At 45.0% G+C, this 69,661-nt stretch overlaps 11 protein-coding genes across 11 annotated transcripts; 10 read left to right on the forward strand and 1 right to left on the reverse strand.

Moving 5' to 3' along the window:
* The first annotated feature begins 5,103 nt into the window (after positions 1-5,103).
* On the forward strand, positions 5,104-7,975 carry LOC131293786 (uncharacterized). Its single transcript, XM_058321844.1, has 3 exons — positions 5,104-5,406; positions 5,479-5,670; positions 7,829-7,975. The coding sequence occupies exons 1-3, from the start codon at positions 5,104-5,106 to the stop codon at positions 7,973-7,975; spliced, it is 642 nt and encodes a 213-aa protein (XP_058177827.1).
* A 31-nt stretch (positions 7,976-8,006) lies between these two features.
* On the forward strand, positions 8,007-10,878 carry LOC131293787 (uncharacterized). The gene is made up of 3 exons (XM_058321845.1): positions 8,007-8,309; positions 8,382-8,573; positions 10,732-10,878. The coding sequence occupies exons 1-3, from the start codon at positions 8,007-8,009 to the stop codon at positions 10,876-10,878; spliced, it is 642 nt and encodes a 213-aa protein (XP_058177828.1).
* A 31-nt stretch (positions 10,879-10,909) lies between these two features.
* Positions 10,910-13,781, forward strand: LOC131293788 (uncharacterized). Its single transcript, XM_058321846.1, has 3 exons — positions 10,910-11,212; positions 11,285-11,476; positions 13,635-13,781. The coding sequence occupies exons 1-3, from the start codon at positions 10,910-10,912 to the stop codon at positions 13,779-13,781; spliced, it is 642 nt and encodes a 213-aa protein (XP_058177829.1).
* Positions 13,782-13,812: 31 nt separating this feature from the next.
* Positions 13,813-16,684, forward strand: LOC131293789 (uncharacterized). Its single transcript, XM_058321847.1, has 3 exons — positions 13,813-14,115; positions 14,188-14,379; positions 16,538-16,684. Exons 1-3 carry the CDS (start codon positions 13,813-13,815, stop codon positions 16,682-16,684), a joined length of 642 nt encoding a protein of 213 aa, XP_058177830.1.
* Positions 16,685-16,715: 31 nt separating this feature from the next.
* On the forward strand, positions 16,716-19,587 carry LOC131293790 (uncharacterized). Its single transcript, XM_058321848.1, has 3 exons — positions 16,716-17,018; positions 17,091-17,282; positions 19,441-19,587. Exons 1-3 carry the CDS (start codon positions 16,716-16,718, stop codon positions 19,585-19,587), a joined length of 642 nt encoding a protein of 213 aa, XP_058177831.1.
* Positions 19,588-19,618: 31 nt separating this feature from the next.
* LOC131293791 (uncharacterized) lies at positions 19,619-22,490 on the forward strand. The gene is made up of 3 exons (XM_058321849.1): positions 19,619-19,921; positions 19,994-20,185; positions 22,344-22,490. Exons 1-3 carry the CDS (start codon positions 19,619-19,621, stop codon positions 22,488-22,490), a joined length of 642 nt encoding a protein of 213 aa, XP_058177832.1.
* A 31-nt stretch (positions 22,491-22,521) lies between these two features.
* LOC131293792 (uncharacterized) lies at positions 22,522-25,393 on the forward strand. Its single transcript, XM_058321850.1, has 3 exons — positions 22,522-22,824; positions 22,897-23,088; positions 25,247-25,393. The coding sequence occupies exons 1-3, from the start codon at positions 22,522-22,524 to the stop codon at positions 25,391-25,393; spliced, it is 642 nt and encodes a 213-aa protein (XP_058177833.1).
* A 31-nt stretch (positions 25,394-25,424) lies between these two features.
* On the forward strand, positions 25,425-28,296 carry LOC131293794 (uncharacterized). Its single transcript, XM_058321851.1, has 3 exons — positions 25,425-25,727; positions 25,800-25,991; positions 28,150-28,296. Exons 1-3 carry the CDS (start codon positions 25,425-25,427, stop codon positions 28,294-28,296), a joined length of 642 nt encoding a protein of 213 aa, XP_058177834.1.
* Positions 28,297-28,327: 31 nt separating this feature from the next.
* LOC131293795 (uncharacterized) lies at positions 28,328-31,199 on the forward strand. The gene is made up of 3 exons (XM_058321852.1): positions 28,328-28,630; positions 28,703-28,894; positions 31,053-31,199. Exons 1-3 carry the CDS (start codon positions 28,328-28,330, stop codon positions 31,197-31,199), a joined length of 642 nt encoding a protein of 213 aa, XP_058177835.1.
* Positions 31,200-31,230: 31 nt separating this feature from the next.
* On the forward strand, positions 31,231-34,102 carry LOC131293796 (uncharacterized). The gene is made up of 3 exons (XM_058321853.1): positions 31,231-31,533; positions 31,606-31,797; positions 33,956-34,102. Exons 1-3 carry the CDS (start codon positions 31,231-31,233, stop codon positions 34,100-34,102), a joined length of 642 nt encoding a protein of 213 aa, XP_058177836.1.
* A 7,512-nt stretch (positions 34,103-41,614) lies between these two features.
* On the reverse strand, positions 41,615-42,257 carry LOC131293797 (proteasome subunit alpha type-2-like). The gene is made up of 2 exons (XM_058321855.1): positions 42,243-42,257; positions 41,615-41,881 (listed from the first exon to the last, which is right to left on the reverse strand). Exons 1-2 carry the CDS (start codon positions 42,255-42,257, stop codon positions 41,615-41,617), a joined length of 282 nt encoding a protein of 93 aa, XP_058177838.1.
* Positions 42,258-69,661: the final 27,404 nt, after the last annotated feature.

Genomic DNA, 69,661 nt, shown 5'->3' on the forward strand with positions numbered 1-69,661 from the left:
TGGTACAAGCTCAGAAGAATTCAGAAGTTTTTTCCGCATTAAATATCAATTATTTTCCAGATAACAATATTTTGAATGAATGTTTGTTGTAAATTTAATTTGTTTTATATCAAACTAAAAAAAATCTTAAGCTAATGTAAAAAAAAAATTGAAAAAATAATGCACCCATAGAAAAGTCTAAAAATATGAGGTTTTTGCAGCGCCACCTGGCGGGATTGTCCAGAAACATCATAATTTCGTGTAATATAATAGTATTACACGATATTACAATGAAAAAATTGCAAAACATTTGATTCCGAATTTTATCCCGGCAATTTGCTCTTTTCGCTCCATAGTGCAGCGGCCGGGCTCGTGAGCACACTTTATTGCAATGGCTGTCATTTTTGGTAGGAATGACAACTTTTATTTCATTGCATTGAAATATTGCATCCATCTATTAGCAGCTTAAGTGGCCACACGGCACGTAATTTTCAATTGATAAAGAAACCGGCATAAGTCCCCGAAGCGAAAATGGAATTACTGAGAGTAAAGAAGTTGCAATGCAGGAAGATGTAGCGCGTCACTGCATGAATATCTTTGGCGCGTTTAATTTCTACTAAACGTAGAAAGTTGTTCCTCTAAATTTTGTGTTATAAATGCATATCATACTACTGTCTATCTCTGCTCAAGCCATACTGGGCGTTTTATGCAGGAATGATGATATATAATGTCCTCAAACTAAAAACGCCGCCACGGTCACCGGATCTAAAACTTTGTGGCGTGAAGTAACAAACACACGCGAATCGAACACACCCTCGTGTTCTGTCCAGGGTGCCACCGGTCACTCGACATGGGGTGCCTGGATCGTCATCTCAAAGTGTGCCCCTCCATCGCCTGCATTTGCCGGCGCTGTGCATTCACAACCGCCAGGCCGTGCGAGCTACAACAGCACCTGCGTGAAGTCCACCAGCTCCTGGGAGAACGCTGCCCATCATGTTTTTGCCATTTCTGCAACCGTGGGCGCTGAGCCGCCTACCGATTTCTGGATCTTCCATCTTCCCCGATCGCCTACCGATTTCTGGATCTTCCTAAATTTGTCTCAGTGCACTTCATTTCGATTTACTGATTCTTTATCTTCTACCAACACTAGCTCTCTCTCCTGAAGACGTCAAAGTTGCAGTGCATCCACAATTAACTGTAACTAAAACCTACACGGGTAACCTGTACATGTCGGACGATATCCTTGGAAGCAGTCGCGGTGTTTGCGGGGATGGTGCCCACGTGCTTGTTGGTGGAGGAAGATGCTGAGTGCTATAGTCTGTATATCGCCCTAGAACAACCCAAACTTAAAATCATAGCAGCATACGCATCACCAACCACCCGATTGCCGCCTTTAAAAACAATATAAGTAACCTAAATACAACAATAGACAAAACCATTAGCACCATTATCACAGCAGTCCCTAATTGTCACCACTCACTATGGCGGAACACATGGTATGGCACCAAAGGCAAATTTTTCGCCGATGAGCTCGGCGAGACAAATTTGACCCTACTGCCTAATAATGAAGCTACCTTCATCCCGTCCGACCCAAACAAAAACGGAACTGCCATAGACCTTACTATCATATTGGAAGAACAGCAAGATATTGTTGATACAGTTTGAATATTCCAAGATTAAGAGTTGTAAGCAAAATTGTACAGTGATGCTTTCGAGGTGATGTTTTAGGGTGACTCTACTACTTGGATGAGGTGATGCACCAAAAGTGATGCAAAACGTTACTTTTGTATGGGACGTCACCGAACGCTCATCCCCCCTAGCGGCAGAAATGTGTAGCATCGCGTGAAAAGTGTAGTGCGGCGGTCTTCACTAGCCCGTACTTGTATCTTCCCTGACCGGATCCGATCGGACCAGAAGACCGTCTGAGTTACCCTCGTGGGCGGTTTGCGCATGCGCATGGGTCAGTAATGGCGGCCCCCGAGTACCCTGCATAGTGATGGTCATCATGCAAAAATAAGTCCCCCAGTTCCACAAAACATTTGCATTCGCAATTTTTTATCTTTATTACAAATTACCGATGGCTCTATACACTTTCATTAACATTAAAAATTACCTTGTCTTGTAATAGTCCTATACTTAAACAATAAACCTTATCCGCACTACTTATTCACGTTTCCACGGTACGCCTCCGGACCCACATCGGACAAGCGGCATTCCAAAGAAACTCCTGAATAAAGATAATCTGCAAATAAAAGTTGATAGAAACACTTTTTATTGATATTCATGCACGCCATATGATAAAATACTTATCTTCTTTGGTTTTTTAACGAGGAATTCTGCGAGATCGGATCGCACGAGAACAGCAGCAGTACCTCCATGCGGAAGAGTAACGATGTAAACAACACGATGTAAAATCGAGCAAATACGTCGTGTTCGGGCTGAATATGAGCCGCAAAGCAAGCCCACGCACAATTTCTTCACTCTTATCGATAAAGATCACCAAATAACACGGAAAACACCACTAATTTACGCACTTTATTTACACTGCGCTCGGCGCACTCCAAGCCGGTCCCGGCGGCTGCCATCACTGAACGCTCCCCTGACAGCTTGACTGTGAGCGTGGGTTTGAGACTATGGTGGTCAAAAATAAGTGTGATCGTTGAACAAAAATCGCGTGTGGCGAAAGTTTATCGGTCCTAAAATTGTTTTAATTTGATAATGTTTTTTTTGTACGGGGTTGAGGTTCCGCCTATTCAACAATTGCATGAAAAATCGGTGATAAAAATAATTTATCCACCCGCAATAAACTTTGTCCACAGGACAACCAAATCCCACAATAATGTAGGCGGTTTCGCTTGGCATTGAGTGATTGAAAATCTGGTCGAAGTGTGAATTTGATTTTCATTGTTATTTTCAAATACATGGACATAAATCATATTGAAAAATGATGGAATCGAACGCATAATCTCTTTTCTATGTTTATTTCCGCTGTAAAATGTGCTGAAATCATTTGACGTGCATTATGGACATGCTTTTTAACTTTTTTATTCTGTATAGTTACGTACAAAAGTACAAATACGTTTGGAATTTGACAAATTTGTTGATCATTAATCAAATCGACGTTATTTATTTAAGTTTTGCAAAAATGAAAACGGTTTGAAAAATTGACTAAGTCCCAAAAGAGCGAGTACGAAAATTCGGGGTCGAAGGTGGGAGTAGGATGGCCTGCTGATTGTAGCAATTGACCGTTGACGATGTTGCACATCGTTTGAAAAGTGTGGGCCAATGAGGGGTGGAAACGGGTGGAGACGGGAGAGACGTAGACGTGACATGGAATTTTGAGTTACCGCTGCCCGCAGGGCCATTGCATGCAGAAGCGAGGCGAGTGAGAAACAGGCTGCGTCGACCGGGCGGATACTCGCGCCGTCGCCCGGCACTCACCGCCAGACTCAACGCCATGACGCCCGTGGACAGATCAAACTGGCTTCGGGAGTTGCGCAACATCCGTGAGCGAATCCGTCGCCTGAGGAACAGGACTGTCCAGCGAGCTACGCACCACGCGCTCGAGCGCAGGAACGACGCAATGCTGAGGCGACACGAGGCTACGAACCAGCAGGAACTGCAAGACGCACAGCGAGACCTCGTAGCAGCGGAAGCAGAGCTCGAAGAAATCCGAAGGGACCAACGGAGACTGTCACCAGGCCAGGTCACATACAGTCGTACAGCTGCCAATCCATGGCAACACCACACAATGCTCACGCGGTTCTTCGATCTGGCGGCCCACGACGATTATGCCAGGACGCTTACTTGCCAAGATCTCCCGCTTTACTACCGATACGCAGTACCGCAAGCAGCACAACGACTTCCTTGGCAGCGTGGTTCAGGCAAACACTGGATACGCCGTGTACGTAGTGGTGCAAGCGTGATCGGTCGAATGGTTTCTTGCTCGATGGCGCTGATCGAGCGGTACTGTATGCGCCTACTGCTGTGTTACCGCAAAGGACCAACGTGGTTTCAGGACCGGGCCGTTTTACCTAGTACTATGTTACAAACATTGCTTAGCAGTAAATTAGTAACAAAACAGCAATAGGAAGAAATTTGAGCAGAAATGTCCAATAAAGTTAGAAAAAAACTGTTATCAAGCATCAACAAACGGTCATAAAATATAACAAAAACAACATTAAACATCAAAAACTTCTGAAAATAGTTCAGCAAACCACGTATTAAACCTGAAAAGCAAGTGTCCAACTTTACGTTTAGCTGGCAAAATTATGACTTTTTGAACTTTTTCGATCATTGCGCTGCTTGGTAACCGATTTTTATTCTCTCTTTTTGCACATGCTTCGTAGAAAGATAAACAAAGAAGATGTGATAAGCGACATTCATTGTTATCAATTCAAAGTACCCTAAAATTGATCGCAAAGTCAGACAAGTCAATGACAATGACAAAACATTGTTTTATGATATTAAGTTTGTTATTATTGTTTCTGGCAGGTTCTGTTCACGGACGAGACAAAAATTTATCATTACGGATCTGAAGGCCGCCGCTACGTGTGAAGAAAACAAGGGGTAGAATAATGGATTTACCATTAAAATCGTAAAACACGGTGGAGGATCCATCATGTTCTGGGGTTGTATGACTGCAAAAGGTGTCGGCAAAATCCATGTTATACGTTGAATCATGGATGCTGCGAATTATATTGATATCCTGAAGGCAACTGTTCAGCATAGTGTTGAACGATTGGGCATAGCGAATGACGTTGCGTTCTACCAGGACAATGATCCAATCCAGCCTGGATGACAAGCATGTGGTTGATATATAATTGCACATCAGTACTAGCAACTCCTCCACAGTCACCAGACCATAATATAATCGAGCATGTTTGGTATCGATAGAAAAAAAAAGTTGATGGATTTTTTTCAATTTACAACGATTACGATTTCAGCGTGAAAATCAAGCGCAGCAGCGTGCTGATGCCTATGCCGGTATCATGGACCTAGCTAGTGTCGAGCACGTGGTCAACGACTTGCAGCAGCCCATAGCACCACCAACAACGCTGGATCGAGCAGGCACCATCGTTCGTTGGCAGTGACCGCTACATGCGCGCGCAATACCAGGATGCGATGGCAATCGTTCGGGCGATGGGCAAACCGAATCTGTTCATCACGATTACATGCAATCCGTCATGGGTAGAAATAACACAGGCATTACTACCCCGCCAACAAGCTGCGGATCGACCGGACTTGACTACCCGTGTGTTTCGAGAAAAACTAAAGGCGATTCTGGCAGATCTGTCCGCAGGAGCGCTAGTGCTTCAGAAACGGGGTCTGCCACATGCACACTGTCTGCTGATTCTTGGAGACAGCGACAAACCGCGATCTGCAGCGGACTACGACAAAGTGGTTTCAGCGGAAATACCAGATTCGGTTAATGCAGAACTGCATGAAACTATCCGGAAATGTATGATGCATGGCCCGTGTGGACCATCACATCCTTAGGCACCCTGCATGAAGGATGGTGTCTGTTCGAAACATTTCCCGAAAGCATTCTGCGAGCACACACGACGTAAGGAAAATGGTTATCCGCTGTATCGTCGCCGTAACAACGGGCGTACCGTGAAGCTCGATGTTCGGCGTAACCATGGCGTTGAACTAGATAACCGCTACGTTGTCCCGTACAATCCGTGGCTGGTTAGTAAATACAACTGTCATATCAATTTTGAGGTGTGCACGGACGGTGACCAGCGTGAAATATTAGTATAAATTTGTCTACAAAGGACACGACCGTGTGGCAGTCTCACCGGACGGGATGGTGGACGAAATTCAGCGGTACATCGATGCACGGTACATTTCTGCGTCTGAGAGTTGCTGGCGGATTATGCGATTCGAGTTACAGGCCAGGTTGGAAGGGTGAACTTCCATTTGTCGCAGGCTCTTACGGGACACGGATTCTTCCGAGAGTACCTGTTCCTTAAGGGGTTCACCCTATCCCCGGACTGCACCCATTGCGTAGGCGTAGTAGAGAACGTGGAGCACGTGCTGTTTTCCTGCCCGCGGTTCGCAGATGTACGGCAACGACTCCTTACTGACCAACAGGACCTCGTACTCACTGCCGAAACGCTGGTGAGCCACCTTCTCAGTAGTCGCCGAAACTGGGACAGAGCAAACGAGGCAGTACACAGCATCACCAGGGAGCTGCAGCGCTCCTGGCGAGCGGAGCAACAGCACCGATCAACGGCAGCAGCAGCGGAAACGAGAGCGGATGCTGCGGCAGCAGAAGCGAGGCGAGTGAGAAACAGGCTGCGTCGACCGGGCGGATACTCGCGCCGTCGCCCGGCACTCACCGCCAGACTCAACGCCATGACGCCCGTGGACAGATCAAACTGGCTTCGGGAGTTGCGCAACATCCGTGAGCGAATCCGTCGCCTGAGGAACAGGACTGTCCAGCGAGCTACGCACCACGCGCTCGAGCGCAGGAACGACGCAATGCTGAGGCGACACGAGGCTACGAACCAGCAGGAACTGCAAGACGCACAGCGAGACCTCGTAGCAGCGGAAGCAGAGCTCGAAGAAATCCGAAGGGACCAACGGAGACTGTCACCAGGCCAGGTCACATACAGTCGTACAGCTGCCAATCCATGGCAACACCACACAATGCTCACGCGGTTCTTCGATCTGGCGGCCCACGACGATTATGCCAGGACGCTTACTTGCCAAGATCTCCCGCTTTACTACCGATACGCAGTACCGCAAGCAGCACAACGACTTCCTTGGCAGCGTGGTTCAGGCAAACACTGGATACGCCGTGTACGTAGTGGTGCAAGCGTGATCGGTCGAATGGTTTCTTGCTCGATGGCGCTGATCGAGCGGTACTGTATGCGCCTACTGCTGTGTTACCGCAAAGGACCAACGTGGTTTCAGGACCGGGCCGTTTGACCTAGTACTATGTTACAAACATTGCTTAGCAGTAAATTAGTAACAAAACAGCAATAGGAAGAAATTTGAGCAGAAATGTCCAATAAAGTTAGAAAAAAACTGTTATCAAGCATCAACAAACGGTCATAAAATATAACAAAAACAACATTAAACATCAAAAACTTCTGAAAATAGTTCAACAAACCACGTATTAAACCTGAAAAGCAAGTGTCCAACTTTACGTTTAGCTGGCAAAATTATGACTTTTTGAACTTTTTCGATCATTGCGCTGCTTGGTAACCGATTTTTATTCTCTCTTTTTGCACATGCTTCGTAGAAAGATAAACAAAGAAGATGTGATAAGCGACATTCATTGTTATCAATTCAAAGTACCCTAAAATTGATCGCAAAGTCAGACCAGTCAATGACAATGACAAAACATTGTTTTATGATATTAAGTTTGTTATTATTGTTTCTGGCAGGTTCTGTTCACGGACGAGACAAAAATTTATCATTACGGATCTGAAGGCCGCCGCTACGTGTGAAGAAAACAAGGGGTAGAATAATGGATTTACCATTAAAATCGTAAAACACGGTGGAGGATCCATCATGTTCTGGGGTTGTATGACTGCAAAAGGTGTCGGCAAAATCCATGTTATACGTTGAATCATGGATGCTGCGAATTATATTGATATCCTGAAGGCAACTGTTCAGCATAGTGTTGAACGATTGGGCATAGCGAATGACGTTGCGTTCTACCAGGACAATGATCCAATCCAGCCTGGATGACAAGCATGTGGTTGATATATAATTGCACATCAGTACTAGCAACTCCTCCACAGTCACCAGACCATAATATAATCGAGCATGTTTGGTATCGATAGAAAAAAAAAGTTGATGGATTTTTTTCAATTTACAACGATTACGATTTCAGCGTGAAAATCAAGCGCAGCAGCGTGCTGATGCCTATGCCGGTATCATGGACCTAGCTAGTGTCGAGCACGTGGTCAACGACTTGCAGCAGCCCATAGCACCACCAACAACGCTGGATCGAGCAGGCACCATCGTTCGTTGGCAGTGACCGCTACATGCGCGCGCAATACCAGGATGCGATGGCAATCGTTCGGGCGATGGCCAAACCGAATCTGTTCATCACGATTACATGCAATCCGTCATGGGTAGAAATAACACAGGCATTACTACCCCGCCAACAAGCTGCGGATCGACCGGACTTGACTACCCGTGTGTTTCGAGAAAAACTAAAGGCGATTCTGGCAGATCTGTCCGCAGGAGCGCTAGTGCTTCAGAAACGGGGTCTGCCACATGCACACTGTCTGCTGATTCTTGGAGACAGCGACAAACCGCGATCTGCAGCGGACTACGACAAAGTGGTTTCAGCGGAAATACCAGATTCGGTTAATGCAGAACTGCATGAAACTATCCGGAAATGTATGATGCATGGCCCGTGTGGACCATCACATCCTTAGGCACCCTGCATGAAGGATGGTGTCTGTTCGAAACATTTCCCGAAAGCATTCTGCGAGCACACACGACGTAAGGAAAATGGTTATCCGCTGTATCGTCGCCGTAACAACGGGCGTACCGTGAAGCTCGATGCTCGGCGTAACCATGGCGTTGAACTAGATAACCGCTACGTTGTCCCGTACAATCCGTGGCTGGTTAGTAAATACAACTGTCATATCAATTTTGAGGTGTGCACGGACGGTGACCAGCGTGAAATATTAGTATAAATTTGTCTACAAAGGACACGACCGTGTGGCAGTCTCACCGGACGGGATGGTGGACGAAATTCAGCGGTACATCGATGCACGGTACATTTCTGCGTCTGAGAGTTGCTGGCGGATTATGCGATTCGAGTTACAGGCCAGGTTGGAAGGGTGAACTTCCATTTGTCGCAGGCTCTTACGGGACACGGATTCTTCCGAGAGTACCTGTTCCTTAAGGGGTTCACCCTATCCCCGGACTGCACCCATTGCGTAGGCGTAGTAGAGAACGTGGAGCACGTGCTGTTTTCCTGCCCGCGGTTCGCAGATGTACGGCAACGACTCCTTACTGACCAACAGGACCTCGTACTCACTGCCGAAACGCTGGTGAGCCACCTTCTCAGTAGTCGCCGAAACTGGGACAGAGCAAACGAGGCAGTACACAGCATCACCAGGGAGCTGCAGCGCTCCTGGCGAGCGGAGCAACAGCACCGATCAACGGCAGCAGCAGCGGAAACGAGAGCGGATGCTGCGGCAGCAGAAGCGAGGCGAGTGAGAAACAGGCTGCGTCGACCGGGCGGATACTCGCGCCGTCGCCCGGCACTCACCGCCAGACTCAACGCCATGACGCCCGTGGACAGATCAAACTGGCTTCGGGAGTTGCGCAACATCCGTGAGCGAATCCGTCGCCTGAGGAACAGGACTGTCCAGCGAGCTACGCACCACGCGCTCGAGCGCAGGAACGACGCAATGCTGAGGCGACACGAGGCTACGAACCAGCAGGAACTGCAAGACGCACAGCGAGACCTCGTAGCAGCGGAAGCAGAGCTCGAAGAAATCCGAAGGGACCAACGGAGACTGTCACCAGGCCAGGTCACATACAGTCGTACAGCTGCCAATCCATGGCAACACCACACAATGCTCACGCGGTTCTTCGATCTGGCGGCCCACGACGATTATGCCAGGACGCTTACTTGCCAAGATCTCCCGCTTTACTACCGATACGCAGTACCGCAAGCAGCACAACGACTTCCTTGGCAGCGTGGTTCAGGCAAACACTGGATACGCCGTGTACGTAGTGGTGCAAGCGTGATCGGTCGAATGGTTTCTTGCTCGATGGCGCTGATCGAGCGGTACTGTATGCGCCTACTGCTGTGTTACCGCAAAGGACCAACGTGGTTTCAGGACCGGGCCGTTTTACCTAGTACTATGTTACAAACATTGCTTAGCAGTAAATTAGTAACAAAACAGCAATAGGAAGAAATTTGAGCAGAAATGTCCAATAAAGTTAGAAAAAAACTGTTATCAAGCATCAACAAACGGTCATAAAATATAACAAAAACAACATTAAACATCAAAAACTTCTGAAAATAGTTCAACAAACCACGTATTAAACCTGAAAAGCAAGTGTCCAACTTTACGTTTAGCTGGCAAAATTATGACTTTTTGAACTTTTTCGATCATTGCGCTGCTTGGTAACCGATTTTTATTCTCTCTTTTTGCACATGCTTCGTAGAAAGATAAACAAAGAAGATGTGATAAGCGACATTCATTGTTATCAATTCAAAGTACCCTAAAATTGATCGCAAAGTCAGACAAGTCAATGACAATGACAAAACATTGTTTTATGATATTAAGTTTGTTATTATTGTTTCTGGCAGGTTCTGTTCACGGACGAGACAAAAATTTATCATTACGGATCTGAAGGCCGCCGCTACGTGTGAAGAAAACAAGGGGTAGAATAATGGATTTACCATTAAAATCGTAAAACACGGTGGAGGATCCATCATGTTCTGGGGTTGTATGACTGCAAAAGGTGTCGGCAAAATCCATGTTATACGTTGAATCATGGATGCTGCGAATTATATTGATATCCTGAAGGCAACTGTTCAGCATAGTGTTGAACGATTGGGCATAGCGAATGACGTTGCGTTCTACCAGGACAATGATCCAATCCAGCCTGGATGACAAGCATGTGGTTGATATATAATTGCACATCAGTACTAGCAACTCCTCCACAGTCACCAGACCATAATATAATCGAGCATGTTTGGTATCGATAGAAAAAAAAAGTTGATGGATTTTTTTCAATTTACAACGATTACGATTTCAGCGTGAAAATCAAGCGCAGCAGCGTGCTGATGCCTATGCCGGTATCATGGACCTAGCTAGTGTCGAGCACGTGGTCAACGACTTGCAGCAGCCCATAGCACCACCAACAACGCTGGATCGAGCAGGCACCATCGTTCGTTGGCAGTGACCGCTACATGCGCGCGCAATACCAGGATGCGATGGCAATCGTTCGGGCGATGGGCAAACCGAATCTGTTCATCACGATTACATGCAATCCGTCATGGGTAGAAATAACACAGGCATTACTACCCCGCCAACAAGCTGCGGATCGACCGGACTTGACTACCCGTGTGTTTCGAGAAAAACTAAAGGCGATTCTGGCAGATCTGTCCGCAGGAGCGCTAGTGCTTCAGAAACGGGGTCTGCCACATGCACACTGTCTGCTGATTCTTGGAGACAGCGACAAACCGCGATCTGCAGCGGACTACGACAAAGTGGTTTCAGCGGAAATACCAGATTCGGTTAATGCAGAACTGCATGAAACTATCCGGAAATGTATGATGCATGGCCCGTGTGGACCATCACATCCTTAGGCACCCTGCATGAAGGATGGTGTCTGTTCGAAACATTTCCCGAAAGCATTCTGCGAGCACACACGACGTAAGGAAAATGGTTATCCGCTGTATCGTCGCCGTAACAACGGGCGTACCGTGAAGCTCGATGCTCGGCGTAACCATGGCGTTGAACTAGATAACCGCTACGTTGTCCCGTACAATCCGTGGCTGGTTAGTAAATACAACTGTCATATCAATTTTGAGGTGTGCACGGACGGTGACCAGCGTGAAATATTAGTATAAATTTGTCTACAAAGGACACGACCGTGTGGCAGTCTCACCGGACGGGATGGTGGACGAAATTCAGCGGTACATCGATGCACGGTACATTTCTGCGTCTGAGAGTTGCTGGCGGATTATGCGATTCGAGTTACAGGCCAGGTTGGAAAGGTGAACTTCCATTTGTCGCAGGCTCTTACGGGACACGGATTCTTCCGAGAGTACCTGTTCCTTAAGGGGTTCACCCTATCCCCGGACTGCACCCATTGCGTAGGCGTAGTAGAGAACGTGGAGCACGTGCTGTTTTCCTGCCCGCGGTTCGCAGATGTACGGCAACGACTCCTTACTGACCAACAGGACCTCGTACTCACTGCCGAAACGCTGGTGAGCCACCTTCTCAGTAGTCGCCGAAACTGGGACAGAGCAAACGAGGCAGTACACAGCATCACCAGGGAGCTGCAGCGCTCCTGGCGAGCGGAGCAACAGCACCGATCAACGGCAGCAGCAGCGGAAACGAGAGCGGATGCTGCGGCAGCAGAAGCGAGGCGAGTGAGAAACAGGCTGCGTCGACCGGGCGGATACTCGCGCCGTCGCCCGGCACTCACCGCCAGACTCAACGCCATGACGCCCGTGGACAGATCAAACTGGCTTCGGGAGTTGCGCAACATCCGTGAGCGAATCCGTCGCCTGAGGAACAGGACTGTCCAGCGAGCTACGCACCACGCGCTCGAGCGCAGGAACGACGCAATGCTGAGGCGACACGAGGCTACGAACCAGCAGGAACTGCAAGACGCACAGCGAGACCTCGTAGCAGCGGAAGCAGAGCTCGAAGAAATCCGAAGGGACCAACGGAGACTGTCACCAGGCCAGGTCACATACAGTCGTACAGCTGCCAATCCATGGCAACACCACACAATGCTCACGCGGTTCTTCGATCTGGCGGCCCACGACGATTATGCCAGGACGCTTACTTGCCAAGATCTCCCGCTTTACTACCGATACGCAGTACCGCAAGCAGCACAACGACTTCCTTGGCAGCGTGGTTCAGGCAAACACTGGATACGCCGTGTACGTAGTGGTGCAAGCGTGATCGGTCGAATGGTTTCTTGCTCGATGGCGCTGATCGAGCGGTACTGTATGCGCCTACTGCTGTGTTACCGCAAAGGACCAACGTGGTTTCAGGACCGGGCCGTTTTACCTAGTACTATATTACAAACATTGCTTAGCAGTAAATTAGTAACAAAACAGCAATAGGAAGAAATTTGAGCAGAAATGTCCAATAAAGTTAGAAAAAAACTGTTATCAAGCATCAACAAACGGTCATAAAATATAACAAAAACAACATTAAACATCAAAAACTTCTGAAAATAGTTCAACAAACCACGTATTAAACCTGAAAAGCAAGTGTCCAACTTTACGTTTAGCTGGCAAAATTATGACTTTTTGAACTTTTTCGATCATTGCGCTGCTTGGTAACCGATTTTTATTCTCTCTTTTTGCACATGCTTCGTAGAAAGATAAACAAAGAAGATGTGATAAGCGACATTCATTGTTATCAATTCAAAGTACCCTAAAATTGATCGCAAAGTCAGACAAGTCAATGACAATGACAAAACATTGTTTTATGATATTAAGTTTGTTATTATTGTTTCTGGCAGGTTCTGTTCACGGACGAGACAAAAATTTATCATTACGGATCTGAAGGCCGCCGCTACGTGTGAAGAAAACAAGGGGTAGAATAATGGATTTACCATTAAAATCGTAAAACACGGTGGAGGATCCATCATGTTCTGGGGTTGTATGACTGCAAAAGGTGTCGGCAAAATCCATGTTATACGTTGAATCATGGATGCTGCGAATTATATTGATATCCTGAAGGCAACTGTTCAGCATAGTGTTGAACGATTGGGCATAGCGAATGACGTTGCGTTCTACCAGGACAATGATCCAATCCAGCCTGGATGACAAGCATGTGGTTGATATATAATTGCACATCAGTACTAGCAACTCCTCCACAGTCACCAGACCATAATATAATCGAGCATGTTTGGTATCGATAGAAAAAAAAAGTTGATGGATTTTTTTCAATTTACAACGATTACGATTTCAGCGTGAAAATCAAGCGCAGCAGCGTGCTGATGCCTATGCCGGTATCATGGACCTAGCTAGTGTCGAGCACGTGGTCAACGACTTGCAGCAGCCCATAGCACCACCAACAACGCTGGATCGAGCAGGCACCATCGTTCGTTGGCAGTGACCGCTACATGCGCGCGCAATACCAGGATGCGATGGCAATCGTTCGGGCGATGGGCAAACCGAATCTGTTCATCACGATTACATGCAATCCGTCATGGGTAGAAATAACACAGGCATTACTACCCCGCCAACAAGCTGCGGATCGACCGGACTTGACTACCCGTGTGTTTCGAGAAAAACTAAAGGCGATTCTGGCAGATCTGTCCGCAGGAGCGCTAGTGCTTCAGAAACGGGGTCTGCCACATGCACACTGTCTGCTGATTCTTGGAGACAGCGACAAACCGCGATCTGCAGCGGACTACGACAAAGTGGTTTCAGCGGAAATACCAGATTCGGTTAATGCAGAACTGCATGAAACTATCCGGAAATGTATGATGCATGGCCCGTGTGGACCATCACATCCTTAGGCACCCTGCATGAAGGATGGTGTCTGTTCGAAACATTTCCCGAAAGCATTCTGCGAGCACACACGACGTAAGGAAAATGGTTATCCGCTGTATCGTCGCCGTAACAACGGGCGTACCGTGAAGCTCGATGCTCGGCGTAACCATGGCGTTGAACTAGATAACCGCTACGTTGTCCCGTACAATCCGTGGCTGGTTAGTAAATACAACTGTCATATCAATTTTGAGGTGTGCACGGACGGTGACCAGCGTGAAATATTAGTATAAATTTGTCTACAAAGGACACGACCGTGTGGCAGTCTCACCGGACGGGATGGTGGACGAAATTCAGCGGTACATCGATGCACGGTACATTTCTGCGTCTGAGAGTTGCTGGCGGATTATGCGATTCGAGTTACAGGCCAGGTTGGAAGGGTGAACTTCCATTTGTCGCAGGCTCTTACGGGACACGGATTCTTCCGAGAGTACCTGTTCCTTAAGGGGTTCACCCTATCCCCGGACTGCACCCATTGCGTAGGCGTAGTAGAGAACGTGGAGCACGTGCTGTTTTCCTGCCCGCGGTTCGCAGATGTACGGCAACGACTCCTTACTGACCAACAGGACCTCGTACTCACTGCCGAAACGCTGGTGAGCCACCTTCTCAGTAGTCGCCGAAACTGGGACAGAGCAAACGAGGCAGTACACAGCATCACCAGGGAGCTGCAGCGCTCCTGGCGAGCGGAGCAACAGCACCGATCAACGGCAGCAGCAGCGGAAACGAGAGCGGATGCTGCGGCAGCAGAAGCGAGGCGAGTGAGAAACAGGCTGCGTCGACCGGGCGGATACTCGCGCCGTCGCCCGGCACTCACCGCCAGACTCAACGCCATGACGCCCGTGGACAGATCAAACTGGCTTCGGGAGTTGCGCAACATCCGTGAGCGAATCCGTCGCCTGAGGAACAGGACTGTCCAGCGAGCTACGCACCACGCGCTCGAGCGCAGGAACGACGCAATGCTGAGGCGACACGAGGCTACGAACCAGCAGGAACTGCAAGACGCACAGCGAGACCTCGTAGCAGCGGAAGCAGAGCTCGAAGAAATCCGAAGGGACCAACGGAGACTGTCACCAGGCCAGGTCACATACAGTCGTACAGCTGCCAATCCATGGCAACACCACACAATGCTCACGCGGTTCTTCGATCTGGCGGCCCACGACGATTATGCCAGGACGCTTACTTGCCAAGATCTCCCGCTTTACTACCGATACGCAGTACCGCAAGCAGCACAACGACTTCCTTGGCAGCGTGGTTCAGGCAAACACTGGATACGCCGTGTACGTAGTGGTGCAAGCGTGATCGGTCGAATGGTTTCTTGCTCGATGGCGCTGATCGAGCGGTACTGTATGCGCCTACTGCTGTGTTACCGCAAAGGACCAACGTGGTTTCAGGACCGGGCCGTTTTACCTAGTACTATGTTACAAACATTGCTTAGCAGTAAATTAGTAACAAAACAGCAATAGGAAGAAATTTGAGCAGAAATGTCCAATAAAGTTAGAAAAAAACTGTTATCAAGCATCAACAAACGGTCATAAAATATAACAAAAACAACATTAAACATCAAAAACTTCTGAAAATAGTTCAGCAAACCACGTATTAAACCTGAAAAGCAAGTGTCCAACTTTACGTTTAGCTGGCAAAATTATGACTTTTTGAACTTTTTCGATCATTGCGCTGCTTGGTAACCGATTTTTATTCTCTCTTTTTGCACATGCTTCGTAGAAAGATAAACAAAGAAGATGTGATAAGCGACATTCATTGTTATCAATTCAAAGTACCCTAAAATTGATCGCAAAGTCAGACAAGTCAATGACAATGACAAAACATTGTTTTATGATATTAAGTTTGTTATTATTGTTTCTGGCAGGTTCTGTTCACGGACGAGACAAAAATTTATCATTACGGATCTGAAGGCCGCCGCTACGTGTGAAGAAAACAAGGGGTAGAATAATGGATTTACCATTAAAATCGTAAAACACGGTGGAGGATCCATCATGTTCTGGGGTTGTATGACTGCAAAAGGTGTCGGCAAAATCCATGTTATACGTTGAATCATGGATGCTGCGAATTATATTGATATCCTGAAGGCAACTGTTCAGCATAGTGTTGAACGATTGGGCATAGCGAATGACGTTGCGTTCTACCAGGACAATGATCCAATCCAGCCTGGATGACAAGCATGTGGTTGATATATAATTGCACATCAGTACTAGCAACTCCTCCACAGTCACCAGACCATAATATAATCGAGCATGTTTGGTATCGATAGAAAAAAAAAGTTGATGGATTTTTTTCAATTTACAACGATTACGATTTCAGCGTGAAAATCAAGCGCAGCAGCGTGCTGATGCCTATGCCGGTATCATGGACCTAGCTAGTGTCGAGCACGTGGTCAACGACTTGCAGCAGCCCATAGCACCACCAACAACGCTGGATCGAGCAGGCACCATCGTTCGTTGGCAGTGACCGCTACATGCGCGCGCAATACCAGGATGCGATGGCAATCGTTCGGGCGATGGGCAAACCGAATCTGTTCATCACGATTACATGCAATCCGTCATGGGTAGAAATAACACAGGCATTACTACCCCGCCAACAAGCTGCGGATCGACCGGACTTGACTACCCGTGTGTTTCGAGAAAAACTAAAGGCGATTCTGGCAGATCTGTCCGCAGGAGCGCTAGTGCTTCAGAAACGGGGTCTGCCACATGCACACTGTCTGCTGATTCTTGGAGACAGCGACAAACCGCGATCTGCAGCGGACTACGACAAAGTGGTTTCAGCGGAAATACCAGATTCGGTTAATGCAGAACTGCATGAAACTATCCGGAAATGTATGATGCATGGCCCGTGTGGACCATCACATCCTTAGGCACCCTGCATGAAGGATGGTGTCTGTTCGAAACATTTCCCGAAAGCATTCTGCGAGCACACACGACGTAAGGAAAATGGTTATCCGCTGTATCGTCGCCGTAACAACGGGCGTACCGTGAAGCTCGATGCTCGGCGTAACCATGGCGTTGAACTAGATAACCGCTACGTTGTCCCGTACAATCCGTGGCTGGTTAGTAAATACAACTGTCATATCAATTTTGAGGTGTGCACGGACGGTGACCAGCGTGAAATATTAGTATAAATTTGTCTACAAAGGACACGACCGTGTGGCAGTCTCACCGGACGGGATGGTGGACGAAATTCAGCGGTACATCGATGCACGGTACATTTCTGCGTCTGAGAGTTGCTGGCGGATTATGCGATTCGAGTTACAGGCCAGGTTGGAAGGGTGAACTTCCATTTGTCGCAGGCTCTTACGGGACACGGATTCTTCCGAGAGTACCTGTTCCTTAAGGGGTTCACCCTATCCCCGGACTGCACCCATTGCGTAGGCGTAGTAGAGAACGTGGAGCACGTGCTGTTTTCCTGCCCGCGGTTCGCAGATGTACGGCAACGACTCCTTACTGACCAACAGGACCTCGTACTCACTGCCGAAACGCTGGTGAGCCACCTTCTCAGTAGTCGCCGAAACTGGGACAGAGCAAACGAGGCAGTACACAGCATCACCAGGGAGCTGCAGCGCTCCTGGCGAGCGGAGCAACAGCACCGATCAACGGCAGCAGCAGCGGAAACGAGAGCGGATGCTGCGGCAGCAGAAGCGAGGCGAGTGAGAAACAGGCTGCGTCGACCGGGCGGATACTCGCGCCGTCGCCCGGCACTCACCGCCAGACTCAACGCCATGACGCCCGTGGACAGATCAAACTGGCTTCGGTAGTTGCGCAACATCCGTGAGCGAATCCGTCGCCTGAGGAACAGGACTGTCCAGCGAGCTACGCACCACGCGCTCGAGCGCAGGAACGACGCAATGCTGAGGCGACACGAGGCTACGAACCAGCAGGAACTGCAAGACGCACAGCGAGACCTCGTAGCAGCGGAAGCAGAGCTCGAAGAAATCCGAAGGGACCAACGGAGACTGTCACCAGGCCAGGTCACATACAGTCGTACAGCTGCCAATCCATGGCAACACCACACAATGCTCACGCGGTTCTTCGATCTGGCGGCCCACGACGATTATGCCAGGACGCTTACTTGCCAAGATCTCCCGCTTTACTACCGATACGCAGTACCGCAAGCAGCACAACGACTTCCTTGGCAGCGTGGTTCAGGCAAACACTGGATACGCCGTGTACGTAGTGGTGCAAGCGTGATCGGTCGAATGGTTTCTTGCTCGATGGCGCTGATCGAGCGGTACTGTATGCGCCTACTGCTGTGTTACCGCAAAGGACCAACGTGGTTTCAGGACCGGGCCGTTTTACCCAGTACTATGTTACAAACATTGCTTAGCAGTAAATTAGTAACAAAACAGCAATAGGAAGAAATTTGAGCAGAAATGTCCAATAAAGTTAGAAAAAAACTGTTATCAAGCATCAACAAACGGTCATAAAATATAACAAAAACAACATTAAACATCAAAAACTTCTGAAAATAGTTCAACAAACCACGTATTAAACCTGAAAAGCAAGTGTCCAACTTTACGTTTAGCTGGCAAAATTATGACTTTTTGAACTTTTTCGATCATTGCGCTGCTTGGTAACCGATTTTTATTCTCTCTTTTTGCACATGCTTCGTAGAAAGATAAACAAAGAAGATGTGATAAGCGACATTCATTGTTATCAATTCAAAGTACCCTAAAATTGATCGCAAAGTCAGACAAGTCAATGACAATGACAAAACATTGTTTTATGATATTAAGTTTGTTATTATTGTTTCTGGCAGGTTCTGTTCACGGACGAGACAAAAATTTATCATTACGGATCTGAAGGCCGCCGCTACGTGTGAAGAAAACAAGGGGTAGAATAATGGATTTACCATTAAAATCGTAAAACACGGTGGAGGATCCATCATGTTCTGGGGTTGTATGACTGCAAAAGGTGTCGGCAAAATCCATGTTATACGTTGAATCATGGATGCTGCGAATTATATTGATATCCTGAAGGCAACTGTTCAGCATAGTGTTGAACGATTGGGCATAGCGAATGACGTTGCGTTCTACCAGGACAATGATCCAATCCAGCCTGGATGACAAGCATGTGGTTGATATATAATTGCACATCAGTACTAGCAACTCCTCCACAGTCACCAGACCATAATATAATCGAGCATGTTTGGTATCGATAGAAAAAAAAAGTTGATGGATTTTTTTCAATTTACAACGATTACGATTTCAGCGTGAAAATCAAGCGCAGCAGCGTGCTGATGCCTATGCCGGTATCATGGACCTAGCTAGTGTCGAGCACGTGGTCAACGACTTGCAGCAGCCCATAGCACCACCAACAACGCTGGATCGAGCAGGCACCATCGTTCGTTGGCAGTGACCGCTACATGCGCGCGCAATACCAGGATGCGATGGCAATCGTTCGGGCGATGGGCAAACCGAATCTGTTCATCACGATTACATGCAATCCGTCATGGGTAGAAATAACACAGGCATTACTACCCCGCCAACAAGCTGCGGATCGACCGGACTTGACTACCCGTGTGTTTCGAGAAAAACTAAAGGCGATTCTGGCAGATCTGTCCGCAGGAGCGCTAGTGCTTCAGAAACGGGGTCTGCCACATGCACACTGTCTGCTGATTCTTGGAGACAGCGACAAACCGCGATCTGCAGCGGACTACGACAAAGTGGTTTCAGCGGAAATACCAGATTCGGTTAATGCAGAACTGCATGAAACTATCCGGAAATGTATGATGCATGGCCCGTGTGGACCATCACATCCTTAGGCACCCTGCATGAAGGATGGTGTCTGTTCGAAACATTTCCCGAAAGCATTCTGCGAGCACACACGACGTAAGGAAAATGGTTATCCGCTGTATCGTCGCCGTAACAACGGGCGTACCGTGAAGCTCGATGCTCGGCGTAACCATGGCGTTGAACTAGATAACCGCTACGTTGTCCCGTACAATCCGTGGCTGGTTAGTAAATACAACTGTCATATCAATTTTGAGGTGTGCACGGACGGTGACCAGCGTGAAATATTAGTATAAATTTGTCTACAAAGGACACGACCGTGTGGCAGTCTCACCGGACGGGATGGTGGACGAAATTCAGCGGTACATCGATGCACGGTACATTTCTGCGTCTGAGAGTTGCTGGCGGATTATGCGATTCGAGTTACAGGCCAGGTTGGAAGGGTGAACTTCCATTTGTCGCAGGCTCTTACGGGACACGGATTCTTCCGAGAGTACCTGTTCCTTAAGGGGTTCACCCTATCCCCGGACTGCACCCATTGCGTAGGCGTAGTAGAGAACGTGGAGCACGTGCTGTTTTCCTGCCCGCGGTTCGCAGATGTACGGCAACGACTCCTTACTGACCAACAGGACCTCGTACTCACTGCCGAAACGCTGGTGAGCCACCTTCTCAGTAGTCGCCGAAACTGGGACAGAGCAAACGAGGCAGTACACAGCATCACCAGGGAGCTGCAGCGCTCCTGGCGAGCGGAGCAACAGCACCGATCAACGGCAGCAGCAGCGGAAACGAGAGCGGATGCTGCGGCAGCAGAAGCGAGGCGAGTGAGAAACAGGCTGCGTCGACCGGGCGGATACTCGCGCCGTCGCCCGGCACTCACCGCCAGACTCAACGCCATGACGCCCGTGGACAGATCAAACTGGCTTCGGGAGTTGCGCAACATCCGTGAGCGAATCCGTCGCCTGAGGAACAGGACTGTCCAGCGAGCTACGCACCACGCGCTCGAGCGCAGGAACGACGCAATGCTGAGGCGACACGAGGCTACGAACCAGCAGGAACTGCAAGACGCACAGCGAGACCTCGTAGCAGCGGAAGCAGAGCTCGAAGAAATCCGAAGGGACCAACGGAGACTGTCACCAGGCCAGGTCACATACAGTCGTACAGCTGCCAATCCATGGCAACACCACACAATGCTCACGCGGTTCTTCGATCTGGCGGCCCACGACGATTATGCCAGGACGCTTACTTGCCAAGATCTCCCGCTTTACTACCGATACGCAGTACCGCAAGCAGCACAACGACTTCCTTGGCAGCGTGGTTCAGGCAAACACTGGATACGCCGTGTACGTAGTGGTGCAAGCGTGATCGGTCGAATGGTTTCTTGCTCGATGGCGCTGATCGAGCGGTACTGTATGCGCCTACTGCTGTGTTACCGCAAAGGACCAACGTGGTTTCAGGACCGGGCCGTTTTACCTAGTACTATGTTACAAACATTGCTTAGCAGTAAATTAGTAACAAAACAGCAATAGGAAGAAATTTGAGCAGAAATGTCCAATAAAGTTAGAAAAAAACTGTTATCAAGCATCAACAAACGGTCATAAAATATAACAAAAACAACATTAAACATCAAAAACTTCTGAAAATAGTTCAACAAACCACGTATTAAACCTGAAAAGCAAGTGTCCAACTTTACGTTTAGCTGGCAAAATTATGACTTTTTGAACTTTTTCGATCATTGCGCTGCTTGGTAACCGATTTTTATTCTCTCTTTTTGCACATGCTTCGTAGAAAGATAAACAAAGAAGATGTGATAAGCGACATTCATTGTTATCAATTCAAAGTACCCTAAAATTGATCGCAAAGTCAGACAAGTCAATGACAATGACAAAACATTGTTTTATGATATTAAGTTTGTTATTATTGTTTCTGGCAGGTTCTGTTCACGGACGAGACAAAAATTTATCATTACGGATCTGAAGGCCGCCGCTACGTGTGAAGAAAACAAGGGGTAGAATAATGGATTTACCATTAAAATCGTAAAACACGGTGGAGGATCCATCATGTTCTGGGGTTGTATGACTGCAAAAGGTGTCGGCAAAATCCATGTTATACGTTGAATCATGGATGCTGCGAATTATATTGATATCCTGAAGGCAACTGTTCAGCATAGTGTTGAACGATTGGGCATAGCGAATGACGTTGCGTTCTACCAGGACAATGATCCAATCCAGCCTGGATGACAAGCATGTGGTTGATATATAATTGCACATCAGTACTAGCAACTCCTCCACAGTCACCAGACCATAATATAATCGAGCATGTTTGGTATCGATAGAAAAAAAAAGTTGATGGATTTTTTCCAATTTACAACGATTACGATTTCAGCGTGAAAATCAAGCGCAGCAGCGTGCTGATGCCTATGCCGGTATCATGGACCTAGCTAGTGTCGAGCACGTGGTCAACGACTTGCAGAAGCCCATAGCACCACCAACAACGCTGGATCGAGCAGGCACCATCGTTCGTTGGCAGTGACCGCTACATGCGCGCGCAATACCAGGATGCGATGGCAATCGTTCGGGCGATGGGCAAACCGAATCTGTTCATCACGATTACATGCAATCCGTCATGGGTAGAAATAACACAGGCATTACTACCCCGCCAACAAGCTGCGGATCGACCGGACTTGACTACCCGTGTGTTTCGAGAAAAACTAAAGGCGATTCTGGCAGATCTGTCCGCAGGAGCGCTAGTGCTTCAGAAACGGGGTCTGCCACATGCACACTGTCTGCTGATTCTTGGAGACAGCGACAAACCGCGATCTGCAGCGGACTACGACAAAGTGGTTTCAGCGGAAATACCAGATTCGGTTAATGCAGAACTGCATGAAACTATCCGGAAATGTATGATGCATGGCCCGTGTGGACCATCACATCCTTAGGCACCCTGCATGAAGGATGGTGTCTGTTCGAAACATTTCCCGAAAGCATTCTGCGAGCACACACGACGTAAGGAAAATGGTTATCCGCTGTATCGTCGCCGTAACAACGGGCGTACCGTGAAGCTCGATGCTCGGCGTAACCATGGCGTTGAACTAGATAACCGCTACGTTGTCCCGTACAATCCGTGGCTGGTTAGTAAATACAACTGTCATATCAATTTTGAGGTGTGCACGGACGGTGACCAGCGTGAAATATTAGTATAAATTTGTCTACAAAGGACACGACCGTGTGGCAGTCTCACCGGACGGGATGGTGGACGAAATTCAGCGGTACATCGATGCACGGTACATTTCTGCGTCTGAGAGTTGCTGGCGGATTATGCGATTCGAGTTACAGGCCAGGTTGGAAGGGTGAACTTCCATTTGTCGCAGGCTCTTACGGGACACGGATTCTTCCGAGAGTACCTGTTCCTTAAGGGGTTCACCCTATCCCCGGACTGCACCCATTGCGTAGGCGTAGTAGAGAACGTGGAGCACGTGCTGTTTTCCTGCCCGCGGTTCGCAGATGTACGGCAACGACTCCTTACTGACCAACAGGACCTCGTACTCACTGCCGAAACGCTGGTGAGCCACCTTCTCAGTAGTCGCCGAAACTGGGACAGAGCAAACGAGGCAGTACACAGCATCACCAGGGAGCTGCAGCGCTCCTGGCGAGCGGAGCAACAGCACCGATCAACGGCAGCAGCAGCGGAAACGAGAGCGGATGCTGCGGCAGCAGAAGCGAGGCGAGTGAGAAACAGGCTGCGTCGACCGGGCGGATACTCGCGCCGTCGCCCGGCACTCACCGCCAGACTCAACGCCATGACGCCCGTGGACAGATCAAACTGGCTTCGGTAGTTGCGCAACATCCGTGAGCGAATCCGTCGCCTGAGGAACAGGACTGTCCAGCGAGCTACGCACCACGCGCTCGAGCGCAGGAACGACGCAATGCTGAGGCGACACGAGGCTACGAACCAGCAGGAACTGCAAGACGCACAGCGAGACCTCGTAGCAGCGGAAGCAGAGCTCGAAGAAATCCGAAGGGACCAACGGAGACTGTCACCAGGCCAGGTCACATACAGTCGTACAGCTGCCAATCCATGGCAACACCACACAATGCTCACGCGGTTCTTCGATCTGGCGGCCCACGACGATTATGCCAGGACGCTTACTTGCCAAGATCTCCCGCTTTACTACCGATACGCAGTACCGCAAGCAGCACAACGACTTCCTTGGCAGCGTGGTTCAGGCAAACACTGGATACGCCGTGTACGTAGTGGTGCAAGCGTGATCGGTCGAATGGTTTCTTGCTCGATGGCGCTGATCGAGCGGTACTGTATGCGCCTACTGCTGTGTTACCGCAAAGGACCAACGTGGTTTCAGGACCGGGCCGTTTTACCCAGTACTATGTTACAAACATTGCTTAGCAGTAAATTAGTAACAAAACAGCAATAGGAAGAAATTTGAGCAGAAATGTCCAATAAAGTTAGAAAAAAACTGTTATCAAGCATCAACAAACGGTCATAAAATATAACAAAAACAACATTAAACATCAAAAACTTCTGAAAATAGTTCAACAAACCACGTATTAAACCTGAAAAGCAAGTGTCCAACTTTACGTTTAGCTGGCAAAATTATGACTTTTTGAACTTTTTCGATCATTGCGCTGCTTGGTAACCGATTTTTATTCTCTCTTTTTGCACATGCTTCGTAGAAAGATAAACAAAGAAGATGTGATAAGCGACATTCATTGTTATCAATTCAAAGTACCCTAAAATTGATCGCAAAGTCAGACAAGTCAATGACAATGACAAAACATTGTTTTATGATATTAAGTTTGTTATTATTGTTTCTGGCAGGTTCTGTTCACGGACGAGACAAAAATTTATCATTACGGATCTGAAGGCCGCCGCTACGTGTGAAGAAAACAAGGGGTAGAATAATGGATTTACCATTAAAATCGTAAAACACGGTGGAGGATCCATCATGTTCTGGGGTTGTATGACTGCAAAAGGTGTCGGCAAAATCCATGTTATACGTTGAATCATGGATGCTGCGAATTATATTGATATCCTGAAGGCAACTGTTCAGCATAGTGTTGAACGATTGGGCATAGCGAATGACGTTGCGTTCTACCAGGACAATGATCCAATCCAGCCTGGATGACAAGCATGTGGTTGATATATAATTGCACATCAGTACTAGCAACTCCTCCACAGTCACCAGACCATAATATAATCGAGCATGTTTGGTATCGATAGAAAAAAAAAGTTGATGGATTTTTTTCAATTTACAACGATTACGATTTCAGCGTGAAAATCAAGCGCAGCAGCGTGCTGATGCCTATGCCGGTATCATGGACCTAGCTAGTGTCGAGCACGTGGTCAACGACTTGCAGCAGCCCATAGCACCACCAACAACGCTGGATCGAGCAGGCACCATCGTTCGTTGGCAGTGACCGCTACATGCGCGCGCAATACCAGGATGCGATGGCAATCGTTCGGGCGATGGGCAAACCGAATCTGTTCATCACGATTACATGCAATCCGTCATGGGTAGAAATAACACAGGCATTACTACCCCGCCAACAAGCTGCGGATCGACCGGACTTGACTACCCGTGTGTTTCGAGAAAAACTAAAGGCGATTCTGGCAGATCTGTCCGCAGGAGCGCTAGTGCTTCAGAAACGGGGTCTGCCACATGCACACTGTCTGCTGATTCTTGGAGACAGCGACAAACCGCGATCTGCAGCGGACTACGACAAAGTGGTTTCAGCGGAAATACCAGATTCGGTTAATGCAGAACTGCATGAAACTATCCGGAAATGTATGATGCATGGCCCGTGTGGACCATCACATCCTTAGGCACCCTGCATGAAGGATGGTGTCTGTTCGAAACATTTCCCGAAAGCATTCTGCGAGCACACACGACGTAAGGAAAATGGTTATCCGCTGTATCGTCGCCGTAACAACGGGCGTACCGTGAAGCTCGATGCTCGGCGTAACCATGGCGTTGAACTAGATAACCGCTACGTTGTCCCGTACAATCCGTGGCTGGTTAGTAAATACAACTGTCATATCAATTTTGAGGTGTGCACGGACGGTGACCAGCGTGAAATATTAGTATAAATTTGTCTACAAAGGACACGACCGTGTGGCAGTCTCACCGGACGGGATGGTGGACGAAATTCAGCGGTACATCGATGCACGGTACATTTCTGCGTCTGAGAGTTGCTGGCGGATTATGCGATTCGAGTTACAGGCCAGGTTGGAAGGGTGAACTTCCATTTGTCGCAGGCTCTTACGGGACACGGATTCTTCCGAGAGTACCTGTTCCTTAAGGGGTTCACCCTATCCCCGGACTGCACCCATTGCGTAGGCGTAGTAGAGAACGTGGAGCACGTGCTGTTTTCCTGCCCGCGGTTCGCAGATGTACGGCAACGACTCCTTACTGACCAACAGGACCTCGTACTCACTGCCGAAACGCTGGTGAGCCACCTTCTCAGTAGTCGCCGAAACTGGGACAGAGCAAACGAGGCAGTACACAGCATCACCAGGGAGCTGCAGCGCTCCTGGCGAGCGGAGCAACAGCACCGATCAACGGCAGCAGCAGCGGAAACGAGAGCGGATGCTGCGGCAGCAGAAGCGAGGCGAGTGAGAAACAGGCTGCGTCGACCGGGCGGATACTCGCGCCGTCGCCCGGCACTCACCGCCAGACTCAACGCCATGACGCCCGTGGACAGATCAAACTGGCTTCGGGAGTTGCGCAACATCCGTGAGCGAATCCGTCGCCTGAGGAACAGGACTGTCCAGCGAGCTACGCACCACGCGCTCGAGCGCAGGAACGACGCAATGCTGAGGCGACACGAGGCTACGAACCAGCAGGAACTGCAAGACGCACAGCGAGACCTCGTAGCAGCGGAAGCAGAGCTCGAAGAAATCCGAAGGGACCAACGGAGACTGTCACCAGGCCAGGTCACATACAGTCGTACAGCTGCCAATCCATGGCAACACCACACAATGCTCACGCGGTTCTTCGATCTGGCGGCCCACGACGATTATGCCAGGACGCTTACTTGCCAAGATCTCCCGCTTTACTACCGATACGCAGTACCGCAAGCAGCACAACGACTTCCTTGGCAGCGTGGTTCAGGCAAACACTGGATACGCCGTGTACGTAGTGGTGCAAGCGTGATCGGTCGAATGGTTTCTTGCTCGATGGCGCTGATCGAGCGGTACTGTATGCGCCTACTGCTGTGTTACCGCAAAGGACCAACGTGGTTTCAGGACCGGGCCGTTTTACCTAGTACTATGTTACAAACATTGCTTAGCAGTAAATTAGTAACAAAACAGCAATAGGAAGAAATTTGAGCAGAAATGTCCAATAAAGTTAGAAAAAAACTGTTATCAAGCATCAACAAACGGTCATAAAATATAACAAAAACAACATTAAACATCAAAAACTTCTGAAAATAGTTCAACAAACCACGTATTAAACCTGAAAAGCAAGTGTCCAACTTTACGTTTAGCTGGCAAAATTATGACTTTTTGAACTTTTTCGATCATTGCGCTGCTTGGTAACCGATTTTTATTCTCTCTTTTTGCACATGCTTCGTAGAAAGATAAACAAAGAAGATGTGATAAGCGACATTCATTGTTATCAATTCAAAGTACCCTAAAATTGATCGCAAAGTCAGACAAGTCAATGACAATGACAAAACATTGTTTTATGATATTAAGTTTGTTATTATTGTTTCTGGCAGGTTCTGTTCACGGACGAGACAAAAATTTATCATTACGGATCTGAAGGCCGCCGCTACGTGTGAAGAAAACAAGGGGTAGAATAATGGATTTACCATTAAAATCGTAAAACACGGTGGAGGATCCATCATGTTCTGGGGTTGTATGACTGCAAAAGGTGTCGGCAAAATCCATGTTATACGTTGAATCATGGATGCTGCGAATTATATTGATATCCTGAAGGCAACTGTTCAGCATAGTGTTGAACGATTGGGCATAGCGAATGACGTTGCGTTCTACCAGGACAATGATCCAATCCAGCCTGGATGACAAGCATGTGGTTGATATATAATTGCACATCAGTACTAGCAACTCCTCCACAGTCACCAGACCATAATATAATCGAGCATGTTTGGTATCGATAGAAAAAAAAAGTTGATGGATTTTTTCCAATTTACAACGATTACGATTTCAGCGTGAAAATCAAGCGCAGCAGCGTGCTGATGCCTATGCCGGTATCATGGACCTAGCTAGTGTCGAGCACGTGGTCAACGACTTGCAGAAGCCCATAGCACCACCAACAACGCTGGATCGAGCAGGCACCATCGTTCGTTGGCAGTGACCGCTACATGCGCGCGCAATACCAGGATGCGATGGCAATCGTTCGGGCGATGGGCAAACCGAATCTGTTCATCACGATTACATGCAATCCGTCATGGGTAGAAATAACACAGGCATTACTACCCCGCCAACAAGCTGCGGATCGACCGGACTTGACTACCCGTGTGTTTCGAGAAAAACTAAAGGCGATTCTGGCAGATCTGTCCGCAGGAGCGCTAGTGCTTCAGAAACGGGGTCTGCCACATGCACACTGTCTGCTGATTCTTGGAGACAGCGACAAACCGCGATCTGCAGCGGACTACGACAAAGTGGTTTCAGCGGAAATACCAGATTCGGTTAATGCAGAACTGCATGAAACTATCCGGAAATGTATGATGCATGGCCCGTGTGGACCATCACATCCTTAGGCACCCTGCATGAAGGATGGTGTCTGTTCGAAACATTTCCCGAAAGCATTCTGCGAGCACACACGACGTAAGGAAAATGGTTATCCGCTGTATCGTCGCCGTAACAACGGGCGTACCGTGAAGCTCGATGCTCGGCGTAACCATGGCGTTGAACTAGATAACCGCTACGTTGTCCCGTACAATCCGTGGCTGGTTAGTAAATACAACTGTCATATCAATTTTGAGGTGTGCACGGACGGTGACCAGCGTGAAATATTAGTATAAATTTGTCTACAAAGGACACGACCGTGTGGCAGTCTCACCGGACGGGATGGTGGACGAAATTCAGCGGTACATCGATGCACGGTACATTTCTGCGTCTGAGAGTTGCTGGCGGATTATGCGATTCGAGTTACAGGCCAGGTTGGAAAGGTGAACTTCCATTTGTCGCAGGCTCTTACGGGACACGGATTCTTCCGAGAGTACCTGTTCCTTAAGGGGTTCACCCTATCCCCGGACTGCACCCATTGCGTAGGCGTAGTAGAGAACGTGGAGCACGTGCTGTTTTCCTGCCCGCGGTTCGCAGATGTACGGCAACGACTCCTTACTGACCAACAGGACCTCGTACTCACTGCCGAAACGCTGGTGAGCCACCTTCTCAGTAGTCGCCGAAACTGGGACAGAGCAAACGAGGCAGTACACAGCATCACCAGGGAGCTGCAGCGCTCCTGGCGAGCGGAGCAACAGCACCGATCAACGGCAGCAGCAGCGGAAACGAGAGCGGATGCTGCGGCAGCAGAAGCGAGGCGAGTGAGAAACAGGCTGCGTCGACCGGGCGGATACTCGCGCCGTCGCCCGGCACTCACCGCCAGACTCAACGCCATGACGCCCGTGGACAGATCAAACTGGCTTCGGGAGTTGCGCAACATCCGTGAGCGAATCCGTCGCCTGAGGAACAGGACTGTCCAGCGAGCTACGCACCACGCGCTCGAGCGCAGGAACGACGCAATGCTGAGGCGACACGAGGCTACGAACCAGCAGGAACTGCAAGACGCACAGCGAGACCTCGTAGCAGCGGAAGCAGAGCTCGAAGAAATCCGAAGGGACCAACGGAGACTGTCACCAGGCCAGGTCACATACAGTCGTACAGCTGCCAATCCATGGCAACACCACACAATGCTCACGCGGTTCTTCGATCTGGCGGCCCACGACGATTATGCCAGGACGCTTACTTGCCAAGATCTCCCGCTTTACTACCGATACGCAGTACCGCAAGCAGCACAACGACTTCCTTGGCAGCGTGGTTCAGGCAAACACTGGATACGCCGTGTACGTAGTGGTGCAAGCGTGATCGGTCGAATGGTTTCTTGCTCGATGGCGCTGATCGAGCGGTACTGTATGCGCCTACTGCTGTGTTACCGCAAAGGACCAACGTGGTTTCAGGACCGGGCCGTTTTACCTAGTACTATGTTACAAACATTGCTTAGCAGTAAATTAGTAACAAAACAGCAATAGGAAGAAATTTGAGCAGAAATGTCCAATAAAGTTAGAAAAAAACTGTTATCAAGCATCAACAAACGGTCATAAAATATAACAAAAACAACATTAAACATCAAAAACTTCTGAAAATAGTTCAACAAACCACGTATTAAACCTGAAAAGCAAGTGTCCAACTTTACGTTTAGCTGGCAAAATTATGACTTTTTGAACTTTTTCGATCATTGCGCTGCTTGGTAACCGATTTTTATTCTCTCTTTTTGCACATGCTTCGTAGAAAGATAAACAAAGAAGATGTGATAAGCGACATTCATTGTTATCAATTCAAAGTACCCTAAAATTGATCGCAAAGTCAGACAAGTCAATGACAATGACAAAACATTGTTTTATGATATTAAGTTTGTTATTATTGTTTCTGGCAGGTTCTGTTCACGGACGAGACAAAAATTTATCATTACGGATCTGAAGGCCGCCGCTACGTGTGAAGAAAACAAGGGGTAGAATAATGGATTTACCATTAAAATCGTAAAACACGGTGGAGGATCCATCATGTTCTGGGGTTGTATGACTGCAAAAGGTGTCGGCAAAATCCATGTTATACGTTGAATCATGGATGCTGCGAATTATATTGATATCCTGAAGGCAACTGTTCAGCATAGTGTTGAACGATTGGGCATAGCGAATGACGTTGCGTTCTACCAGGACAATGATCCAATCCAGCCTGGATGACAAGCATGTGGTTGATATATAATTGCACATCAGTACTAGCAACTCCTCCACAGTCACCAGACCATAATATAATCGAGCATGTTTGGTATCGATAGAAAAAAAAAGTTGATGGATTTTTTCCAATTTACAACGATTACGATTTCAGCGTGAAAATCAAGCGCAGCAGCGTGCTGATGCCTATGCCGGTATCATGGACCTAGCTAGTGTCGAGCACGTGGTCAACGACTTGCAGAAGCCCATAGCACCACCAACAACGCTGGATCGAGCAGGCACCATCGTTCGTTGGCAGTGACCGCTACATGCGCGCGCAATACCAGGATGCGATGGCAATCGTTCGGGCGATGGGCAAACCGAATCTGTTCATCACGATTACATGCAATCCGTCATGGGTAGAAATAACACAGGCATTACTACCCCGCCAACAAGCTGCGGATCGACCGGACTTGACTACCCGTGTGTTTCGAGAAAAACTAAAGGCGATTCTGGCAGATCTGTCCGCAGGAGCGCTAGTGCTTCAGAAACGGGGTCTGCCACATGCACACTGTCTGCTGATTCTTGGAGACAGCGACAAACCGCGATCTGCAGCGGACTACGACAAAGTGGTTTCAGCGGAAATACCAGATTCGGTTAATGCAGAACTGCATGAAACTATCCGGAAATGTATGATGCATGGCCCGTGTGGACCATCACATCCTTAGGCACCCTGCATGAAGGATGGTGTCTGTTCGAAACATTTCCCGAAAGCATTCTGCGAGCACACACGACGTAAGGAAAATGGTTATCCGCTGTATCGTCGCCGTAACAACGGGCGTACCGTGAAGCTCGATGCTCGGCGTAACCATGGCGTTGAACTAGATAACCGCTACGTTGTCCCGTACAATCCGTGGCTGGTTAGTAAATACAACTGTCATATCAATTTTGAGGTGTGCACGGACGGTGACCAGCGTGAAATATTAGTATAAATTTGTCTACAAAGGACACGACCGTGTGGCAGTCTCACCGGACGGGATGGTGGACGAAATTCAGCGGTACATCGATGCACGGTACATTTCTGCGTCTGAGAGTTGCTGGCGGATTATGCGATTCGAGTTACAGGCCAGGTTGGAAGGGTGAACTTCCATTTGTCGCAGGCTCTTACGGGACACGGATTCTTCCGAGAGTACCTGTTCCTTAAGGGGTTCACCCTATCCCCGGACTGCACCCATTGCGTAGGCGTAGTAGAGAACGTGGAGCACGTGCTGTTTTCCTGCCCGCGGTTCGCAGATGTACGGCAACGACTCCTTACTGACCAACAGGACCTCGTACTCACTGCCGAAACGCTGGTGAGCCACCTTCTCAGTAGTCGCCGAAACTGGGACAGAGCAAACGAGGCAGTACACAGCATCACCAGGGAGCTGCAGCGCTCCTGGCGAGCGGAGCAACAGCACCGATCAACGGCAGCAGCAGCGGAAACGAGAGCGGATGCTGCGGCAGCAGAAGCGAGGCGAGTGAGAAACAGGCTGCGTCGACCGGGCGGATACTCGCGCCGTCGCCCGGCACTCACCGCCAGACTCAACGCCATGACGCCCGTGGACAGATCAAACTGGCTTCGGGAGTTGCGCAACATCCGTGAGCGAATCCGTCGCCTGAGGAACAGGACTGTCCAGCGAGCTACGCACCACGCGCTCGAGCGCAGGAACGACGCAATGCTGAGGCGACACGAGGCTACGAACCAGCAGGAACTGCAAGACGCACAGCGAGACCTCGTAGCAGCGGAAGCAGAGCTCGAAGAAATCCGAAGGGACCAACGGAGACTGTCACCAGGCCAGGTCACATACAGTCGTACAGCTGCCAATCCATGGCAACACCACACAATGCTCACGCGGTTCTTCGATCTGGCGGCCCACGACGATTATGCCAGGACGCTTACTTGCCAAGATCTCCCGCTTTACTACCGATACGCAGTACCGCAAGCAGCACAACGACTTCCTTGGCAGCGTGGTTCAGGCAAACACTGGATACGCCGTGTACGTAGTGGTGCAAGCGTGATCGGTCGAATGGTTTCTTGCTCGATGGCGCTGATCGAGCGGTACTGTATGCGCCTACTGCTGTGTTACCGCAAAGGACCAACGTGGTTTCAGGACCGGGCCGTTTTACCTAGTACTATGTTACAAACATTGCTTAGCAGTAAATTAGTAACAAAACAGCAATAGGAAGAAATTTGAGCAGAAATGTCCAATAAAGTTAGAAAAAAACTGTTATCAAGCATCAACAAACGGTCATAAAATATAACAAAAACAACATTAAACATCAAAAACTTCTGAAAATAGTTCAACAAACCACGTAATAAACCTGAAAAGCAAGTGTCCAACTTTACGTTTAGCTGGCAAAATTATGACTTTTTGAACTTTTTCGATCATTGCGCTGCTTGGTAACCGATTTTTATTCTCTCTTTTTGCACATGCTTCGTAGAAAGATAAACAAAGAAGATGTGATAAGCGACATTCATTGTTATCAATTCAAAGTACCCTAAAATTGATCGCAAAGTCAGACAAGTCAATGACAATGACAAAACATTGTTTTATGATATTAAGTTTGTTATTATTGTTTCTGGCAGGTTCTGTTCACGGACGAGACAAAAATTTATCATTACGGATCTGAAGGCCGCCGCTACGTGTGAAGAAAACAAGGGGTAGAATAATGGATTTACCATTAAAATCGTAAAACACGGTGGAGGATCCATCATGTTCTGGGGTTGTATGACTGCAAAAGGTGTCGGCAAAATCCATGTTATACGTTGAATCATGGATGCTGCGAATTATATTGATATCCTGAAGGCAACTGTTCAGCATAGTGTTGAACGATTGGGCATAGCGAATGACGTTGCGTTCTACCAGGACAATGATCCAATCCAGCCTGGATGACAAGCATGTGGTTGATATATAATTGCACATCAGTACTAACAACTCCTCCACAGTCACCAGACCATAATATAATCGAGCATGTTTGGTATCGATAGAAAAAAAAAGTTGATGGATTTTTTTCAATTTACAACGATTACGATTTCAGCGTGAAAATCAAGCGCAGCAGCGTGCTGATGCCTATGCCGGTATCATGGACCTAGCTAGTGTCGAGCACGTGGTCAACGACTTGCAGCAGCCCATAGCACCACCAACAACGCTGGATCGAGCAGGCACCATCGTTCGTTGGCAGTGACCGCTACATGCGCGCGCAATACCAGGATGCGATGGCAATCGTTCGGGCGATGGGCAAACCGAATCTGTTCATCACGATTACATGCAATCCGTCATGGGTAGAAATAACACAGGCATTACTACCCCGCCAACAAGCTGCGGATCGACCGGACTTGACTACCCGTGTGTTTCGAGAAAAACTAAAGGCGATTCTGGCAGATCTGTCCGCAGGAGCGCTAGTGCTTCAGAAACGGGGTCTGCCACATGCACACTGTCTGCTGATTCTTGGAGACAGCGACAAACCGCGATCTGCAGCGGACTACGACAAAGTGGTTTCAGCGGAAATACCAGATTCGGTTAATGCAGAACTGCATGAAACTATCCGGAAATGTATGATGCATGGCCCGTGTGGACCATCACATCCTTAGGCACCCTGCATGAAGGATGGTGTCTGTTCGAAACATTTCCCGAAAGCATTCTGCGAGCACACACGACGTAAGGAAAATGGTTATCCGCTGTATCGTCGCCGTAACAACGGGCGTACCGTGAAGCTCGATGCTCGGCGTAACCATGGCGTTGAACTAGATAACCGCTACGTTGTCCCGTACAATCCGTGGCTGGTTAGTAAATACAACTGTCATATCAATTTTGAGGTGTGCACGGACGGTGACCAGCGTGAAATATTAGTATAAATTTGTCTACAAAGGACACGACCGTGTGGCAGTCTCACCGGACGGGATGGTGGACGAAATTCAGCGGTACATCGATGCACGGTACATTTCTGCGTCTGAGAGTTGCTGGCGGATTATGCGATTCGAGTTACAGGCCAGGTTGGAAGGGTGAACTTCCATTTGTCGCAGGCTCTTACGGGACACGGATTCTTCCGAGAGTACCTGTTCCTTAAGGGGTTCACCCTATCCCCGGACTGCACCCATTGCGTAGGCGTAGTAGAGAACGTGGAGCACGTGCTGTTTTCCTGCCCGCGGTTCGCAGATGTACGGCAACGACTCCTTACTGACCAACAGGACCTCGTACTCACTGCCGAAACGCTGGTGAGCCACCTTCTCAGTAGTCGCCGAAACTGGGACAGAGCAAACGAGGCAGTACACAGCATCACCAGGGAGCTGCAGCGCTCCTGGCGAGCGGAGCAACAGCACCGATCAACGGCAGCAGCAGCGGAAACGAGAGCGGATGCTGCGGCAGCAGAAGCGAGGCGAGTGAGAAACAGGCTGCGTCGACCGGGCGGATACTCGCGCCGTCGCCCGGCACTCACCGCCAGACTCAACGCCATGACGCCCGTGGACAGATCAAACTGGCTTCGGGAGTTGCGCAACATCCGTGAGCGAATCCGTCGCCTGAGGAACAGGACTGTCCAGCGAGCTACGCACCACGCGCTCGAGCGCAGGAACGACGCAATGCTGAGGCGACACGAGGCTACGAACCAGCAGGAACTGCAAGACGCACAGCGAGACCTCGTAGCAGCGGAAGCAGAGCTCGAAGAAATCCGAAGGGACCAACGGAGACTGTCACCAGGCCAGGTCACATACAGTCGTACAGCTGCCAATCCATGGCAACACCACACAATGCTCACGCGGTTCTTCGATCTGGCGGCCCACGACGATTATGCCAGGACGCTTACTTGCCAAGATCTCCCGCTTTACTACCGATACGCAGTACCGCAAGCAGCACAACGACTTCCTTGGCAGCGTGGTTCAGGCAAACACTGGATACGCCGTGTACGTAGTGGTGCAAGCGTGATCGGTCGAATGGTTTCTTGCTCGATGGCGCTGATCGAGCGGTACTGTATGCGCCTACTGCTGTGTTACCGCAAAGGACCAACGTGGTTTCAGGACCGGGCCGTTTTACCTAGTAATATGTTACAAACATTGCTTAGCAGTAAATTAGTAACAAAACAGCAATAGGAAGAAATTTGAGCAGAAATGTCCAATAAAGTTAGAAAAAAACTGTTATCAAGCATCAACAAACGGTCATAAAATATAACAAAAACAACATTAAACATCAAAAACTTCTGAAAATAGTTCAACAAACCACGTATTAAACCTGAAAAGCAAGTGTCCAACTTTACGTTTAGCTGGCAAAATTATGACTTTTTGAACTTTTTCGATCATTGCGCTGCTTGGTAACCGATTTTTATTCTCTCTTTTTGCACATGCTTCGTAGAAAGATAAACAAAGAAGATGTGATAAGCGACATTCATTGTTATCAATTCAAAGTACCCTAAAATTGATCGCAAAGTCAGACAAGTCAATGACAATGACAAAACATTGTTTTATGATATTAAGTTTGTTATTATTGTTTCTGGCAGGTTCTGTTCACGGACGAGACAAAAATTTATCATTACGGATCTGAAGGCCGCCGCTACGTGTGAAGAAAACAAGGGGTAGAATAATGGATTTACCATTAAAATCGTAAAACACGGTGGAGGATCCATCATGTTCTGGGGTTGTATGACTGCAAAAGGTGTCGGCAAAATCCATGTTATACGTTGAATCATGGATGCTGCGAATTATATTGATATCCTGAAGGCAACTGTTCAGCATAGTGTTGAACGATTGGGCATAGCGAATGACGTTGCGTTCTACCAGGACAATGATCCAATCCAGCCTGGATGACAAGCATGTGGTTGATATATAATTGCACATCAGTACTAGCAACTCCTCCACAGTCACCAGACCATAATATAATCGAGCATGTTTGGTATCGATAGAAAAAAAAGTTGATGGATTTTTTTCAATTTTTTACGCAATATTTTCACAAATCTTGACTTTGACGGGCTGTTTCTCAGAATCTGGAAGAACAGAGGCTCAAGTTTTTGCGTCATTTCTTAGTTCCATCTTGTAGTTTAAGAAAACATGTTTCATTTTTCTGAAATCCAAAAATGAATTTTTGCTTTTTATCCCGGCTTCGCTCCATCGTGCACGGCCAGTTGTGGATCGCCTTGGGTGCTCTGGTGTGTTCGGCCGTATCTCGGTTCCGAAGCACTCTTATCAGTTCCATCAGCTCGCTTTCATTGTTTTTGTTCTCTGCGATCCCGTGCGGTGTCCTGTATGCTGGTGGTGCTTCCGATGCACCGAACGGTGCGGCTGCTTCGTTGACTCTCGCCAAAACGGTTGCTTGTATGGGTCGCAGCTGGCTCTCGAAGTGCGTTGATGACAAGCCTCCTGAGTAGCTCATATCGTTGAGCGCATTCCCATCTGCCCCCGATGACGCCGGCCCCTCCTCCATGACACCATCTGCCATCTCGTTGCTGCTTCTCCTCCGCTTGCACGCCACGTCATCGATGCCCTCTATGGCGTATTGCACCTGCAGGGACATTGCCTCATGATTTTGTTGTTGGTCTGGCGAAGGTTCGATTGATGTCAATCGGTCCCTGTAGTGAAACAAACGTGCGCGTGCCTCCACAAGTACCGTTTTATCACCTTTTCTGCACGCTTCTTCAATGCGTGGGCACAACTTTTCTAAGTTGTGGTGGCACACCTCGCTATCGCTCTCAAGCGCACCGCTCTGGCCCTTCGTGGGAGGCTTTTGAGGTCCGCCACGCCTCGAAGCGCCTGCTCGTATTCAATTTCCTCGTTGGTCAACCGCGTGGGATCCATGTGCTTTTAATTTATTGTTTTTTTCCACTATCTTTGTCAACCCGATTCACGTTAGTTATCCAAACTTTTTTTTTTGCTTTTACGTTGGGCGCCAATATAACACTCGATTTTCTTTATCACGATCACTTGCTTTTATTCGTTCACTTTCGATTTTTACTCTTTTGATCACATTGTTCTCTTACTGTTTATCTCCACATAGCGAACTCATAGGAAACTCAGGTGAAACTCCTGTCAAACTTGTATGGAGTTTCGAGTTTTCCGAGTTCGCTAAGTGGACACGCATTTGTTTCGGTCTTCTTCGCTTCTTCTTAATCCGTCAGTTATTAAACGTCAGAACGAGGGGCTTTACTAGTGCTGTCAAGAGTTTCCTACCAGTTTCCTACGAGTTTCCCAGCTGTTGCGGGAACTGAGTTCGTCAGTTCGTCGGAAGAGAGTTCGCTATGTGGAGATGAACAGTTACGTCTGTTCTCCTCGGTTGTCCGTGGTCGAATCTCCACCTCGTGGTCTGGGGACCCTTCTCAACTCTCCCTGTTGACAGCCGCTCATTTCCTTCCGTTAACTGCCAAGGACCCCCAGCCACCTAATTCTTATCTTGGCCTTATAGGGTCTGGCCCGCTAATTTAGACGCTACATCACTTTCTATCGACGCTATCCCACTTTCTGCTCCAACCCGCGTGGTGGTATCCGCGGAGGTCCGCGACAGCCGAGCGGTAGCGCCGGTTAGAAAATCGGCCCATGAGCGCCGGGGCTCATCACCTCGACGGCGTGGGTTCGAATCCCAACCGAGACCGGACCCTCCCCTGTACGAGAGGACTGACTATCCACGTACAACAGGGAAACAAATCTCCGAAGCCCTTAACGGGGGCAGGCATGACCAGGAGGTCGTTACACCATGAAGAAGAAGAATTTTGTATAAGTGTCATTTCTTGCACGCCCATTTTCGGGCGAACCAACCAAAACGGACCAACGGAAAAAAACATTCTCTAAAGTAAAAAGGGTTTCTTTTGCCGAGAACTACAACTTTCCCCAAGACCGCAAAGCGCTATCTCGCAGTTGAAAATCGACCAAAAATGTATGGGAACGCACATAAAATTACGAGAACTGATTTTGCTAAGCTAAGGAATTTTGCGAAAGTGTGAACATTACAATAGTAATGTTATAGAATTAAAATAGAATAAATCTAAATGAACTCTTACGAATGGAAAACTGCATGATGGCCATTAAGATTCTAATTTTCCCTCGGTACGGATTACCTTGCTTGACATACTTCACATGATTGAATATATTGGATCAAATCTTTATCCATTCCTAACCACAAAACTGCCCTTCTAACGTGCATCTTCGTTTTCACAACACCATCATGATTGTGGTTTTAACTCATTTAACAAACTACTTTTCCAACCATACTTAATGACCTCTTGAAGCTTCCGAATTACGCCGTATGTCGCTTGCGATTCTTTGATATGCTCCAAATCAATTAAAGAATTTTCTCAAACTGCCTTGATGCCTAGCTCTATATGCTCTATTTCTGATTCTTCTGGCAATGGCAATCTTGAAATCGCATCTACATTTGTCATTAATTTCCCTGACCTATGTTCAATTGTATAATTGTAATTAGCCAAAAACAGGGACCAGCGTAATAATCTTGCAGCTAAAACTAATGACGGGGGTGCCCATGGCGCAGCGGTAGCGCGAGGAAACACCACACCACAGGTGTGGGATCGAATCTCGAGTCTGGCACCCTTCGGTATTACGAACGGCTGACCATCGATCTATAATATACCGTCTTTCGGTCACACAAACTCTCTTCGGAGAGAGGCCTTATCCCACTAGGGGATGTCGTGCCACATAAAAAAAAAAAAACTGATGACGTTCCTATAAATGGATTGAAAATTTCTTTAACTCCGCTGTTACAGGGTTTCGATTCATATAATGGAACATTTGAATCATCTGGTGTAATGGTTCAAATCGGTACTGGAACAATGCATGCCAGCTCTGTAAGTTTGCAATCAAATAAAGGAATGTTGCATTCAGTTCCTGGAGGTATGCAATTCTTCTCTGGAGCATTGCAAAGACCGGTTTGAAATTCTTCACTTTTGTGGAACCCTACAAATGTTGTACATGTTGCAAAATGTCACATTGCAAAACGGCACCGTGCTGTTTGTGTGTTCACGGTGTGTGTCGTAGTTTTTTACATGCCGATCAGTTGATTGTTTACGACGGAGTTCTGTTTGAGTCGCTGAATAAAAAGGTAATGAACATGAAATTTTATCCGATTTCCGTGTTTGATAGTATGTTTTCGATAGTTTACGTTAATAGGTTCTGAACGACAACAAGATGCCGAGACGTAAAACTATCTCTATTGAGGATAAGCAGCAAATAGTTAAGTTATATTTGGACCAGTATAGGATGACAGAGATAGGAAAAATCATGGGGCTTAACATACAAGCTGTGTCGGGGATAATTAAAACGTATCAGAAAAACGGCGAGGTACGAGATAATTCTAAGAAGAAGGGTGGTGCCCACACCAAAAAGCTCACTGATGAGCAATTACTTATTTTAAAAAGTTGGGTGGATGATGACTGCTCTCTGAGCCTAAAAAAAATGGCAGAAAAGTGTGCTAAAGAATTGGGGGTCAGTGTATACATATCAACCATACGCAATTATTTGGAAAATTTCAATTACACCCTTAAACGTGTTCAGCTTCTACCGATCCGGCGAAACTGTCCGGATAATATCCGCGTCAGGAAGGAGTATGCCCTACGGTTTTTGGATTGGCAGGTTGAACTGAATGATGCGAATTTTTTGTTCACTGATGAGGTAGGGTTTAATGTATCCCTACGATGCAAGCGAGGCTGGGCAGCTGCCGGCAAGCCTGCCAGTCATGTGGTAGCATCCATTAGAAGTCGGAATGTTACAATTTGCTGTGCCATGACCAGAAATGGTATAATTGCGTACGATTCCACCGATGGTGCATTCAACCAACATTTATTTTTGGAATTTTTAGAAAAATTAAAGGCCGCCCTATCAACACGCCAAATAACAGACCCCATTATCTTTATGGATAATGTTGCGTTTCATAAAACTCGCATTATAAAAGAGAAGATATAGAAAACATGTTTTCAAAGTGGAAGGAGATTGTCAGACGCGCTCGGGTTACAAACGAGACTGAACTGATGGATGCGATAAGAAGGGGCAGATATGGTAACCAGACAAGATTGAAGACAGAAATGAAGAAGAAATTGTAGATTAGTGGAGGATTTTTTAATATGTTTTGTTAATCAATTATTAGTTAGATAAGGTTATGAATTATTCTTTGCTAGTTGTTAATGAATTACATTATAAGTTTTTCGGATAGTTTCTTGTTTGTTATTTAAGATCTGTTAGCTTTATTGTTGGATTATATTATATTGAACTTGCAATTTATAAAAAATAAACACTGAATTTTGGGCTTGTGCCCTTTCCGCAATTAGCGTATCTTTTGCCTCCAACCCGTCATTACTAGCCACGAAGGCATTTGTTGTGATTTGCATGAGTTAATCAATGATGATGCTGGCAATTGGCCAGTGATGAGTGCTTTCAGGTGGCTATGGAGACTTATGGCGTCTGCTCTGGCGTAATGTCAAACATACAAAAGGCCGTGTCTCTAGACATTGGCCTGGAAATCCGCCACTCATAACCAAAATTACGCCATCATATCCGTATTTTGCGCATGCTCCCTCGAGATCCTGATGGACAGGTGTTTCGTCATCAGTAATGCGCAATATGTTGTGAAAACTATCCACTTTTACACACTGTCTTAGAAACAACGAACTGCTTCGGAATACCGAGATCGCGCATGGTGTGTTGCTGTTTCTGTTGCTAATGGTATTGATCGCAGCCTATAACATTCGGTCAAAATTTTTTTGGAGCTGGAACTACAGGTATGGTCGGCCCTCGTCGCAATCGCAGATCAACAGGGACACACCGAATGAACGGACACCACCAGACTGCATGTACTCCTGCATGACGGTGGCCACTTTCTGCACCAGCTGCGAGGTGGGAATAGGCTCGCGGTAGGTCAGGTAGCAGTTCTGAGCCAGCTTCTTCTTCTGCTTGTTCTCCGTCGCGATCACGACGCCGTTAACGGCCTTAATGCCCACTGGCGGAACACCGGTAGCGACAGCTGCCAGGGCATATACGATCTGGTCCAGTTTCCCCGAAGGGCTGAAAGTGACTATTTAAGCTGTGGTTTTCACGCTCCGACGAAAGACGGTGTAGCGGCCACTTCTGAAAACAGTCGATTCGATATCAGGATACCATCAAACCCGGAAATGAAGATAAAATTATCAGTATGGTCACCTTTTTCTTTCCAAAGACGAATGTGTTTGACCCGACTCTGATGCAGTGTAAATAAACAACATAGTGTCATTTTGCAACATGTACAACATTTGTAGGGTTCCACAAAAGTGAAGAATTTTAAACCGGTCTTTGCAATGCTCCAGAGAAGAATTGCATACCTCCTGGAACTGAATGCAACACTCCTTTATTTGATTGCAAACTTACAGAGCTGGCATGCATTGTTCCAGTACCGATTTGAACCATTACACCAGCTGATTCAAATGTTCCATTATATGACCCTCTATCAGTAATTAACATACATGATCGTCCATATACACCCGTTTTCATTTAGGGTGGAGTCGCGTCCCACTTCTGAGGAATGGCGAGCTACAACTGTGGAATCGCGAGTCACAACTGTAGAATCGCGAGCATGATGACTGAATCGAGTTTGACTTCTGTTGAATTGCGGACTACTACTGTTGAATGGGCGCAAATTTTGACGGCCAGATATTTCTGCACAAGGTCTGTAGAAGTGGGAGGTCTGCTCATACCATGGTATAGCAAAACCTGCCGAACTACCGCATAATCAATAAACTGACCTTGTTTACTTAAATGATGGTACTGTACGGATGCAAAGCAATATTTGTTACAATATTAAAAAATATCTAATTTTCCACCCGCTAGATTTGTTTAGAGCAATTTCTGACGCAATATTCAAAACATAGGCGGTGCAGCAATAATCTCCTGACCTCTCACTTCTACAGACCTTGTACAATTTTGACGGCCAGTATATTTCTGCACAAGGTCTGCTCCGAGTTACAATTAGAAATAATTGAATTACAAAACGATGAAACACTCAAAAATAAGTTCAACAATATGGATCTTGTAAATTTTTATAAAAACCAGAAGCGGAATACAGTAATTTGAAATCATTTGGAAGACGTTTGAGGAAGATGTGATCATTTGTATCGATATTTGGTAATACATATTTATGCGAAAAAACTTTTTCCAAATTAACTACGTAAAATCATAGTACAGATCATCACTAACAGACGATCATTTACAATCGGTTTTGATTGCGGGATGTACGCAACTAGACCCTAGATTTGATAGAATAATTTCAGGCCAGAAATAAAAATCAATTAACTTCAAAAATATCTTCCTTGTTCCCGGTTAACAAAAATTCAATTTTTTTGCAGCTGCAATGTAGTTACAGCAAGTTTTTCCATGGCAGATTGCTGAAGCTCTTGCTGTAACTACATGCTAACAGCAAAAATTTAAATTTCTGTCAACCGGGTTATTGCTATATAAGCTGGTATTATATTTTGTGGTAGTGGTATAGGTAGATATAGTGTAATCGTACGTACGAATAATACCAGCTTGTGTAAAACAATCCCGGAACTTTTAACAAGAGTGAACGCGACCTTTTTTCGGCGAGCCAATGTTGCTACCGATAACGGCAAAGTTAAACTTAACAACCCCGAAGTGCTTCCTAACGATGCCAAACAAAAGGATTGCGCGTGCAATTGACTGCCTACTACCGGCAAAGAACAGCCTGATACGGACGAACTGGCCCTGAAAACAGTGTAACAGCAAAGAAACTAAGCCTACCAATCAACACGAGCAAAACAAAAACAATGACCTTTGGTAAAACACCAAACGCATACACAATTCGGATTCACATAGCCAACGAACCCATAGAACAAGTCAACACATACATATACCTGGGAGCATGGATCGACAAAAAATTAACGTTCTGAATACAGATAGAAACACTAAAAAACAATGCTAGAAACAGACTAAACATTATAAAAAGGATTAGTCATTTCAAAAGCAAAATTAACTCCATGAGCACAACAATTAACAGTACACAGATCACTAATCCGCAGCACACTGGAATACGGAACGTCTTACCTAAGCTAAGTTGAGGTAGGCCACCCTCAACTCCATGAATACAATAGCCTCATAATCATCTCAGGATGCACAAGGACTACATTAATAAACACCCTCTATGCCATTAACGCAGAAGTACCATACCACATCAGGAAGAAATACATAACTACAAAAGAGATAGCAAAACCCATAATGCACTCACCAACAAGTAGAACACAGCTTGAAATGGTCCGGACACAGAATCGAAAACCAAGATCAAAAACATTTATGCAAAACCTTGATATGATCAACAAAATGAACAATACCGTGCTAACGTGCGCTCAATACTATAATACGGCGCAGTTGTATGGCAGCCGACCGCGCAGGTTTGGATCAATCGCTTGGACGCCATCTAGCGGAAAATGACGCGAGGCGCGCTGCCTGCTGCTGGCCACTCGCTGATAGGAGAGCTAACGCTCAGCGGACGTTTGTATTCAAACTTCTTAACGGAGCTATTGATACCCCGCACTGCTTAAGTCCATAAATTTTCACGCGCCATCACGCTCTCTTCGTCCTCGAGCACTATTAGCCACTAGCCACTTCCGTACACAGTCTGAACAAGCCGAACCGATGAATGCCATGTGTGTGGCGGTCAACGAAGCTGGCGGCCTGTTCGATTTCAACTTGTCCCTTGCGTCATTCCGCGCATAACTCAGGCACAGTAGTGCCTCAATGTAACGTTCGGTTGATAATGTCTCTGTAATGTGTTAGTTAATAGACCTATTTTGTAAAAACTATTTATAAGATATGTCATAGCCACAGGATGGCCGGACTATTCCCCAACAAACATAAACATAAACGACCTAAATAAGCAAACCAGAATACGACACTGCCTAGAGGAACAACTTATTATAAAAAATCCTTAACGTCACGCTCCAAAGATAACACTCCTACTTGGATAAAGTAACGTACTAAAATCGTTACAACATCTTTGTATGGAAATTGTCAAAACGCTCATCCCATTGCATTGCATTGGTCATCATAGCATTCAGCTCGCTTTAGTAAAATGAAGGGATACTTGGATAACGAAACTCATTGTCAATTAAAGCCGTACGCGATAGCAGTATTCATAGACAAATTGAGTTCCGTTTTTCCAACTCTTGTAAAATCTACGACCGTGGTCATGGAAGTGATACCTGACTTATAGTGAATTATATAAGTGAATAACTTATTATCAAACAATGTAGATGGTGAGATGCATCTTTCACCTATTTGTGCAACAGAAACAGAGCCCTCGACATCGCAAAACACTACAACGTATGTAGTATCAACCACCAATGCTAAGGAAAACACTAACAACTTTTTTAAATAGATCCAATTCGATGATCCGGGTTGCCGCTTTGCCAGATCAACAGATAGCACCAAACATATCTTCGTAGATAGTTTTTACTGCTGAGATGCAGCATGCAACTATGCGCTCAGCAGAAACAGAGCGTTCGACATCCTCACGCTCTACAAGGTATGTAGTATCATTATCCACAACAAAATGTCCCGGTATGCCACTCCGTCGCATGGAGAGTCAGCCGCTGAACGAAAGGCAAGATTGAATCGTAAGCGACAAGCTGAACGCGGTCAGCGCAATCGACTCATTATTAACGATCCCCGTCTTCTGCCTGCCAGTGTACCAGTCATTGTTACTGCTACAAAAGACTCCAGCTTACCTACTTATCGGAAACTCTAATGTTAGAATAAACGAGACTGCATTTCAATATCGCCGTGAATATGAAGCGCACCATCGGCGACAAATTATGACACGAAATAGGAATCACACCTATAAAGTGGGACTTGGCTACTATTATAATTACTAGTACCCGCCGCGATTTCAACTAAGATCTGGTCAGCCTTGCCAACATTGTTCTGCAACGGAGGTCAGATACTACTGCCGCCTTTTGATGAACCCCCAAGTACACTGCGTCAGTTCTTCAAAAACAAGGCATTCATGGAAAAAATCGGCGTATATAGCAACGCTTTTGCCTTTACCTCCATGGGTGCATCTGTTCGCGTGAACGATCCTGTGCGACAGGATAATCGGGTAGCCAGTGGAGGTGGTGGTCCGTACAACTACCGTGTACAAGGTGCTCTTTGCCATCGTATCGACGCTCTGACGAACCTTCCAGGTAATGTAGATGTAGATTTCCAAAGATATATAATAATGCGAGATCCGCGGTTGATCGAACACGAAATAATTATGTTTTAATAATTCAAAAACAAAGTTCCGTTTCTAGCATAGACAACAAGAATTAAAATTATTTTGTTTATTGCTCTTCATACACCTACTTGATGAACTGAACCCACACTTTGTAAACACGATGACATTGAAGTCAACTTCATACGTTAATGGAATAATTATTTGTTTCTGCTTCAACAGACTTTTTTAATCTGAATCTGCGCATATAGAAATGAAATTAATCTTCTTGGTTTCCACAATAACTTTTCAAAGATATATAATAACGCGAGATCGGTTTCATACAACCTGACTTATTCTCGGTTTTATGGTTTTTACGATAAACAGCTCACCAGGACCACATTTGAAAACGTAAACCCGTAGATATGTGTTCTTTCAACATTCATTCTGATCCTGTTTGGTTTGCCATTTTAGAAGACCTTTCTGCGAGAGCCCTTGGTTAAGTTGTACCATACAACCCTTGGTTATCTGAGAAGTATCACTGTCACATCAATGTGGAAATATGCTCGACGGTAACTAGCGTTAAGTACATGTATAAAGTACGTCTACAAGAGTCACGATCGGATTAGCGTGTCAGCGGAAAATTCGTCCGATGAAATTCAACAGTTTCTCGACGCTCGCTACATCTCCGCATCCGAGAGCTGTTGGAGGTTAATGCGCATTGAGCTGCAAGCCAAGACGCATACGGTAGTTCAGTTGCCAATCCATTTGGAACACCAACAAAGCGTGGTATTTCGAGCGAACGCCACTGTAACATCGCTACTCGATCGTGGATGCCATACGATGTTGACAAGGTTCTTCGAACTAGCCGCTCATGATGATTTGGCCCGGACCCTCGTGTATCAAGACGTACCGATGTATTACAGATATGTACCATAGCTGAGCCAATTTCAAAACGGAGTTGGAACTAAGCAACAGTTATATTACTTTAACCTTAGGCCGACTATACATAGAAATATTTGGTTTTTCTAACAGATACGCTGAACCGAAACCAACGCAACGGTTACCCTTGCACGGTACCGGTAAAAATTGGATTCGTCGGTGCCGACAAAGCGGCAACGTCATCGGTCGTACGGTCTCCTGTTCGATGATAGCAATCGAACTTTATTGCCTACGTCTGTTGTTGTACTATCGTAAAGGTCCAACATCATTTACAGATTTGCGCACGCTTTAGAGGGCGTTGATCGAACCCTGCAAGACGTAGTAGGTGTAAATCAACCATTCGGTGGTAAGGTTATGTTATTATATGGCGACTTCAGGCAGATACTTCCGGTCGTACCAAAGGGTACAGATGCACAAATTATTGCGCTGTGCATCAAAAGAAGTTCTCTCTGACAAAAATTCCGAAAACTACGATTGCAAGAAAATATGCGTGTAAAAACAGCTCCAAATCCACAAAATGCTGCTGAACTCCAGGAGTTTTCAGATCTTTTGCTACGTTTCGGAGAGGGAAAGCGTAATAGATTCCCAGGGCTGGATGGATCGTTTGCACAATTACCACACGACATGATTGTTCCCGCTTCGGACAATTTCGACTCTGATTTGCGAGCATTGATCGATGGAATCTATCCTGCCATTGACACAATAACTCATATCCGGCATGTTTCACAAACCGAACTATATTATCACCCCTGAACGTGGATGTCAACGCAGTTAATAACATCGTACTGGAAAGACTACCCGAACAGGAAACTGAATATCGCTCCGTTGACACCCTGGTGAATGAGGAAGAGCACGCCAATTTACAACTGCCCAGCGAATATTTAAATTCCCTTAACGCGAATATTTAAATTTCCCCCTGCGCATCAACTGCAACTAAAGCGATACTAAAGGGTATCTGCAACGGAACACGGTTACAAGTCATCGATCACAAGTCAAACTGTATACACGCGCGAATAATGACGGGCAAGCGGCTAGGAGAAGATGTATTGTTGCCGCGTATCTACTGTGACAGCAATAACGCTGGGCTTCCATTCCGGATACGAAGAAAGCTATTTCCGGTTCAGTTGTGCTTCTCCATGACGATCAACAAGTCGCAAGGACAATCTTTACATCACTTGGGGTTGTACTTACCAACAAGTTTGTTTACGCACGGTCAACTGTACGTAGCGCTATCGCGAGTGACATCGCGTCAAAATATATCTGTGTTGATCGTCAATTCGGAAGCCGAAAATGAAGGTAGCGTTGCCGTCAAAAACATAGTGTACAAAGAGGTCGTTTAGCGGTAGAATCGTCCGATTAGAGTGAGGTAAGTAATCTTTAATAATTTTCTTAAAATTATTATTGAATATCTTTACATGTACTATAACAAATCTTTTTACCTTTCAAGGCTCAACCGTTTATGATATGAAAATGTGAAATAATTATGAATAATTTGAAAGATTCTATTTGGTAGGTAAAATTGCAAAAATCCACAAAAACATTCAGGAGTGCAAAGAGAAACCCATATCATTAGATTAACCAATTACATTTCATCTTATCCTTTCATGATTCGAATCTATGCGGAATCAACCAAATTTGCCATAAAGCTCGAAGGCGTATCCTGGTTGTGCAGATCGATATGGAGGCTCAGGATCAAGCCAGATCAAATCAAGCAGGATCAAATTGACGCCAGGCAGCGCATGCAGTAGATGGTTGGTGCTACTACAGAAACCATAACAAAATCTTCCAAACATCAGAGCAACGATAGCGCAAGGGCTTTGCATCATCGCGTAAATGTTCCAGAAAGGAGCCAAACCACCAGGTGTTATAGTTGGTAAAAATCAGTCATGTGGAGTCGCACCCGTATCTTTTAAAGTTGATATAACCGCCAACCCAACCGATATATAGCGGGCAGCTACAAACTCATTAACCAGACACCCATCACGTCCATAGAGCTAAGCGCAATCGAAAAGGCCTTAGAACTAGCCGAACAGACAGCCAAGCAGCCTGCAGAATCATAGATAAAGGCCAAACAGAAACACACCTAGACCAAACCATCTACAACATATTGAAAATATACCAAAGTATATACGCCGAAATAAGATGGATCCCTGGACATCTGGGGATACCGGGCAATGAAAAGGCGGATGAACTGGCAAAAAAAGGAGTACATCACCCACAGAGCCAAACAATAGGTGGAATCGCATACGAATTTGTTTAATTTTTAACCATGGCTTAAATCAAGCGATGGTCTATTTTAGCCGCTCGAATTTGGTATCGCGTACTGTTTCAATTGACCATGGTTAAATGTTAAACCATTGGATGCAATTTTGATACAAAGCCTACTTTGCGCTTTGATTACAAACAATTTAAAATGTTATTCTGAACGTTTTCAAATCAATTTTTAATAAAAAAAACAACTTCTTTGTTTTTCTTTATTGTTTAAAATTTTCTCTAGTTGTTTTCTTGGCATTGGTACATTTTCATTAACTACAAATGAAAAAATAACAACACGATATGGAAAACACAAACCTGTGAAATCTTTTACCTTGTGCAATTCGAATAAACATTGGCCATTCTGCCATTTGCCTCGGTTTGTGTACAAGTGCTGGGAAATTTTACAACGGGAATTAATGCAAAATAAATCATCTGCCACTAATTCATGCCACAGAAACTATTCTAGTGGATTTCCATATCGTAGAAAATTATATCGACTGATTCGTATCGAAGCAAGGCATTTGGCTCAACTGGAAACTGCATTCAAATTAAAAGAAAATGCTAAAATATATAACGTACATATCTCTCAATTTTCCGTTTCCTCTTTTTTTTAGAAAAATTAGATGGAATACGCCATTTTTTGCCTTCGTTCATACAACCGGATATGGTTCGGTTCGCTGAAGACTGGGAATACCCTATTTGGTTTAGCCCCATAATCCAACCAACTCTGTTTAAAAAAAAACTCACGTGCTTTCGATTAGGTAATAAATATGAAAAAGATGCACGTTGACTAGTCCTATCCATAGTAACTTAGGTGTTAAATTGCCGAATGTTCTTTAAACACTCGTTTGTAACCGGTATTTATTTGTATTTTTACTTTTTCATCCATTCCAATGTTAAGAATGTATATTGTTGTGCCTAGTTCCACAAAACTATCGACTTTCTTATTGATATTTTACAATAAAATATCTTGCGCGGAAGATTTGTTTATTAAACAACTACCCTAGACACATCATATAATAAACCATCGTCAACGCTGAAGTCAGAGCGTATGCGATGCCAGAAACCATGGTTTATTATACTGCTCGAAACTTTTACCCGCAGAACCCTAGGGTGCGTGACAATCGTTTGTTTAGTTTTAAACCATGGTTTAATTTGACACAAATGAATGACAAATGAACGCGGTTCATCCAAAATGAACGCTAGACGGCAGATTAAACCATGGTTAAATAAACAAATCCGTATGCGATTCCACCTAATATATGCTACAAGAAACAAAAACCTGGTACAAGGACGCGTGTAAGAAAAAGGGGGAAAAATTCGAAGTATACCAGCCTACTTTCGAAGCATCACCTTGGCACCAGAACATATTCACCGTACAACAGAACATACACTCACCGCAACCGAAATCAGATCCGCAAACCGAATCCAGGCAGGACATAACCTGGCCAATTACTGGCTCAGCACCATAAAAATAACCGAGGAGGGGGAATGCGAGGAATGCAAAGTACCACAGATAGCATCCCACAAAATATTCACATGCAAGAAATACCAGAGATCAGAACACCCTAACCAACTTCAAAAAAAGATAAATTCATAAAATTAATCTTAGTTAATTAATTAATTATGTTTGAACCTTTTTTCAAATGCTACAGTGCAAAAGTATTTTTTCAGTTATTGTTAAATCATTGTAAGTTTGGGGGGAATTATCCTACCGCGATTTATTTTTAGTAAACTATAACCACCCGAATACGTAGGATCGTAAGGAAGTGAATTGAAGAGAAATCATCAGACGCTAATATTTTGAACCATAGCGTGAAATGTATTGAAGTATTACAATGGGTGAGAAAAACTTAACCAACCAATATTGTACAAAGAACTCATGAATTGAACGATCTCATGGATTGAATAAGATCCCGAAAAGTAAATGATGATTTCACAATAAACAAGGCACATAAAGCAAAATGTGCATTTCGTCCCTCTGAACCATTTTCTAGACCGACGAAGAAACCATCCAATGCTTTCGGTGCAAGGTGAAGGGACCAGGATTGGTAAGCTGCCAGACCTGCGTGCGCAAATACCACGAGCAATGTGCGGGTCCGACCAATACAGACAAGCCCCCTTGGAACTGCCTGGAGTGCCGGTAGCCATCGATGATGTATAATGTAAGTGTCGTCTGTTGGCCCAATTGTTGACACGAAAAAAAACATTTGCTCCATTTCGTCGTCCTCTCGTTGCACGCGCCCGATTTCTCTGCCGATACGATACCGGACTCTGGAAGGTGAATCGCGAACATGAGTGCTGGTATTGTCTGGAGCCCAGTAATCGGTTGCCTAAGTGCAACACGTGTTGTCGCAGCTACCACAAAACTTGCCTCAGGACCAGGGATTGCCGGTGGTCGCCATCCTGTCAGCTGTGCCAGCCAAGCCAACCGTTGGCCGAACTGGAGCGGGGAAAATGGCGCTCGTACACCCCGAAGATCGTGAAGTTTCATAAACGCTTGGCGTACGCCGTTGACGCGGTGTTCTGTTCTGTGGAAGAGGTAAGAGGTTTGCCTTCTTGGCAACATCGAATCAACCGGCATCTGAAGCGTACGTTCGATTTCTCTTTCCACTCGCCGCAGGCCCATCTGTTCTTTCCCTTCAGACAGCAGTTGTTCGGTGATCTCTTCGACGGAAAGATACAGTACATGGATATAGAGGGAATTTGGAACAAGGTCCAGCTAATACAGTACAGCTCGGCATATGCGTTCTACGCCGATTGGGAGATTATTGCGGAGTACATTCGTATCCTACCGGGTGAGTATCCCAAGCAACATTTCCAATGCTTGAAAGACTTGAGCAAGTTTTATTATTATTTGAACATGGATGTACAATTATGTCAACATCTTCTACAATCAACTCTTTGAACAAACGCGCTCACAATAGGCTCGGAAAAATGAGTCTCTAAACGACGCTTGCGTTATCTTAATAGCTCCGGCGATCGTATTAATGATGTGGACGGTGTCACTAAAGGCCTTGGCCATCGCGCTAAACAGTGGTAAAAGGTGTAAAACGCACCAAAAACAGCAATTTGAAATAATGGTTTGCTGGATGGAAAAACGGTCAGAAAATTGTTAAAAAACTCTATGTATATACCTTGGAATACGTGTATAAATAACTATTCTTGCTATTCGAAGGAATAAGAGGAAACTTTCGAGCAAAAACGCGGAACTCTGTTAAAAGCTTTTAAATCGTGTTTCCTATGTTCGTTTTAGAAAATACTGTATGTTTTAAGGTAAAATAATGGTAAGGTAAGTTTTAAGGTAAATTTTTAAGATTAATTCATATGGATTCATGAATCTTTGCAGATTCGAATCTTCAAAGCTTAATGAATCTTTTGAATCTTTAATGAATCTTCATGAATCTTTCATGGATCTGCCAAGAATCTCCCCGATTCTTTCAACCCATTTTTGACTGGTGACTTCATTCAGACTGGTGGAGATTCATTCAGATTCATGAATCTTAATCAGATTTACACAACTCTAATATTAACACAAATTTTTAATCATCCGCAAGCATGCTCTTTTAATTGCCGTTTTAGATACATCAACATGAATCGAGTGAATAAATTGTACGCCATGGCTGAAGAGATTGCCCAGCGTAAAGAAGTCAAGCGCCAGGCAGTAGAAAGGGCAGAATTGACAAAAGCTTGCCAATTTAAGGCCAAACCGGCCCCAAAAATGCGTAAATCACCACCACGAAAGATGCGGCCGGCGGAGCCGACAGCAAATCCCAAATCCTCGCAAATAATCGAAATTAATGTACATAAGTATGAGAAATACTCCTGTTTAAATATATTTTTTTAATTCGTCGCATCCGAAGTAATGTGGCATCATATTGTTTTACTTAATTTCTATCGTCCAGGTGATAGAAAGTTATAGGCAGGAAAAGGAGGCATAAGAATGTTGGACATTTCACACTTGAAAAATTGGTTTTCTTATGATAATGTTTGGTGTAAATTGATTAGACCGATTTTGTGATTGAGAATAATTGTCACGTTGAAGAAGATAGAAGAAGTCTGAGATGGCTACATATTTAAGTAGTAGGTGTACCAAATTTTATAAAACCCCATTCCATAATTGTTGAATTATTATTATTTTTCATTATTTTGAGGGATAGGGGTTCGGAAAGGGGACTGAGTAGGAGGACATACGAAAAAACAAAAAAATAGCTACACTTCAGCCAATTTAACTAGTGTTATGCTTAATGAATCTTTTGACGAGATTCTTTCATATGAATCTTTCACCTAAGATTCATTCAGATGGATTCATGAATCTTTGCGGGTTCGAATCTTCAAACCTATCTGAATCTTTCGAATCCTTAATGAATCTTTATGAATCTTTCATGGATCTGTCACGATTCTTTCATAGGCGTGGACGATGCGTCCAAAAAAAAGGGAGTCCCTCAGCCCAGTTTTAGCTGGGGACTTTTCATCAGTCGGTGTGTCTTTAGGATTCATGAATCTCTCGACGAAAGATTCATGAATCCCTTATAAGGCAGAGATTCATTCAGATTCATGAATCCGAATCAGATTTACACAACTCTAGTGTATATGCATACCAATCACAACTATAACAGAGTAAAAAATTTAATACCAGCTCCCTTTAAAGGAATGGACGAACGTTTTAGATCCACACGTAGTAACGTAGTCGCACAGGAATAAATGATTTTGGACCCTCGCATAAAAAAATTCCCTTTTAAGAATGATCCGCCAAATTATAAACAATACGTGACTCCATTATAAACAAAATAGCTTATCTAAACCAGCAGGATAGTAATTTTTGAACAGAAGCACCACCGAGAGAATCCGTATCACCATCTCAATCAATATTTAGTGATTTTATCACTCAGGTAGGTAAATAATGCAAGAGAACAAATTCATCCTAAAGCAGCGACTAGTGCAGAATTTGATCATTATATCAACGCTAGAGTTCTTAGTTTTGACGCAGATCCTTTGTTGTGGTGGAAAGAAGAGCAACATAGTTCATAGCATAGCAGCTACATCAGTTCCGTGTGAACGTATATTTTCAAAAGCGGGTCAAATTTATACCGAAAAAAGAAATAGGTTAGAACCTAAGGCCGCTAATAGACGGGGCGCGTCCGACCCGTCCGTGTCCCGAATGTGATCAACAATTTGTCAAACTGAAAAGCTTTAGGTCAATTTCAGCATGCGCTACTTTGAGCAAGCAACTCAGAGTTCCACGCGCTAGCGCGTCCACTAATGTTTGCTTGTTGTTATTCTGTTACCGACTAAACTGGCTATGTTTATCGTAGTAAAACATTCTTAACATCGACCACGGTAAAAATGGGTGAGTTTTACTTTTTAAATAACGAAAATTTAAGCTATTATATAATATTTAAAATTTTCAGATTCCAGTAATGAACCGAAAAGTGCGAGGAAGAAGGTAATAAACAATTAGTGTTGAGTGTGTATAAGTTGAAAAGTTCCGGATTTTTACGATTTCCGGGAAAAGTATAAAATGTTTTTGATTCAAAGTAGTACCCGCTTGTTTCTATACAATTCTCTTATCTCTCAGGGATATTGTGAATCTAATTGAAATTAAACTGTTTGGGCTTCGAAGAAAATCATTCGCCGACCTATTTTTGGACATCTTCATATTCGGAGAATCGCTGCTCTGAAAGAGCATTGCTTATAGAAGCATACAGGGTCATAAACTGAACCAGTCAGGTCTGGGGAGTAAGGCAGATGTGATAGAATTTCCCAGTTGAGGTCTTTTATGGTCCACTCTTCGACTTTAGCCTTGTGCGCCGGTGCATTGTCACTTTACCATGCCTTCGGGCCCATTGCTGTCCTATTTCCATCAATTCAGATTTCAAATTCATTTTTTGTTGTTGGTAACGAGTAATAATCACCGTTTCACCCGGTTTTAATAGTTCGTGGAACACCACTGCCTCTTGGTTCCACCACACACAGAGCATCGTTACCGGCTAAAACAAACTGGTCTTGTAACGGATGGGGCGGCTTCACCAAGTGAAAACCATTATTTTTTATGCTTAGGATTCTCAAAATAAATCCACTTCTCTTCACCAGCGACTATCCGATCCGAAAAATGACTTGCTTTGGTATCGTTGAAGTTCCATTTCTAGAACGACTTTACGATGCTCCATCTGTCTTTCGGTCAATACAGTTGAGGTCAAAAATACTACTATTGATTGCCGAAAACACCCGTAAAAAACCGGACCGGAAACTTATACACCTGCATATCACAGTTTGAACACACTTTGTCTTTAATCAAAAGGAGATGATGCGGCTGAAGATTCATTTATTAATTCATGATAAATATTATTCAAATGAGTGAAGAGGATGCACTCATGCTGATAGATTGTATCCAGAGGTATCCTTCTCTCTGGGATCGCACCGATCCTAACTACAAAAATACGACCCAAAGGAATGATGATTGGGAAGACATTGCTAACGAATTCGGTGTAGAAATCTCAAAGTTGAAAGATAAATGGACTTCTCTGCAATCAACCTACAGGAAAAGTCGGCCATCATATAAGCAAAGTTTGGTGCAAATATTTTAGCTTTTTTTATGCATGGATTTCTATGTACACTAAAAACTCGAAAAATATTGAACTGTCAAAGCTGAAACTTTTCACACATATAGTTTTCGCACTGCAGATGTTGTTGAAGGTTTGTTTGAGCATTATTTTTCGATAAAATCATCTAAATTTTACAATTTAAACTCAGTTTTACTAACGCAAACAAAACAACCATGTAAACAAATGTCAAGGTGTATCTACCATAGCTACAACAAGGTTTATACATCACGGGGAAATTGATGAAATATCGAACATTTTAAATATGTTGTTATTGTAACTATCGGATTCAAACATATGTCTCAAAATAAAACCATAATTATTTTTTCAATCCCTTCTTCACCGAGCAACGCCGGGGCGTCAAGCTAGTATCTTTATTTTTATAAATCTTATATGTGCATATAAGTTAAAAACAATTAATGTTATGGTACGCAACTACTTTTAGGTTCTGACGAAGTTGACCATCCAACATTGATGCCTATCGCTAACGAAGTAGGTTTCACCAATCGATCGATGCATTTTTATCGGTCGATAAAGTTATCTACTCGAATTTTGCATGGCGTACGTTTTTTCTGTATCGGTCGATATAAATTTATCGGTCGATAAGGCAACCAATTTTCTAATTTTTCAATTTTCTTTTTTTTTCTGGCTAATTAGCTACTTTTCTATGGATGTAAAAATCGCATGGAAGACAATCGTCATCCAGCTGGATCCAAGTATCCTTTTTTTACTGCTCAAGTGATACATTTGGTAAACAGATGAAATCAGATGAAAAGAAATAATCAATAAAATCAGTGATTTTGGTAGAAATAAGGAATTGTGATGCTCACTGGTGTTAGTTATTGTGGATTCGTGTTGATTTTTTAGTTTACCATCATTAAAAATGGGGGTGCCCATGGCGCAGCGGTAGCGCGAGGAAACACCACACCACAGGTGTGGGATCGAATCTCGAGTCTGGCACCCTCCGGTATTACGAACGGCTGACCACCGATCTATAATATACCGTCTTTCGGTCACACAAACTCTCTTCGGAGAGAGGCCTTGTCCCACTAGGGGATGTCGTGCCACATAATATAATATAATATATCATTAAAAATGATCTTTTAACTCGCTATCGACTGGTCCATAACAGATGATAGTATATCGATCGATAGGGTTCATCTTTTAGCGTTCGCGATAGCAATATCTATCGATATAGCAACTACTCGACAAATTTGTTCGCGTTTGACAGCCGTTTTATCCACTGCTATATCGATAGATAACTTTCAACGTTCGCGATTGCTTAGTGAACCAAGTATCCTGAAAATGAACACTTGTTGGTCGATATACCATATCGATCGATAGAGCAAAACGTATCCGATAGCTCCCATGGTATGCGTACCATGCCATGGGTTTTTTAAACTCCGCCTCGGAATGTGGCAAAACAATAGACACAGTAAGTACATAACTTTTATCAGTAAACGATACTAACAAATATGAATAAAAAAACTAATGAGTGTATGTAACCTTAATTCTTTTTTTGCTTGGATTTTCTTCCCTGAGTATCCGAAGTATCTAGACATCCGAAGCGACATCTACATTCAGTAGTATATTTGTTTTAATTGTTTGACAAATAATTTGACAAATTTGTAAAGGTTTGTGACGAGAGCAAGATTCGGGAATCACTGGTTCTTCGTAGCCATGACAATGTTTTTGCATTATCCTCCTTCTCTATTGGTTTACTAAGTACGCGAAACCTTCCACTAAGTCTTTCAAATGCCATTTTTACAGTTCAAAATTTCAAAATTACAAAAGAATATCTTTAAAGCATACGAAAATAATAATGTTTAATGTTCTTGGAATTCTACAACGTATCACAACCACATTCACTTTGTTTATTCCCAAGTTTCCGGCTTGGGACAAACTCAAATGCGATAGAGACAAAATCAGATGAGTAAGAGACAAAATAAGATGAGTTAAAGGCAACAATCGATGAGCTATTTCAATACCACATGCTTTACAGACAACAGTTGATGAGCTATTTCAATCATCGGTGGGTTAGAGCTGAACAAAGGTGGCAAACCCTGTATGTCTCATCAGCTGGTCTTTAACAACCACAGAAACGATCGTGTCTTAATAAATTATGAAGTTGATACATATGTTAGAAACGTTAGTGTTAATTATCTTTAAGTACAACTTTAAAAATCTAACAAGCGAAACAATGAACACTCACCACAATTTATAAAGTTCTCACTCGTCTTCGTGGACGCTATTGATCACAATCACAAACTTCACGAGTATATACTGAAATGGCAAAATGGATACAAAACCAAATCAGAAAAACCCAATACAGGATTCACGCATACATGTGAAATGGTTAAAGATCAATTTTTCAATTACGTAATGTTGTATCATTTCTGCATAGATCGAAAATTAGATTTCAAGAATCTTGATTGACCTACAACATGAATAATTACATACTTTTTAGTAAACGATCTTCAACATCAAGTAGCAATTTCTTTTGTCAACACCATTCGCTATTAACAACGGTCATTGAAGTGATTGAAATATCGATCAAACCATCCAAATTAATATTACTCTAGAAAACTTATTAATCATCACATTACAGCAGGATTAGTAACAATACGTACCACCGCACGAATGATTTCGTTAACGTTGCTCCTCACTTTACATGATGTAATTAAATTTCAACGTCTTGGCAAAATACAGATTCTCGTACTAATCGTTGTATTGCCGACCGTTGATTTCGTTGTTTTTTGCACTGATAATGTCGCTTCTTCTTAAAATGTGCGCTCCAAAACCTCACTGCAATACGAAGGAAAAGAAAAACAAAGTTAAGAATAATAATCACAATATAGCATAAACTTTCATTGGAAAAAGCTATTTCGCCCCGTTCTTTCGTTTTTATTATTACTGCTACCTGAACAAGTGATCTTAACCCAATGCACACACATAAATTTGCTCTTACCATTGCCTGCCCTTCTATCGACGTGCCGGATTCACTACTTTCCATAACCTACTTTTTTGTCACATCACTTATTTCACCATCATAAAATAACAATCAGTTCGTCAACGGAAAACAAATAGAGAACAAACATCAAGGATTGCCATGGTCTGAACCGGAAACGTAACACATGACAGCTCGCAAGGCTATTTTGGTTTGTTTTCTGACTCAAATCTGACAAATGAAATGATTAGGATGCAGTTGGCAGAAATATGGATAAGTGGCAGGTGATTTCACCGCCGCAATAGAGCAGCAACAAGCCCGCATTTATATTTCTTAGAGAGCCAGAGAGTACTGTTAAGGAGATAATCATAGATCTAAAGTGAGAGAGATAGCGTGGAAAGCTCGTCTTCTTTGATCTTCCACAGGCGTTTGACCGTGTTGATAAATAACGGCTCCCTATTTTCTTCCTTTCCCATCCAACGTTCCGTGCGACAAGGGGATCCCTTATCAATGCACTTCTTTATCCTTTACCTTCATCCCCTCATCACTAGACCCCAAGGTATTTGCTGCGATCCGGATGACCTGGTCAATGACTATGCTGAGGATGTCTCAGTGGTGGATGAGGCATCCACCTCATTGTTCTTCGTCTGTTTGCAAATTACGTGCACTGTATACTGCCCATACTCGCATATGAGTCCCATTTACGTCACACGTTTTTAATATTAAAACGGTGAAAATAAACTAGATGGGACACGATATGCGGGTACTTTGGAAGGCGAAAGCAAAAGTACTCGCATATCAGTCCCATCTTATAGCATACTTTGTTTACCTTGCTCGTCAAAACGTCGATGTTCGGGTTTTAATTCCATACGGATATTTGCACTTTAACAGCGTATAATTCGTTATAAACACTTGAATTACAACCATTTGTTGATTATTTTAATTACTTTATATTAAAAAAATGGTTGAAGTTTCAATAACTAGGACTTTTCTTTAATTTAAGCAAAGTAATCATATATGGGACTGTTATGCGGGTACTTTCAATATGGGACGCAGTCAATTGGGTATTTTTTCACATTAGCATGCACTAAATGGCCACTATGAGATTTTTTTTGGAAAATATATTGAAAATGAACATTAGTCATGGGGCTAACTCAAAAGTGATGAAAAGTCAAATGGGACTGATATGCGAGTATGGGCAGTATATGTTATGCTAGAGTATAAAAGATTTGGCTTGTAAAACCTTCACTATTTATAAAATAAATAGTTTATGTAGTATTTAAAAAATGATTGTATTATGTATCAATTTGAAGTGTTTGTAATTATGCAATGATCATTAGCACTTACCTACCTTCTTCCTCTACTTACCAGTGAATAAAATATCCTTAGATCTTTTTATCAAACTTTTTAAAAAGAACACGCCAGTGCTCATCGTGGGCTCGAACGTGGAAACTGAAAAATAGTCAAGAGATAACAAAAAAAAATCAATTTAAAAACTGTGTTACCAGAATTCAAGCAATCTACATGTTGTACATAATTGTTATGAAAGCATGGGGGTATTCTATGATATTCGAGGTGGTATAATATACTGTAAGAAAAAATACAGTATATAGCTTTCCTTAAAAACTGATAGCTCCGTGCACATTTCCAGCCAGATATCTGCTATAAATTTTCTGTAAATTAGACTCCAATAAATTCGCGCTTTTTCGTTAAACTGAATGTATTATATTTTTTAAAAGAGAATTTTCAATCTAAAATCTATGAAACTATCAAGTTCAAACCAAAACAACCTAGGAAAAAAATTAAGCATTTACCTTGGATTGCAGTAGTGATGTTCTTTCCGTTGCACATAACGTAGAAATTATCCCTTACCGTTAGTAAACATTCACTATCCAACATCAACAACACGTCACATCACAAACCCAACCTCATCACGATGCCTAGTTATAATGCAGCATTTGGTAAGTACCAATAGTACGCCATGATATTCGGTTAAACTGAAAGAAGCCAAAAAGCAGAGTAATTAAAATTTCAATCGTACCTTTTCACAGGTTTCATAGTAATTATCAACTCACCACATTAGTTGGAAGGAAATTTGCCGTCATTGAAAATTCAAATCAAATTATTAACATCACATTGCACATATTTCTGACGAAACGAAACATTGCAACATACCAGCCAACCGCTGTTTACTATTTTTCCATCATTGTCAACATAGCAAAGTACCGTATTTTTCAGTGTATAACGATCCCCAAAAACAAATTTTTTATGTTTATGAAAAAAATTTAAAAAATTGTTTTCTACATTTCATCAGTTGTAACAATGTTGTACGTGTTTTAACCTCCACTCTATGATCGAATAGAAAAGTTACTACCTGTGTATAACGACCCACTTAATCGGACTTTGATAATTTGTGAACTAAAAGGGGGTCGTTGTACACGGAATAATACGGTAAGAATTTTATCGCGCCTACGGAACACCAAAGCTATTCCGTGCGACTTATTACTTGTCGCCTAAAATCTACACATCAATCTTTTGCCATTTCTCCTAAAACGAATAATATTCAAGTTTCAATGCCAATAATTTCGGTGATCAAACTAATAATTAATCTGCTTACTCACCATTAAATTATGTATTCATCTTTTGTTCTGCCGCCAAACAATATGAATATTCTAGAACATTGTGTATTCAGTACATTTTCTGCACCTGTAAAGAAAAAAAGATGAAAATTATGTAAAGCTAGACTAAACTTGTGCAGCTTCTCATATAACGACCACTTAAGTCGTTCAATTGAAGGTAAAATATAGTTGGACAAAAGCTTCGACATTCTCAATTGCTTAATTGATACGGATGGAAAACAGGACTCAAGATTTATTAACGGCCAATAACAATTGACTACGATCATTGAAACATAATAATAAAGCAAAAACTCAATTCTATACACACTTTGCCTTTGCTACACCTTAAGAAAGTTTCAAAACTGTAGAACGCTGCGCATTTGTATTTTGGGCCAGCACCCTGGCGTAATACACTGTCACTGGCGCCACTTTATAAAACTACGCCCAAATTGAAATGTACAAGTTGGCAAACGCACACCTAGCATACAAAGCCTACTTTTGAGTCAAATCAGCTCGGAACAACAAAATCACCTTTCTACACTTTTTTACATCACTAGTAGGAGCAAGCACCCTGGCGTAATACACTATCACAAAATCTCTTTTCACTTTACAAAACTACGGCCGAACTTTAAAAACAATCAAATGTACAAGTTAACTAACGCATCGCCTGCCTATGTGCAAAACCTACTTCAGAGTCATTGTATCAGACCGGAACTAGAAATGTATTGCTACCGTTTTCTACACTTTGACATTTGGTAAACGATCCAAACATACGAAATGATTTTTCAAGCAAAATTATGTCGACTCGCCATTGACAGTGAAACATTTCATGTGAGTCGGTAGTTTCACAAATGCAAAACGACCGTTTGCTTTACTACAAAATCATATTTTAAAATGTACCCAATCTTTATCAAAAATCATTCTTATGTATCCCGAAACGAACCTCGACTAATGAATATCATTCTACCACCGTGATTTTATTCGATAGATTATGTGAAATTTATTCACGCCTACGCAACACGAAATCGTAGAAAGTTATATAAATTTAATCTCAAATCAGTATTTTTCGAATCGAAGTCGAATCGGCCTGTAGTGGACCGGACATCATCGTAGAACGAAACCCGATTCCGTAAGGCTTGCGCTGAGAGTATCGCATCCGGAAGCGAAGATTCACGAGTTGTCCACCGTCCGAACCGTCAAGGCGCTTGCGTTACATGCACAGACGAAATTAACGGCAAGCATTGACCACCTCAAAAAATTGATAGCACCATCGTATTCTAAAGCAAGGCCCCGAATACTGATTGGCGTCGACAACTTTCGTTTGGGTCGAAAGACAAGTGGCCGAGAAGGCAAAGCGGGACAGCCAGTTGCAATTGCAACCCGGCGATCCGCTTTTAAGGAGGAATGACCGCGGACGGTTAGCGATCGTCGGTCGGACTCGTGAGCACATTTTATTGCAATGACTGTCATTTTTGGTAGTAACGTCAATTTTTTTTCATTGCATTGAAATATTGCATCCGTCAATTAGCAGCTTAAGTGGCCACACGGCACGTAATTTTCAATTGATAAAGAAACCGGCATGAGTCCCCGAAGCAGAAATGGAGTTACAGAAAGTAAAGAAGTTGCAACACAGGAAGACATGGGGCTTAGTTCGTTCACTTCTGGCCGAGCGATTGAATTGACAATATTTCAAGGTCAGCAGTACCATCGACGTACCCTTGCCTGCGGACTGTTATTCAACAGCTCGCCTATGCCGACGCTGACACCAGAAGGAAGATGTCTACCCGATCACTCCGTCGGATGATGATAAGTAGACTACCTGACCCCAAAGTAGTCCAAAGGGCGCCAGCAATCCGCTGGAAGCCTGTCTGGGCCAACATCGGCAGCAGGAGACTGTCTGCCACTCAGCGTACAACACTCTTCATGCTGGCTCATGGGAAAGTTGAACATGGAGAGCTTTCCTTGAAAATGGGGAAAACCACACACCCCAACTGTTCGTATTGTGCGTCTGTAGACACCCTGGAGCACAAATTTGCTTTGTGTCCACGAGTCGCTCCGGCCTGGGACTTGCTGCAGCAGCGACTGAGAGGAGAAGCAACAGGGTGTCCGTCCTCCTTCGCTGACCTTCGTTACCCACGACTAAGTGGACATAGCCCGACAAAACGAATATCTGTTTTACGTTTGTTCTCTAACTATGTAATCCACAACATTGAAAACAATGATGCTGTGATTGACATAAACGTCCTTGATTGTTGCATGTAAACAATTGTAAAAACTAGAAATGTAAGCATATTTAACACGCACAATAAACAATATTTTATAAAAAAATGGTCAATTTCTGCTGAAACTGTCCGAAAAAATATTAATTCCGAAGTATTGTTCACTGACGAAAAATAAATATTTTTTTTGTATCGATGGGCCAAACATTGTGTGGAGAACGAACAAAACGAAGCTTGACGCGAAGCATTTAAATACCAACCATCTAGCATAACGGTGGAAACGTTGGAATTCATTGAAACCACGATGGTCAAAATGATGTTTTAAACATCTTGAAAAACACCAAAGAAAGAGCGGCAGAACTGGAATTTTTCAGAAGTTTCAAATCCACCATCGAACAGATCGTCACACAACGGCAGATCCTCCAGAAGTGACTTCAAGGCGGCCTACGATCCCATAGATAGGAAGGAGCTATGGAAGACCATGCGGCAGCACAACTTTCCCGAGAAGCTGGTTCGGCTACTAGAAGCCACAATGGAGGGGGTGCTGAGGCAAGGTGATGGACTCTCCTGCCTTCTATGCAACATCGCTCTGGAAGGTGTCATGAGAAGCGCGGGCTTCGACATCCGTAGCACGATTTTCACCCGCTCTCTGCAATTTCTCATCTTCGCGGATGACATCGACATCACCGGTCGGAACACTAGGATGATGTGCGAGGCGCACACCCCACTGAAACGCGAGGCCGCAAGGATTGGACTAATGATCAATGCGACGAAAACAAAGTACCTGCTCGTCGGAGGCTCTGACAGTGACAGAGCCAGGCTGGGGAGCAGTGCATCAGTGTACGGCGACGAACTTGAGGTAGTAGAGGAGTTTTGCTACCTCGGCACTGTCGTAACTCCGGACAACAACGTAAGCTGCGAAATCCGGAGGTGCATTGTTCATGGGAATCGTGCCTACTATGGACTCCACAAACTCCTGGGGTCCAGATGGCTTCTACCACGCACTAGGTGTGCCATATACCGCACGCTGATTAGACCGGTCGTTCTCTATAGGCATGAATATTGGACTCTGCTCACGGAGGAAGCCAACGCTCTCGCAGTCTTCGAGCGGCGCGTGCTCCGGTCTATCTTCGGTGGTGAGCAGGGCGTGTGGAGGAGAAGGATGAACCACGAGGTAGATGAGCTCTATGGCGAGCCGGACATCCTGACGGTGGCAAACTCCAGCAGGATTCGTTGGTTGGGGCATGTCATCAGGATCCCGGACTCATGCCCCACCAAAAAGGTGCTCACCAGCGACCCGCCCCGCACGAGATGTCGAGGAGCTCAGCGAGCTCGGTGGATGGCCCAAGTGAACCAGAACCTGCGGGACATCGAATGCGACCGGGGATGGAGCTGCAGCCATGGACCGAGCTACCTGGAGAACATTTGAGGAAACAACTGTCATTGGCATTGGATGTGTTTCTGTTGGCTCCGTGGTTTTTTCCGTTTTTCATCGTGTTTGATTGTTGTTTGTTGATGGCTGTAGTTTTTGTGCGTCTCTGACTGTTTTCGCCTGCTACTTTGGGTCTTGATAGTGAAGTTTACGCGGCGTCCTGTGCTAAAACAAACATTTTAAAGTTCAGTGCTCGATCATACTCTTCGGTTGCCATAGCTACTTTTCTGTTTAGTGTGCGTGATATCCCGGATAATGGCATCTGTGTTCTCAGTGTGCTCCGCCTGCGGAGATGACGTTACGGATGGAGAGTGTGTGTGTACTGGCTTCTGTGGAAGGTCCTTCCACTACAAGTGCACCGGGCTTGCCACCGGTATCATTAAGGAACTAAAACGCCCGAGTTCACAGCTTTTCTGGTCCTGCAAGTCGTGCAGAGATATTCATCCAGGTGGTTTCTCTGTGCTCCTGGGCCAATTGGAGGCTCGATTCAACACCTTTAAGTCGGAGCTGATAGAGTCGCTACGGAAAGAAGTGTTCGATAAAAGTAGTAATCCTTCCAATCTCACCAATACTGCTCCAATGAGCTCCGTCGGAGGCGCCATTCGCGCTGCAACTCAACACTCACAAGCGTGGACCAGCCGAATTGAACCGATTCACTCTGGCACTCCGGTGAGTGCGCCTAAACGTAGACTAGCCGACCGCTCGCCACCGGCTCCACCTCAGCTCCTGACGGGAACTGCCACCACCTCCCCATCGCTATCGTTTAGAACGGTGCCAGCTGTGCCAAAACAGCCCAGATGTTGGCTCTTTCTAACACGTATCGCACCCGAGGTCACAAAGGAAAAGATTGCTGCTTTGATCCTGAAATGCTTAGATACTGACGATCACTTGATTTACCCACTGCTCCCCCGCGGTTTGGATCCAGGGACTTTGACCTTCCTATCCTACAAGGTCGGGCTACCCATGAGCCTCCGCAATAAGGCTTTGGACCCTTCCTCATGGCCACAGGGTTTAATGTTCCGGGAATTTATCGACAACCGCCAGCACGTGCCGTACTTTTGGCGTCCTTCAGATGACCCCGAACAGCTCCTTTCACAACCAAGTCTACCAGCACAACGACAAGATTCCTCTGGTCTGTCCGAGCACCAGATGGAGGCCACCACATCACATAATACTTCTCTCACTGGCTCGACTTTTTTAAACAAAAACTGATTAATTCGACCCGACTTGGCTGCTTCAATATTTTTTATCAAAACGTCAGAGGATTGCGCACCAAAACCACCGAATGCTATGCCTGCTCTACGATCACTGACTGGGATGTGATTGTTCTAACTGAAACTTGGCTGGATGATAGCATTCCATCCTCACTACTATTCGACACCAACCGATATATTGTATATCGTATGGACCGTTCTGCCACAAACAGTACAAAAAGCAGAGGTGGTGGGGTTCTCATTGCGGTCAAGTCAATATACACTTCAACTCAGTGCTCACCCAACTCATCAAGCATAGAGTGCCTTTGGGTTAGAGCAAAAGTTCAAGAAACATTTGTGATCATTGGTTCTTTCTACCTGCCTCCAGACCAAACAACCAATTCGATCGTAATAAACCTGTTTTGCAATTCTCTTCATAACATCAGAGACAAATTCTTAAATGATCACCTCATCCTCTTTGGCGACTTCAATCAACCTTCCTTAAAATGGAACATGCCGAATAACCTCCCGATGCTTGACCTTCTTCATTCCCGTATTTCGTCAGCGTGCGAGGCTCTTCTCGACGGCATCTATTTCGCTGGTCTTCAACAGCTGAATACTATCCAGAATCGCAACAACACCATGTTAGACCTCGTTTTTGCCGATGAAGACTCCACCGAACTTCTGAGTCCAATTGACTTGTGCCAGGATAATTTGGTCGATCCTGACTTGCACCATCCTGCACTAACTACCAGCTTGTCGATCCCGTGCCGCAGCATTTCACAAGTTCGCGCTTCCACGCAACGTGACTTTAACTTCAGACGAACGAATTTCGCTGGTCTCACCGATGCGCTCTCTGTTGTAAACTGGGACTTGGTTACAACGGATGATGACATCGACGAAAATGTCAAGAGCTTTACTGGAGTGATCAACAGCTTCTTCGACCAGTTTGTCCCACGTTTCTCAAAACCCAAGAAACCACCATGGACAAATTCCTCGATTCAAAGTGCGAAACGCCAAAGAAATCGAGCTTTGAGAAAACTACGTACCATGCGTCATTTGCGAAACGAATTTCACCAGACAAACTTTGCTCGTGCTGCCAAAATTTACAAAGAGCTCAATCGGATTGCCTATGCTACACATATTAGAAAAATCGAGATCAACTTTAAGAAGAATCCCAAGGCATTTTGGAACTTCGTGAATACTAAGAAGTCTAGCAAACGGCTCCCTTCCTCCCTGGTCTATCAAGGGAAAACGATCACCGGAGATGCCGAGTTTTGCAAAGCTTTCGCGAAGCACTTTGCCTCTATTTACACCAGCAACTCCTCGACCAGTTACGACACCACACCAGCTACAACTGGCATTAACGAGGAAGTCGACCTAACATTGCCCATTCTTTCTGAAGCTGAGGTGTGTGCTGCACTCTCTCAATTGAAGCCATCGTTCGCGCCTGGGCCTGACTCCATCCCAAGCGCAATCCTACTAAACTGCAAGGCTGCTCTTATACCTGTCTTGACTGTTTTGTTCAACAAATCCTTGCAGTCGAAACGCTTCCCGCTTCTTTGGAAATCGTCCTGGATGTTTCCCGTTCCAAAAAAATCTGACAAAATAGATGTGTGTAACTATCGAGGAATTTCAATGTTATGTGCTTGCGGTAAGCTGTTCGAGAAAATCATGCACCTCCATGTCCATCGTGCTTTCAGTCAGTCTATTTCCGTTCTACAACATGGCTTTATGCCGAAGCGTTCTATTGAGACCAACTTGCTATCGTTCTTAAGCATTTGCTACGACACCATTGACAAGGGCGAGCAAGTTGACGCTATCTACACCGACTTCCGTGCTGCTTTCGACAAGGTCAATCACTGTATTCTGCTTGCTAAATTCCTTAAGTATGGTGTCCATATCAATGTCGTTAATTGGCTCGATAGTTACCTACAAGATCGTCAAATTTGTGTCAAAATAGGGTCATGTTTTTCCGAATCATTTTGTAACTCGTCCGGTGTCCCCCAAGGCAGCATTCTGGGCCCGTTACTGTTTTCAATATTTATTAATGATATCGCCTACACCGTACGTAATGTGAATGTTCTGCTGTTTGCCGATGATTTGAAAATGTTCCTTCCTGTGCAGGGCCTTGACGACTGCAAAAAATTACAAGACGCGCTTAACTCATTTTCTGTCTGGTGTACTAAAAACGACATGTATGTTAATGTGAGCAAATGTAACTGTATAACCTTTGCAAGGAAAAAGACACCTGTGATATTCGATTACAAAATTACTGACCTTGGCGTTCCTCGTTGCACTGTGATACGTGACTTAGGAGTAATTTTAGACAGTAAGCTTAACCTTTCATGCCACTACCAGACCATAATCACCAAAGCGACCAAAATGCTAGGTTTTGTTCTTCGTGTTGCGACAGATTTTAAGGATCCTTACTGTTTAAAATCGTTATATTGTGCCCTAGTTCGTCCAATTCTGGAGTTTGCAAGCATTGTCTGGTGTCCTAACCATGTTACGAAAATTGAACGTCTTGAAAAAATACAAAAAAAAGTAACACGTGTTATGTACTATCGTCTTCCATGGGCTAACCAAATGCCGCGTCCCCCGTACAACGTAAGATGTCTTTTGTTCGGCCTTGAAACCTTAGAAGCCAGAAGAAGTACTGTTCAATGTCTGTTTATCCATAAATTACTTAATGGTGAAGTGGATGCTCCCTTCATTCTTGAGAATATTGAACTTGTGGCACCAAGCAGAAATTTAAGAGGCAGAACATTAATTAGGATACCCTACAGAGTAAGTGAATTTGGCGCCAACGATCCATTGATCCAATGCTTGCGTGTATACAATAAGCTAGAGTTTTCCGTCGACTTCCATATGTCTGTATCTCAGTTACGTCAGGTCCTTCGTTTCAGTATAGCGTCTTAACTATGTATTATATGTGTAAGTTACCTCGTTATTTAGGCTCACAGCCCGATAACTGAACAACAATAATAAATAAATAAATAAATAAATAAATAAATAAATTTGGTGACCAGGCCATGTCGGCACAACGTGGTCAACTATAAGGGGGCCATTAAAGAAGAAGAAGAAAAATGGTACTGGCTTGAAACTAAGCCAATTTGGCCTATAAAAATCGTGTTAGAGGCTTACTTGGAGTGTTGCAAGTTCCTCTACTATATGGTTTCAGAATTCTACGGCTATGATGAGAATTCTCCAAGATAATTGGAGTTATACTGTACGAGACGAGATTGCATCTTCACTTTTGGGAGCAACTGTATATTAGACTTGCTCATGTATTTTAAGTCTTTTGAGCTTCATGTTAACTAAGCATATTCAAAAATTTGCTACATTAAAGTCAACCGCATTAACTCTGTTGTGGCA

This window comes from Anopheles ziemanni, chromosome 2 (genome assembly GCF_943734765.1).
Source record: "Anopheles ziemanni chromosome 2, idAnoZiCoDA_A2_x.2, whole genome shotgun sequence".
NCBI classification, from domain to species: domain Eukaryota; kingdom Metazoa; phylum Arthropoda; class Insecta; order Diptera; family Culicidae; genus Anopheles; species Anopheles ziemanni.

Excerpts from the sequence above, each read along its gene's own strand:
- LOC131293786 (XM_058321844.1), top strand. The coding sequence starts at position 5,104 with ATGGCAATCGTTCGGGCGATGGGCAAACCGAATCTGTTCATCACGATT. Across the intron at positions 5,407-5,478 it reads CAGCGGAAATACCAGATTCG|GCACCCTGCATGAAGGATGG; the intron begins GTTAATGCAGAA and ends TCACATCCTTAG. Across the intron at positions 5,671-7,828 it reads TCCCGTACAATCCGTGGCTG|CGTGAAAATCAAGCGCAGCA; the intron begins GTTAGTAAATAC and ends TTACGATTTCAG.
- LOC131293787 (XM_058321845.1), top strand. The coding sequence starts at position 8,007 with ATGGCAATCGTTCGGGCGATGGCCAAACCGAATCTGTTCATCACGATT. Across the intron at positions 8,310-8,381 it reads CAGCGGAAATACCAGATTCG|GCACCCTGCATGAAGGATGG; the intron begins GTTAATGCAGAA and ends TCACATCCTTAG. Across the intron at positions 8,574-10,731 it reads TCCCGTACAATCCGTGGCTG|CGTGAAAATCAAGCGCAGCA; the intron begins GTTAGTAAATAC and ends TTACGATTTCAG.
- LOC131293788 (XM_058321846.1), top strand. The coding sequence starts at position 10,910 with ATGGCAATCGTTCGGGCGATGGGCAAACCGAATCTGTTCATCACGATT. Across the intron at positions 11,213-11,284 it reads CAGCGGAAATACCAGATTCG|GCACCCTGCATGAAGGATGG; the intron begins GTTAATGCAGAA and ends TCACATCCTTAG. Across the intron at positions 11,477-13,634 it reads TCCCGTACAATCCGTGGCTG|CGTGAAAATCAAGCGCAGCA; the intron begins GTTAGTAAATAC and ends TTACGATTTCAG.
- LOC131293789 (XM_058321847.1), top strand. The coding sequence starts at position 13,813 with ATGGCAATCGTTCGGGCGATGGGCAAACCGAATCTGTTCATCACGATT. Across the intron at positions 14,116-14,187 it reads CAGCGGAAATACCAGATTCG|GCACCCTGCATGAAGGATGG; the intron begins GTTAATGCAGAA and ends TCACATCCTTAG. Across the intron at positions 14,380-16,537 it reads TCCCGTACAATCCGTGGCTG|CGTGAAAATCAAGCGCAGCA; the intron begins GTTAGTAAATAC and ends TTACGATTTCAG.
- LOC131293790 (XM_058321848.1), top strand. The coding sequence starts at position 16,716 with ATGGCAATCGTTCGGGCGATGGGCAAACCGAATCTGTTCATCACGATT. Across the intron at positions 17,019-17,090 it reads CAGCGGAAATACCAGATTCG|GCACCCTGCATGAAGGATGG; the intron begins GTTAATGCAGAA and ends TCACATCCTTAG. Across the intron at positions 17,283-19,440 it reads TCCCGTACAATCCGTGGCTG|CGTGAAAATCAAGCGCAGCA; the intron begins GTTAGTAAATAC and ends TTACGATTTCAG.
- LOC131293791 (XM_058321849.1), top strand. The coding sequence starts at position 19,619 with ATGGCAATCGTTCGGGCGATGGGCAAACCGAATCTGTTCATCACGATT. Across the intron at positions 19,922-19,993 it reads CAGCGGAAATACCAGATTCG|GCACCCTGCATGAAGGATGG; the intron begins GTTAATGCAGAA and ends TCACATCCTTAG. Across the intron at positions 20,186-22,343 it reads TCCCGTACAATCCGTGGCTG|CGTGAAAATCAAGCGCAGCA; the intron begins GTTAGTAAATAC and ends TTACGATTTCAG.
- LOC131293792 (XM_058321850.1), top strand. The coding sequence starts at position 22,522 with ATGGCAATCGTTCGGGCGATGGGCAAACCGAATCTGTTCATCACGATT. Across the intron at positions 22,825-22,896 it reads CAGCGGAAATACCAGATTCG|GCACCCTGCATGAAGGATGG; the intron begins GTTAATGCAGAA and ends TCACATCCTTAG. Across the intron at positions 23,089-25,246 it reads TCCCGTACAATCCGTGGCTG|CGTGAAAATCAAGCGCAGCA; the intron begins GTTAGTAAATAC and ends TTACGATTTCAG.
- LOC131293794 (XM_058321851.1), top strand. The coding sequence starts at position 25,425 with ATGGCAATCGTTCGGGCGATGGGCAAACCGAATCTGTTCATCACGATT. Across the intron at positions 25,728-25,799 it reads CAGCGGAAATACCAGATTCG|GCACCCTGCATGAAGGATGG; the intron begins GTTAATGCAGAA and ends TCACATCCTTAG. Across the intron at positions 25,992-28,149 it reads TCCCGTACAATCCGTGGCTG|CGTGAAAATCAAGCGCAGCA; the intron begins GTTAGTAAATAC and ends TTACGATTTCAG.
- LOC131293795 (XM_058321852.1), top strand. The coding sequence starts at position 28,328 with ATGGCAATCGTTCGGGCGATGGGCAAACCGAATCTGTTCATCACGATT. Across the intron at positions 28,631-28,702 it reads CAGCGGAAATACCAGATTCG|GCACCCTGCATGAAGGATGG; the intron begins GTTAATGCAGAA and ends TCACATCCTTAG. Across the intron at positions 28,895-31,052 it reads TCCCGTACAATCCGTGGCTG|CGTGAAAATCAAGCGCAGCA; the intron begins GTTAGTAAATAC and ends TTACGATTTCAG.
- LOC131293796 (XM_058321853.1), top strand. The coding sequence starts at position 31,231 with ATGGCAATCGTTCGGGCGATGGGCAAACCGAATCTGTTCATCACGATT. Across the intron at positions 31,534-31,605 it reads CAGCGGAAATACCAGATTCG|GCACCCTGCATGAAGGATGG; the intron begins GTTAATGCAGAA and ends TCACATCCTTAG. Across the intron at positions 31,798-33,955 it reads TCCCGTACAATCCGTGGCTG|CGTGAAAATCAAGCGCAGCA; the intron begins GTTAGTAAATAC and ends TTACGATTTCAG.